Source organism: Phragmites australis, chromosome 1 (assembly GCF_958298935.1).
Source record: "Phragmites australis chromosome 1, lpPhrAust1.1, whole genome shotgun sequence".
NCBI lineage: Eukaryota > Viridiplantae > Streptophyta > Magnoliopsida > Poales > Poaceae > Phragmites > Phragmites australis.
The window spans coordinates 16,259,214-16,331,302 of NC_084921.1; the positions used below are offsets into that span (position 1 = coordinate 16,259,214).

At 40.8% G+C, this 72,089-nt stretch overlaps 4 protein-coding genes across 6 annotated transcripts; 2 read left to right on the top strand and 2 right to left on the bottom strand.

The window, feature by feature from the left end:
* The first annotated feature begins 12,471 nt into the window (after positions 1-12,471).
* On the top strand, positions 12,472-17,567 carry LOC133911366 (probable receptor-like protein kinase At5g18500). Of its 2 annotated transcripts, none has more exons than XM_062353593.1 (8): positions 12,472-12,825; positions 13,527-14,220; positions 14,367-14,471; positions 14,665-14,787; positions 15,085-15,255; positions 15,338-15,467; positions 16,722-16,931; positions 17,114-17,567. In XM_062353593.1, the coding sequence occupies exons 2-8, from the start codon at positions 13,550-13,552 to the stop codon at positions 17,240-17,242; spliced, it is 1,539 nt and encodes a 512-aa protein (XP_062209577.1). In that variant the 5' UTR covers positions 12,472-12,825; positions 13,527-13,549; the 3' UTR covers positions 17,243-17,567. The 2 variants fall into 2 exon arrangements, with proteins under 2 accessions (XP_062209577.1, XP_062209568.1); XM_062353584.1 differs by lacking the exon at positions 12,472-12,825 and adding an exon at positions 12,899-13,088.
* An 884-nt stretch (positions 17,568-18,451) lies between these two features.
* On the bottom strand, positions 18,452-22,188 carry LOC133911379 (pto-interacting protein 1-like). 2 transcript variants are annotated; one of them, XM_062353605.1, is made up of 8 exons: positions 21,901-22,188; positions 21,334-21,435; positions 20,140-20,405; positions 19,933-20,059; positions 19,465-19,738; positions 19,237-19,369; positions 19,049-19,135; positions 18,452-18,846 (listed from the first exon to the last, which is right to left on the bottom strand). In XM_062353605.1, the coding sequence occupies exons 2-8, from the start codon at positions 21,422-21,424 to the stop codon at positions 18,700-18,702; spliced, it is 1,125 nt and encodes a 374-aa protein (XP_062209589.1). In that variant the 5' UTR covers positions 21,425-21,435; positions 21,901-22,188; the 3' UTR covers positions 18,452-18,699. The 2 variants fall into 2 exon arrangements, with proteins under 2 accessions (XP_062209589.1, XP_062209597.1); XM_062353613.1 differs by having other exon boundaries at positions 20,140-20,390; positions 21,901-22,186.
* An 11,118-nt stretch (positions 22,189-33,306) lies between these two features.
* Positions 33,307-42,562, top strand: LOC133911393 (CRS2-associated factor 2, chloroplastic-like). The gene is made up of 6 exons (XM_062353623.1): positions 33,307-34,165; positions 36,799-36,926; positions 37,892-38,117; positions 41,085-41,212; positions 41,332-41,485; positions 41,773-42,562. The coding sequence occupies exons 1-6, from the start codon at positions 33,403-33,405 to the stop codon at positions 42,210-42,212; spliced, it is 1,839 nt and encodes a 612-aa protein (XP_062209607.1). The 5' UTR covers positions 33,307-33,402; the 3' UTR covers positions 42,213-42,562.
* Positions 42,563-49,402: 6,840 nt separating this feature from the next.
* LOC133911401 (S-adenosylmethionine synthase 1-like) lies at positions 49,403-51,760 on the bottom strand. The gene is made up of 2 exons (XM_062353635.1): positions 51,615-51,760; positions 49,403-51,033 (listed from the first exon to the last, which is right to left on the bottom strand). Exons 1-2 carry the CDS (start codon positions 51,710-51,712, stop codon positions 49,815-49,817), a joined length of 1,317 nt encoding a protein of 438 aa, XP_062209619.1. The 5' UTR covers positions 51,713-51,760; the 3' UTR covers positions 49,403-49,814.
* Positions 51,761-72,089: the final 20,329 nt, after the last annotated feature.

Here is a 72,089-nt window from a genome sequence, read left to right on the forward strand (position 1 = left end):
ATAGTAATTAGCGTGAATTTATATAATAGTAATTAGAATGTTGTTATGTAATAGTAATTATTTGCTTAGGTTAGTAGATTGTATAATATTAATTAGCGTGAAATTGATTAGTAAAAAAAACTCAGGGCACCTCAGCTCAGCTCACTCAGTAGAAAAAATTTATGAATAGGTTAACAGTGCAGTATCAATTTATAAGGAGATTGAATATTTGCTCAATGTAACTTTCATGTTAATTTAAATAATATTTTAATTTAATATTAATTATTAATTATTTTATTTTTATTTAATATCGATGATTTAATTTGCATTGTTAATTACTTACATATTTAGCATGTGTATCGTGCAGACATATAAGTAATGATTTTATTAGATATACCTTTGTTTACTAGATACGATATAACTTTTCATATTTATTATAGAGAACATCCCGCAGTTTTGCATGTGATACTCGTAACAATTCAGAACTGCTAGCACATAGAGAATTCAGTTGAGGTACCTAATGACATAGATGACCTGAAATCACATGTTATGAGCTTTTTACGTGTAAACCAGTAATCACATACTGTTGTCTTAGAGGGTGTGCGGCCAATGTTTGTTCCAAACAGCTTGGTCGTTATCCATATGTTGTTTGAGATGAGAAGAAATAACGCATGAGCTTTGTACTCACGCAAGGTATTGGAGGATAACTTTTGTATGAGGGTGTATGTAAATATAGTGCCATGACTGGTGCATGGTGATGCAGTGAGTACCATGAAAGGATCAGGCTAGCAAGTGATGTATGAAGAGGATGGAGAGCATGTCGGGGAGGGTAGTTTCGGTAGAGATGGAGCTAGAGTGGACCATTCTGATGTAGATGCAGGATGCATGGATGATGAAGTCGGTGGTAGCGGGGTTGAAAAAGATGCTAACAAAGACGACCCGGTGCCGATGATCTAGTACTTTCGTGGTGCTAGCTTGCTAGATTGTGTCGTCGTTGAGTATAACACATTATCTAACTGGGGATACTAGAATAGGGACATCCAGGTCGGGCAACAATTTCGTAACAGGGGGGTCGTCTACTTTATTAGCAACTATGATGTAATGACAAGAGGGACCACAAGTGCGTCCTGTCTAACACCACGGAGTATGAGGTCAGGTGTTTCAAACACCCGATTTATCCTTACTTCGTACGAGCACATAAGCCTAAATATGAGAATAATTTTGTGATCAGTAGACACACCCACATACATGCAGTGAAGAGACTAGTAGGAATATGAGCCGCGCTGTTGATGCGAGGTTCATAGCCTAACTCCTCATCATCCTTGTTGGTACGAACATTTGTTTGTCACCAAAATCTATTATGGAGGAGGTGCAGACTAAGATGGGTGTGTTGATCAATTACCACACTACATGGTGAGCGAAGAAGAAGGCGTTGAAGATGCTATTCGGAAGCTTCGAGGAGTCTTACAACTATGCTCCAAAGCTACTGCAGAAAATTGATATGACGAATCCAGGGACTCAATGAGCGATGGCGGATGAGCTGATCAAGATAGAGGATGGGTCATACAGCACCACTGATCGATACCTCATTAAGTTATTCTGATCTTTTGGACAATGCATCAAAGCTTTCAGACATTGCAGGTCGGTTCTATGCGTGGATGCCACATTTATGAGAGGCAAGTACCATGGTACCCTTATGACAGCGATGGCGACGGATGCAAATAATCAGATTATTTCTCTCGCCTTTGCAATGGTTGAGAGTGAGAATAATGATAGCTGGTTATGGTTCCTCACTTTGTTGAGGACACGTGTCGTGGGCAACAGGGAACGAGTTTGCATCATCTCTGACCACAACAAGGGCATTCTGCATGCGTTGGACGTGCTGCATAATAGCCCAAACTACGCCATTGCATAGCCTGATGTGGAGAGAAGGTGGTGCATGCGCCACTTGGGAGCAAACATGTGCACAAAGTACTGCAGAAAGTCTCTTGTAAAGAGATTCAAAGTTTTGTGTCTACAGAACCAGCAGGCGAAGTTCAAAGAGATATAGAGAGAGTTAAATGAGATCACTCGCAAGATGATGACAGATCAACAAGAACAGGAGGATCATCTGTGAACGCAAATGGTTGGGGGATAAACTATCGTTAGTTGTTCACATACTATGTTTAGCCAGTGGATAGCGGGGAAGCCGGTGGAGCGTTGGGCCCTAATCCATGACACTCACGGTGTCAGGTTAGAACTTAGAATTTAAATTACATATTGAACCCTGTCTTATGCAAATAGGCCTTCTAATTTTTTTTATCCTATATTAGGTACACCATCATGACAACAAACATATCGGATGCGTTCAACAATGTCCTAAAGAGAGTATAGGGCCTCCCATTGTGTGCCATCATTGCCCTCACATTCTATAGAACAGTAGACTACTTTCGAGACCGTGGTAATGCTGCTATGAATTGCAGCACGCGGTTCGCACATAAGGTGGAGGCAATCTTATCCAGAAGGAGGAACAAGACACACTTTCATTGGACGAGGATTTACGATATGGCCAACAATGACGTTAAGGTCATGTACTGCCGTAGGTATGCTTCAGGGTATAGCGTAGGGGATACCATGCAGCAATGTCAACTTGGGCCTCACAAGGTGAAGTGCACATGGAATAAGCCAAAACTGCAGCAAATCTCATGTTCACATGTCTTAGCCGCTTGCAGGGACATAGGCGGTAATGACAGATCACAATACGTAGCACAGTACTTCACGATAGATGCATTGAGGAGCATATAGCTTCCAAAGATACGGTCCTTCAACATCGGAAGCAGCTACAAAGCAATCGAGGGGCCTATGTTGGTACCTTATCCCCGAGCACGACGTACAGATCCTGGAAGGCCTAGATCCACGAGGCTACAAGGTGACATGGATAAAGCAGATGCTGTTGACGGCCTACGCCAGTGCAAACTTTGCAAACAACCTAACCATGACAGGAGGACATGCCCGATCCGACAGTAAACTATCATGCACTATCAAACTGTAGTGTTTTAGAGTTGTTGCATTTTATTGAACCATGAAGCTTGTTTTTCACCTATTTATTGAACCATGAAGCTTGTGACATATTCTAATTTGTTATTCACATACTTATTCAACCATGAAGAGTGTAGTATATTCTTTTTTGATATTCACATATTTATTGAACCATGAAGCTTATAATATATTTATATTTGTTGTTCACCTATTTATTGAAACGTGTAGCTTGAAATTATTGTCATGGCTCATGATGGTCTTCCCGAGCTTCTTCAATAGCGGTACGGCGAGAACCATACATAGAGGGCAGATAGTTTTCATAGGGTAGCAGGTACCACGAATATATGTGCTTTTTAATTGCTAACATAATTTGCTACTAACGCAGTACATGTATTGGATACCTTCCGTTGCGAGCCTGGAGTGTCCACACGATTAAGGAGTTGGACGCTCGATTTCACGAGCCACTCGCACGGGCAGGCTTACTACCTTTTGCTCTCATGATGGCCGGAGCTCCCATGGCGGGTGATGGCAGGATACCTCTCCCACCTATTGAGGAACCACTGCTCACAGGTCTCGTCGACCGGTGGTGTCCTGAGACGCACACGTTCTGCTTTCCTTTTGGCGAGGTAACCGTAAATTTGAGGGACGTGGCCATGCTAACCGGGTTGCCAATCAACGGCACCCCGTTAGTAGTTTTGTGACCAGCGAAGCAACAGTGGAAGGGTTACGTTGAGGGCACGTAATTATTTTTTATGTACTGCAATTCACATATTATATAGCTATTCAAGCTTCATTGACCATCTGCATCTTGTAGGTTTGATGTGTTGTATGATAAGAAGGATGTTGGCATTTCCATGTCTTGGATTCATGGGCTGCCACAGTTCGGTCCATGCCCACCGGAGGCCAACGAGGCTACAGTAATATAGCACTATGAGGTGTACTTGTACGTCCTGCTGGGAGGTATCATGTTTTGCAACACGGCAGACAATTATGTCATTCTCCATATTGTATGGTTAGCGAGTTAGCTCACTTCACATTCTTACGAGCTGACATCTTTCAGTTGGGGATTTGCTGTGCTAGCTACCACCTACAGAGGATTGTGTGATGCAACTCAACGATCAACGAAGAAAGGATCTGTAATAGGCTGCCTACACCTTTACAGCTATGGAGCTAGGAGTACCTCCCGATTTTTCAGTCTTGGGTGCTCAAGAGCTATTATCCAGTCCCCATCTCTGATGGCATTGCATATGACATTAGGCCTACGATGGGGTATCGGTGGATGCATGCTAGGCTGAGATGGAGTCAGCAACAAGACCATGGTAGATACTCCCATGTGATCAGTGATTTGGACGTCCTTAGCGCAGATCTCGTGGAGTGAGATCCATGGCGTATGGCATAAGTGGCCAAAATTGCGACTGGCCAAATCATCGCATCGTGTTGTTGGCGTGACTCAGGCTTATTGATGACTAGATGCTTCTTGTTGTACATGAACAACATGGAAGTATATTCTCCCGAGCGTGTACAGAGGCAGTTCAAGTATCGACAGGTGGTGCCAGTACCCCCCACGAGACGCCGGTCGAGCGCACGAGTAAGTGTATTATTGTAGGTAGCATTAGTGCCCAAGGTGATCAATATTAATATATTATAGCTGTGTATGTCATGTACAGGAGGAGTGCACAGGGAGTCGGAGGCATGCGGGACTTGGCATCTGTGAATGCCGAGCACATACAGAGGTGGACAAAGTCAGCCTCGGTGGATTTTGTTGTTCCTGCTGGACAATACGACGATGGAACCTACTAGGAGTACCTTTCGTGGTACCATCCACGCACGCGTGGCACCTTACTCAGCAGACTTGTGGAGTCGGTCCCCAGACCGTTTCTCGAAAATCATGCCCGCCTTCTTCATATTGTGCTATGTGATGTGGTACTTATAATGATTTTAATTGGTTAAACCTCCGTATTACCAACATGTCCCTCATCTCATACAGACCGAAGAGGCGTACACAATGCATATGCAGGCGGAGCAAGCTTGTGGGGAAGCAAGCGAGTCATCAACGCGGAGGGATCGAAACCCTCTCCGAGAGTACATATGAACGAGAGGGTCTCGCTTCCTGTCCGCTATACGTGGTCTAGGTGTTTGTGACCCGCGTTAGAGAGGGTATGACATACAAACAATGGACTCGTCACATGCCTCCCACAACAGGCGCTCGTCCAGTGCTCGTGACGAACCCGTTCGAGCATAATCGCGAGAGGCACATTCGGCTTCGGAATATCATGTGTCACGTTCCTATGCTGAGAACGAGGAGTGCACGTAGGAGCCTGAGCTCGAGTAGTGTACACTGGGTTCACAGCCCCCCTAGTGGACACAACCCCCTCATACTACGATGACACCTCCGCATGCAGCTTCGATGCATCATGAGGACATCGTTGACTGTACGCAGTAGACGCCTAGCTGGAGCGATACACATGATTTTGACTGGGCTGCTGCAATGCAGGCCATAAGCTTCACCGATCTCCTTATTGGACATTACCTCCAATATCCCGATGCACTTGGGGGTTCACAGTGGTACCAGCAGGCCGAGCCTTCGGGACACTGGACTCTATCGGAGCATGTTCTAGGGGCGTCGACACTTTCATATGAGGATCTGTCATCATAGTACATGCAAGGCCGAGTTAGCGGGTCTGGATACATGTTCGGTGGGGGTAACACAGGATAGGATGATGATGACGACGGTCAAGGGGACATGAAACAGGGGCCAGCATAGGCCGCTGGGATGAAGGCCACACACCCACCAGACGCTTACACTCCTGGGGACTGCGTGCGTGCGTCGTCGTCGTCATTGTTGAGGAGGTAACACTGTTGTTCGGTGTACTTGTAATTCTTTATGACATATGTACTATTCATTATAATGTAATAGTCAGTCATATTATGTCTCATTCATTGTTATTGTTGCTGTAATTACTTTTAATTTATCTAATAGTTGTCAAATACTTTTGGTACATAACTTTAACTTATCTAATGTTTGTAATAACCACATGACAGAGCTTTAAGTATTAAAAGACAACACCTCTATTGTGAGACACCCTTTAGATACGAAGTGACGACACGACTCAGCTTTGACCATGAAATGACAACACCTCTGTCGTGAGTCAGTCTTTAGACAGGAAGTGGTCACACGACCTAGATTTAACTATGAAATGACCACACCTCTGTCGTGAGTCAGTCTTTAGACAGGAAGTGACCATTCGACGTAGCTTTAACCATAAAATAACAATACCTCTGTCGTGAGTCAGTCTTTAGACAAGAAGTGACCACACGATGTAGCTTAAAACCATGAAATGATAACACCTCTGTCGTGAGTTAGTCTTCAGACATGAAGTGACCACACAACATAGCTTTAACTATGAAATGACCACACCTCTATCATGAATCAGTCTTTAGATAGAAAGTGACCACACGACGTAGCTTTAACCATGAAATGACAACACCTCTGTTGTGAGTCAGTCTTTAGACAGGAAGTGACCACACGACGTAGCTTTAACTATGAAATGACAACACCTCTGTCATGAGACATGCAATAGACACAAAGTGACTACACAACTCAACTTTTATAGGAATTCATGCCTCCATGTAGAAGCAACAATAACTCATGCTGAACTTTTGTAGAATAAAATGACCACACCAAGCAACAGCTTTCGTAGAGAATCTTTGCAAAGCATTAGTGCCGGAACTTTTTCAGTTTTCACATGGAATCCTATGCTCCAGCCCCCAGCCATGCCCATGCACTCAATCCATGCACCAGCCCATAGCCACCATAAATAACTCCACCCTCATCCATGGATAGACTAGTCCATCTTCAACTCTCTCAACTGCAATGTCTTACCTAGCTCCACCAAGCCCACCCAAGAAACATTGGGGATTTTCATCCTACAGAGGGTCGAACTACCGATGTGCTTCTGTGGCGATCCTTGTAGGCTTCGCTAGTCCCAGGATATCTCCTACACATATGGTCTACGCATCTTCATATGTGCTAACTACCAGTATGACAAGTCTCGACATGGACCGTACGAGTACCCATCGGTATAGTGATATATATCACTCATGTGACACTTTCCCTATGATTTCATACACCGTCTTACTAATCTCTCATCTTCTTTCATTTGTCTAGTCTCCTCCACCTCTATATGACTTCATGGAATAGCTAGATATGGAGTAAACTGACGACCAAAAGCAGTGGGTCCAAATGAGCATGCGGTGGAGGAGGGAAGCGTACGAACGCCGGGAATACGAGCAGCAGCAGAAGGAACTACGACTTAAGCGTCAGGAGGAGGAGCACATGAGGAGGGCAGTGGAGGAGCGCGCCGCAGCTGAAGCTCGTGAGGATGAGAGGGAAAGGAAGCGGGAGAGGGCCCGTCGCGCTAAGGCTTCGGGCCCTGATGCTCTGAGGAAGGGCAAATATTCCAGGTGCACTTAGTAGAGACCATCTTTTGTAACCCGGGCTATTTTTATTCCCTAAGGCATATTAGGTTTAGCAACGGCACGCTATTAAATTAATCGTTAGGCGTCCCATACATGCCAATATTTGTTGTCGTCATATCTTTATGGTTACTGTCCATTCACGCACCGACGAAAAACCTCGTATCAAATGTAAGGTTTATGAGCGTATGTAATCACTATACCGGGTTATATGGTAATTGTTCTTCACAACTATTGATGTTCAATAATTTAGAATTTGTATCCTCCCAACGTTAATCACTACAAAAATACCTTACAAAATTCTTTTCAACAAAGTTTAATATTAATATGAAATGATAAAAAATACATATAAATGGAGCATTACAAATGCTTAATACTAATATGATAACCAAGGATTTGTGCATGTTAAATTACTTTTATTCAAATTGAATTAAGAAGAGAATATCACATGAAATGATAAAAATGCATATAAATAGAGCATTACAAAGGAATTCACTTTTTCACCAAATAATATAGGGTTGAAAATATTTTTATAAATTAGTACATCACATGAGAAGAATATTAGTGATTTTTTCTAGATTTTTGAGAATTTATTTGAGGCATTAAATATTACTAGAATTTATAAAGTTGGCTTATTTAGAGAATTTTAATTAAATATTAGCTCAGGCCTTTTGGATCAAACCAATTAAAATAGGTTGCTGGTGATCTCTAGTTTTCTCATGAAAATGTTTACAATTGTTGGACTATTTTTTTAAAAAAAATCATGAACTAAGCTTCAGCCATGGAGTGACGCTGGCACAGGAGGTACCGAATACGGTCGGGTCAATCTTTTTTGGGTGTTTCAAGTTCTGAAATCAGATTTTCGGATTTTGAGTGTCGAATACAGGTGCTAGATTTACAAATACGTCGATTTGTTATCTATTTTAGCAAATACATCGACATATGTTGTTTATTTTTCTTTTTTTCCCCATACCTTCATACACAAAGTGACTCAAAGAAGATCCCTAGTATAGATTAGGACAATTTTGCTCTTGTTTTCTTTGAGATAATACAAATAACCAAGAAAAAATTACACACAGAAACAGAGTATGCCTACTTGAACGGTAAGAGACTCGCTGTAGAAATATGTTATCATTTGTCAAACACGACAACACAAAAGAAAGCAAATGCTAATGTCATTCAAGTTGGAAACCCAATCCATACCTGGCCAGTTCAACTGTGGTTGAGCAACAAATCCTCTTTGGAACTCTAATCATTAAGATTGCCATTGGGTAGAATGGTAAATTCGCCACTGAACCTATTATTATAGACTCAGAAAAATATATTTGTCATTCTCAACGAGAAATTACCACTCTATCACACTCCGATAGAGTGACAAAAAATTAAATATTCCTTTCTTAAAGAGGAGCTCCACATGAGCTAGATAGAGCTAGATAGCTAAATGCGCCATAGAATATTTTTCCAAGACCCTGTCCCTTTTCATTGTATATATCAGGTATCAACACGCTGATTTATTAGTTTCCTCATCAGGGAACAAACATAATGACTCAATGAGCATTATTCACACTACTTAAAAAACTATGTTTTGAGACATTCATGATACCTTTCCACTGACGGCTCATATGACATACCGTCTGAGTAGTTGGTGTGGACCTCTGCAATTTTGGGCTGCATGTGGAAACAAATTTTTACATGCGGCTGCTACCCAGGGTGCTTTCCATAGGTAGCTTATATGACAAACCGCCTAAGCAGTTGGCAGAGATCCTCTGCGGGTTTGGATCGCCTGTGGAAACAAATTTTTATAAGTGATTGCTTTTGACATCCGCATGTGATAATGGCACGATTTTCAGAGTTGGGCGACATAAGAAGCCGCCTATGTAAAATTCCATTTCCAGAGACAGTTACTTATGTAAGCCGTATCAGGTAATGTGATGATTACCACATGCGAAACACATAATTAGCTACTTGCGATATTGGATGATAGCTTATCTTAAAAAAATCATAATTTTTTCATACGAAATTAGATAGAGATAAACTTTATATAAAAATTATAGCCCTCAATGAGATCTATAACTTTGTATTGAAATACTTTTCATTTAAAACCATTAAATATTCAAATAATCGTTTGAAGTTTTAGACAGAATTTTGTAGTTAAAAACTTTTTCATTTAAAGTCATTTAGATGTCAAAAAGTCATTTAAAGTTTCAGATAGAAGAGATCAAAATGACTGCATATGCTACTAATATACCTAGTACTTCTGCGGTTCTTATTTCACATGACTTGTGACTGCCACGAATCACACGCACGCGTATTTCATGCGACTTGTGACTACCACAGGTCCCGGATTCGAGTGCCATAAACTGCACACGCGCGTATTTCATACGAAAAGCCGCGTGATTTTTTTCCAGGCTTTTAGCCAAAAATGTCGATTCACGAGCCGACTAACACAAACAGTTCCTTAAGTGAACCGCCTCTGATAATCGGTTTCTATATGCGGTTACTTAAGTGAACCGCCTCTAGTAACCATTTTTCACAGTAGATCTCTTTTGCGCTTGTAAAAATCATCATTTTTCACAAACCTTCGACCAGAGACGAGTGGCTAAACGCCTCTGTAAATAGGTTAGCACTTGCCTATGAAAACTGTTTTTTTATAGTGTCAGTTGGTAAAAACTACAACTATATTTGTGTATCCGACTCCGACTACAGCTTAGAATTATGCTTTTTAAATGTAGAAATTTTATTAAGACAACAACTCCAGCATAAAACAAAACTGAGTACTGAGTTTATCAGAATTATTATTAGCTAGTAATTTCTAGAGAATATGTGAGCCCATCGTTAACTCACCACTAGATAGAAACTCAACTAGATTTCTGAATCATGCTTCAGCAGCATAAACATGGCTTACATAGCTTAGCAAAAATACAAAATTTTCCAAGAAATTCATCAATTTTACTTGGAAAAAATGGGAAGACATCCATTGTTTCACCACTTGATCTATCACTCTAGTCTCTAGTATTTCCCAATTGCAAAAAAAATAGTACTTACAAAGCACGCCAACCATACGCCTATCCAAATTATGAAGAAAAATCAGCGTCGGCGTTAGCCAGAGAAGAAGTCCTGGAGGCCACGGCCGGTGAAGACGTGGTCGAAGATCTTGGCGAGGAGAGTGTTCACGAAGAGCAGTGCGACGGTGGCCCCCACGATGACACCGAGCACCACGCTGGTGGTGCCCACCACATTCCTGGGCGTCAGCCACTCAATCTCAGCCCTCTCTTGCACCGTACCTGCCCATCACCCACCTCCGCCTCCTTCTACGCTCACAACACCTCCTTCAGCTCCGCCATGGTGGATAGATCTGTAGCGTCGTGTTCCTCAGCGGTGTGCGGAGGTCGTCGATGACAGGTGCTCACGAAGTGGAGGAAGGAGGGCGTGACATCAATGGGCGGTGGCATCCAAAACCCTAGTCGCCCTCGAGCTTGTGTTTAGTAGAGAGAGCGATGGTGGCCAGTTGGAGGATGCTTGAATGGATGAGAAATTGAGAGGGGTTGAGGTATATAAGGAGTGGTAGTGACGGGTAAATACTAGCAAACTATAGGAGCACTCTCATATTCACAGCACGCAAAAGCTGAGGAAGTTGCTCAAGACCGGCATTTGACTTATAGGGGGTGTTTGGTTGTTAGCCCTTGCAAGTCAGACCAAAATTTGGTTATGCCAACAAGATTTGGCTTCCACCTGAATTGCAATCAACATTTGGCTAGCCAATTAAATTTTGGCAGGGGGCAGTGCAAAGCAAGCTAAAATGCCGACTGATTCCTGAGCGAGCAAACACTCGTCCCAGTTTTCGCTTGGTTGCATGCAAGCTCTTGCAATTAAAAGCACCTTTTGGGTTTAGTGACAAATTTAAACGATTATATCTTCTAAACCTAATGTCCAATCGATGATCCATTTATACCGTTGTACTCATAGAAATTAAATCTATAAATCAAGACCTATGTTAACTATGTTTTTGCACGAAGAAAATCAGTAACATGTGCGACCACATGTCATACGCACAATTTCGACAAATTTTGGTATGACGACAATCTAAACACTTTATTTTAGTACTGCACTTATTTTGGTTTGGTCACAAACCAAATATCACTTTTTACCCTAATTTCGGTCTTGTCCTGACTTTAGTCATAGACAATAATCCTATTTGGTAAGGCTTCCTCCCCATAATGTATTGCAAGTTTTGGAGGATCTTAGCTTCTCAGAAGCCACTTTCAAAAGCTTACTGTTTATTTGGGCTCGTTAGGCCATCTCAGCAGAGGAGGTTTCGGCTAGTTGCCTACCTGTAGCCATCCTTTTTGTCGATCGGGGCGTCCTGCAAACGGCTCCAGCATGAGCTGTATCTGTTGCTACAGGGATGCGACTGGGATGCCGTTGATGGCTTGGTACTCCAAATTTGCAGCCCCTCTCTCTCTCTTAATACTGTTCACAATGAATGATCGTGAGTTTGAAGAGAGTTGAAGAGTAATTAAATGTAGAAAATAGAGTAGTTGCTGGAGATAAAAAAATAGAGGATATTGTAATTGTATTATAGAGGATAAAATTTTAAAGTATATGCTGAAGATGGCCTCACATGACGTCAGTAGTAGATCCGGACGAGGATCCCTTGACGTCGTGTGCCGTCGCTGACGCGTGAAACCGGACCTATGCGTTAGTAACAAAGTCACCGTAACATCGATATTAGAGGATCCGGATCCAATAGATCCAGCTGCTCTAGAATTTATTACATGCAAGAACACACTGGAAAGAAGCCTACTATTGGTTAAATAAAAACTGGAATATGATTTAGATAAAAGGAGAATGATTACTAGCTGGCATGCCCGTCAACCGACCCGAAACTCCACGTCACAGCTGTGCCTCTTTTAACCCCTTCCCTAATTTCCCACTTCCCCACTAATCCACCACCACCTTTTTAGCAATTTTTAAGCGCTGCTAAGCGCCGTTGCCCCCCACAAAACAAGAAGTACAAAGGAAACAAAAGGAGCAGCAGCAGTTCGCACCAACTCCTGCTAGCTCCTACTTCTGCCGTCTTTCTCACCATTTGTACTTTTTGGGCTTTCGCCATTTGCATTTCTTTTGTGGAGAAAGCAAGCAAGCACGAAAATACTCCACAGATACCACTTACCTACCGCTCCAATCCATCCGCCCAGCAAGCATATTTCTCCCCTCTCACACAGCCCAGCACCAGGAGGCCAGCCGCCGCCGGGAGGTCCGTCCATCTCCCTGCTGGATCCTCCAGCCTCTATCGGTCTGGTGGAGCGGAGATCCGGCCGTCCGGGCGCGGATTGGTTTCTTGTTTTGCTGGTAAGTGAGTGAGTAATCCTGATGTTCTTGGAATCTTGGATGGATTCCCTTGTTCTGTGAGTTGCTCTTGTCCTCTGTCAGATCCAAATCTTTCTCTACCTCCGTTCTAGTTTGTTGTGGATTTGTCTGCTGGGTGGTGCGCTGTTAACCCAAATCCATCCATCCATGACCTGACTACTCGATTAGGTTGTTGTTCTTCTTGTTCTTGAGCGCTCAAGATCGGCGCAAGTTGACACCATTGGACTTCTTGGGACCAAATTGAGGTGCGGGTGCAGCTTGTTTGCCAAAAAGATTTTTTTTCTTCTTTGGGTTCGCCACTGCCGCCATAGCCGCAAACACGATGGAAACTAAATGTGCTAGCTGTTGAACCTTGCATGTGTCGGTACACCCCGTACTGTGATCGCCATCACGGGAATTTATCACCCCCTGTACAGCATTGGATTGGAGAACAGCAGCAGTAACACCTTGTCTTTGCTTCCCTTCCAGCCCAAGATAATGTACTCACTTGTACTGGCCGTCTTTATTGCTCCCAATCAGTTCAGGAATCTTTCCTTCCTATATGCATGTACCGTGGGTGTAGATGCCTGCATTTGCATTTCGTTGTGACGAGAGCCGTAAGCGCGTTAGTGTTTGTTGCATTGTGTGATTTGTTGAGCTAGATGGGCAGCTAACTTGTTCGTCTGAATTTGTTTTGTCTGTAGGAGCAGGAAGCTGGCATTCCACAATGTCGTCACCTTCGTCCTCCCCTACTCTGAAAGATCATCTCTCGGCGCCGACAGGCCCCTTGCATCTCAAAGTATGGGAGGTCATATGCATTGCCTTGGGAGCTTTCATGGTGATCTTCTTCTTTATCACCGTGTGGCTCACGATCAGGAGTAAGAAAAGGGTAAGACGGGCCTCTGCAAATATCCCAATCACCCAAATCCCTGCCATTTCCAAGGAAATCAAGGAGGTGAGGGTGGAGCAAGTACCGACAAATGACTATGTGGCACATGATGGGGTCCTCCTGACAATCCAAGACAAGCCCAGTGACCGGGATTCGGACAAGGTGATGGCCCATTTGGGCGTAAGCAAATCTAGACGTGGCGATGAGAGCCACTCGGGGTCATTCCGTTACATAGACAAGGATGCAGGATTCCAGTCAGCTGAAGAAGGGGGCTCAGGAACATTTCGGCAGGCTTCAGCTCATGCAATAACTGCTCCTTCACCTCTGGTTGGCCTGCCAGAGTTCTCATACCTTGGTTGGGGTCACTGGTTTACTCTGAGGGATCTGGAACTTGCTACCAATCGCTTTTCAAGGGACAACATTATTGGTGAGGGTGGATATGGTGTAGTTTATCGTGGCCAGCTCATCAATGGCTCTCCTGTTGCTGTCAAAAAGCTTCTCAATAACCTGTAAGCCTTGCTTATCACAGCTCAATCTTTCTGTTTACCCCCCCCCCCCCCCCCCAACCGACCCACACACATCTTGTCTTCCTTAGCTATCATCCTGCTTCAATAGTGCATTTAGTTTCTCCAATTGATGTTTTGTGAACTTACAGAGGGCAAGCTGAGAAGGAATTCAGAGTAGAAGTTGAGGCTATTGGTCATGTTCGCCACAAGAACTTGGTCCGTCTTCTGGGTTACTGCGTGGAAGGTACTCAAAGGTAATTTATCTTCATTTAGTTTCATATTCCTCTTACAACTCCATCCACATTGTTCATATATTCCTGGTACATGTCTTACAAGCAAAATAGCTCTCCTTGCCTTTTCGTGCTCTTTACAATTTCAAGTTCATTTAAATACAATAATTGTATGATGTTTTATGACATCATTCCTAACTTCAAGTGAAATTTTCAGGATGCTTGTCTATGAGTATGTGAACAATGGAAACCTAGAGCAATGGCTTCATGGAGCTATGAGTCATCGTGGCTCCCTTACATGGGAGGCCCGCATAAAGATTCTTCTTGGGACTGCTAAAGCGTGAGTGCAAAATATTCTTTATTTTTTTGCCACTATTGTATCATTTAGGATAGTCTCTTTGTAAAGGTTCCAAATCACAGTATCTTTCTACCTGGAGGTAATTCTGTTATAGTAATTAACTATACATAACACCCCACGATATTAAAGTGAGTATAAGTGTATAACTGAGATTAAGCTACAAAAATTCCAAATACTATCTCCTTTTTGTCAAACTTGCACACTATGTTTCTCTCCTTTCAGTTTTGTCATGTATGAACGATTGAAATGAAAACAACAATTGTTCATATCTGTCCGCAGGCTTGCTTACTTGCACGAGGCAATTGAACCCAAAGTTGTGCACCGTGATATCAAATCCAGCAATATTTTGATTGACGATGAGTTCGAGTCCAAAGTATCAGATTTTGGTTTAGCCAAGCTTCTCGGTGCTGGAAAGAGTCATGTCACCACTCGGGTTATGGGAACCTTTGGGTATGTTGCGTAACTAGTGAACAAGATTTCCATGAAACTTTGTTAGCACTAGGTCACGATGTCCTGCATTGATTCATTGCAGGTACGTGGCACCAGAGTATGCAAACACTGGACTCTTGAACGAAAAGAGTGACATTTACAGCTTTGGAGTTGTTCTCCTAGAAGCGATTACAGGAAGGGATCCTGTTGACTATGGTCGCCCAGCAAATGAGGTATTCATAATTTGGTCAATATCCTTTGCTTTAGTGCTAACCTATACGTTAGACCTTGCTTATATTGCTAGATATGATTAGGATTGAAGCATTAGAATGCTTCTTATCTCGCCAAATTGAGTGATACTATCACTCAAAGTTCAGTTTTGTTTCTATTAGCATTGGAATGCTTACGGCTTAGAAATTGTTCTGCACATACAATTATTTCCGACGTAATTCAATGTGGTGCTGCCTGTGGATCTTTCTCATAATTCATAACAGAACATATTTTTATGTCAATGGCACTGAGAATAGTGATGCTCACCAGACTCAGTATTTGTTGTATCCTTTATCTGAAACTTTAGATCATCTCTCTCTACTTTTTTGGTTAATAAAAAGCATGTTAACATTCTAAGACATGGATGGTGCATGACATAAAAAAACAACTAAGAGCTTACTGCTGAAATGGTCGTTGCTTCAAGAATTTTCTAATACAATATTTTGTGGTTGGTCGTGTTGTATATTTTCATTGTCAAAATAAGTTTGTGCATATTGTTGGTATTTGTTTTTTTAAAAAAACTTCACCATGTGCGAAGGATTTAGGAAATTGAGTCTGATGTTTGAATGCCTAACTAAAGCCTGGAAGTTGGATCCAATATTTTAGGATTTTTTTTTTGTTCTGTTCCTTGCCTTATTCGTTACCTTGCGCAAACACCTAATTTGGAACCCCCCCCCCCCCCGCGCGCGTGGTGCATTGTATCGTTCATATTGCTTGTTGGAGCTGGTACATTTGCCACCGATTTTACATAATTGACATCTGAACATATTTGGTATCTAACATTCTAACTATAAAGCACAATTATTCAACCTGACTATCCTATAATCCTAGAATAGGAAATCTACCAGCAATGTTGTAGATTGTTGTGTCAGCCTGCCAGATCATGGTAGCTCGCTATAATGTGTCAAATCTCAAGGGCCAACTTAGCAGCTATTTTCTCGATAAAACCAGCCTAAACTAGTATTATTTTTTTCATACATTACTTGCACTAACCATTCTTAATGAATATATTACTGTAATGTTTAGAGGTCATATACGCATATGTAGCAGAAGTAGGCTGCCTATGTACGCTAAAGTATACAAACTTACAGTACACAATACTCATCTATTTTCCCCCCTCGTGATGCATATGGTCTTTCAACATAGTTTCTTATATGAAAACATGGAATCATATCTTTTACTTTTCTAACTGAACATGATATGTTTGCCATCTGCAGGTTAATCTGGTCGACTGGCTAAAAATGATGGTTGCCAGCAGGCACTCAGAGGAAGTAGTGGATCCCACCATAGAGACACGGCCTTCGACAAGAGCTCTTAAGCGTGCACTTTTAACAGCTCTGAGATGTGTTGATCCAGATTCAGAAAAGAGACCGAAAATGAGTCAAGTTGTCCAGATGCTGGAATCGGATGACCCAATTCCTCGAGGGGTATGTAAAGAAAAAAGAATTTATCCTCGTTTCAATTAGCCTTTGAGAATACTATCTTCAATTAGCCTTTGAGAATACATGGTTGGCTTCAATTAGCCTTTGAGAATACTATCTTCAACTTGCATATATAATAGTTGACCCTTGATTGTTATCATACTGAAAATAAAAATTCTCGCAAGCAGGACAGAAGATCTAGGCACAACCGTGGAGGGAGCTCAGAAATGGATTCCCAAAGGGACAACTCTGACACAGAGAAGAGTGATAATCGAGATTCCAAACCAAGCAGGAGCAGAGCATCATCGTCCAAATAAGCACACCAGCATTTCTCCTATTACATTGCTTCCAGTACATTGCATGGACCGGACTCATTCCATTTTACATTGCTGACGAATTGGTAACTGAAGGCTCTGGAGTTTGATTACACAAGAGCTCAAGAAAGATCTTTTTTCTTGGTTGTAACGGTTTTATCATTTATTTGTAGAGAAGGTATTGTTTTTTTTTACTTATGAATTTATATGTACTTACCAGTGATCCTGACAATTGCCGCTGTAAGTATTTAACACTGTGTACAGTTGTAGCATCATGAATACTGGCGGAATCCATAATATTTGTGAATGATAATGTTTCATTTGAAAACCTCCCTCCATCAGTCCATTGAAAAGCCAGATGTTCAGAGCATTTTGCTGAAAACAACCCAAAAAGAAAAAGTACCAAACAGGTCCCGGTAGGCCAGTACTATTGATATAAGAGTGGGATTCGGTTTAACAATTAGTTGGTTTAATAGTTAGTTAGATTTGGTTTAATAGTTAGTTGAATTAAGATTAGAAATTTTTAGTTGGCTGGTTATATATAGTTGGCAATAGCTATGTATTGGAGCGAGAAAAGAAATCTACTACCGCTTAAAAAGTAGCTTGAGTACGGGATGAGTCTTGCTGTTCACATGGTGAGTCCTACGTTTTTTTAGGGTTTTATTTAAAGATTTTCTCAGTATAATTTTTATAGCTCTCGTTGCAATATACGGACACGTAACTAATAAACAAAATAAAGATCACAACCCACAAGATAGGGGTGATATAGTTATCTCAAGTACCAACCTCAATAGCTATATTGATGCAGTACGATGTCTTGGTTTCCACCACGTCTCGGACGGAAATTGAACAAAAGCCTGTGAATTACTGACGTTCGAAATGTTGTTGGCGCTGCTAAATTACTCTGTTTATAGTTTGAAACTAGGCCAGGATTCGTTTAGCTATTAATAAGCGGTTACAACCGTGTGAGCAAAATTCCTGGTTATGGTTATTTGATATAAAGATGGGGTAAATTTGATTTGAACAAAGTTTAGTCGAGATTTTCGGCTAGTTTCTGTGTGAGAGATTTTCCACATGTGATTTGGGAGTTCTGGAATCCCTGGTGTTCAGAATGCATGGATATGGCTTGAGCACAAGAGAAACTGCACATTAACCAAACCTTTGCAACGGAAAGCCAAGTGGTGGATTTCGCATTCCAAAAGAGGCCAAACATGAAGTATCATCCATCGCTCACCATTTTCTCGACGAGCACAAGCCAGAGGGAACGAGACACAACACAAGCCAGAGGGAAGGAGACGGCAGCAGCAGCAAGCCCTCCTCGTCAGTCAGAACACGGCAACGCCCCACGAGACCGAAGGCAGGGCAGGGAAGCACACACATGGAATCACCAGGTCGTCCTGAACCCATGTCGTGATCAAAATCACATGCATGGCGATGGTTGGCGAGGAGGAAGGGTGCCCTCACAGTCCAGATCCCCCGGCGACGGCGGCGGTGACGGGGCGGTTGGACCGGCTGTGCAGCAAGGGGCTCAGGGCCTTGACGACGATGCTCATGTTGGGACGGAAGTCCCCTTCGTACTGGACGCACAGGGCAGCCACAGCAGCCATCTGTTGGACAAAAACATGGTCACCGGCAAGAATCATGGCATACAAATTTGTGGTGAAATTTCTATTCATTGAGGTAGCATACTACAAGAACTTTCAGAAACAATTTTCTTCAAGGATAGTAATCCAACATAAATGAAATTATGTATCGGAACCAGTACAATTCAAGGTAGATTGCATGACCTACGCAAAGTTTCTATTTTACCTTGGCAACAGCCTTAGGAGGGTATTCGCCTCCGAGCCTTGGATCCACGCATTGCCTCACTTTGTCTTCACTAAGTCTTGGTGCAGCCTTCATATAATCAACAATGTAGCTGCTTTGTCAGCTTCATATCTTCCGTATTTGTCAAGAAGAAGAAAGAGAATCTCCGTGATGAATGAAAAGGCCCATACCCATGTCACAAGGCTCTGCTGCCCTCGGGGCAGCGTGTGATCGACCGGCTTGCGGCCGGTTAAAAGCTCGAGAAGCACAACTCCGAAGCTGTAGACGTCACTCTTCGTGCTAAGCTGTCCAGTCATCGCGTACCTGGCCGATCCAAGAACAAAACAGTAAGAGAACGGAGTACGTTTTCCAAACCTAGTTGAGGATGGTAAGCAAAGTATGCACATTTGGTTGCATACTCCGGTGCATGGTAACCAAAGGTGCCCAGAACACGAGTGGAGTGAAGGCGCGCAGCCATGTCAGGGGCCTGGTTGGAGACATCAAAGTCGCCGATCTTTGCGACGTCGTTGTCAAAGAGCAGTACATTGCTGGACTTGATGTCGCGATGGACCACGCGAGGCTCTGCCTTCTCGTGGAGGAACTCGAGCCCTCTGGCGGCGCTCACGGCGATCCTCACTCGCTGCATCCATGGCAGGACTGGCCCTGGCCGGGCTCCCTTGACACCCTTTTTACCTGTGATCATGGACCAGGCACACATCAGCTCCACTCAGAAAGCTTAATTGGCTCACACATCAGCGATAGCAATTAGCAATGGGATAAGTTGCATCTGAAATTCATGACTCATCATGTCTAATGTCGTATTACAAGAATAGATACATGTTTTCATAAGCAATCACAATGCAAAACGATACATGAATGTTCCATACCGTGGAGGATATCATGCAGTGAGCCCCTTGTTGCGTACTCGTAAGCAAGAACGCGGATGTTCCCTCCGACGCAATATCCAAGAAGTTGGAGAACATTGTCATGCTTCAGCCTCGAGACGGCCGAAACCTGCAAAAGAAATGAGTAAGAAGGCCATCCTCACGAAGAATACTATCTGAGAGAAGAGGGGGGGGGGGGGGGGGGAGAACCTGCACAAGGAATTCTTGATCAGGCTGTTTGCTGGAGTCAAGCTTCTTCACCGCAGATTCCGTGCCATCTTTCAGCACACCAAGGTAGACTCTGGCGTACGAGCCCTCGCCGATAAGAGCATCACTGCTGAAATTCTTTGTTATCTCCTTCATCTCTTCCAGAGGAATGGCCGGTACTGCAATTGGCTGAGCCCTGACTGTGGGGATGACAGAGGTTGGGGCTGGGGGCCGGCTAGGTCCATAGTTACCACCTGCATTGGGAAAATCTGAAATAAAGATTACAGTATGCCAAGTGCTCAGAAAACCTTTTGTCTTTCGGTGGAACTAGTTAGCATGATAAATGCTATTTTAACAAACAAGGTTCATTCATGTATCGTTTAGGTTTGTATTAAATCAAGAGATACCTGGAAAATGAATAAAAATAGCATCTTGTATGATAAGGGGCACAAGATTTTGGTGCCACAGGGTGCAACTAAGCTATAAGTACCACAGTCAAAATAGTTGGCAGTCACGTTGCAGAATTAGGTACAACAAGCTGGTTCCATCAGCAATCATCAATTCACCTAGATAGTTTTTTTTTATTCATCAATTGATGCACCAGGAGAAATTTTCAGTCAACAACAATATCAAATTTAGAGACAGAAAAACACACAACAAAGAAATCAGGAGAGACAAAATACAAATCATATGTTAAAATCGACTTGCTTGGAGTTTTAGAGTTTTGTAATAGCATCTTGCTGGTCAAATAGGACGATTTCAAAATAGTTGTTAACAAGTTGGTTCTATCGAAGAACTTTGTTAGCATAATGATGTAATATGTAAGAAAGTCCATGCCTTTGTAATCAAGCAACGTTAAACATATATTTATGTTAATGTACCAAATTTAGGTAGATGACCGGGTATCATGGCTGGTGTATTTATCCTTTTTCCCCTTCCTTTACTAGAAAGGCAGAAAGTTGGGCAAACTAGTAAGATGCTGGTAGTTGCAGGCAAATAATTTTCTGCACATATATACCAGGAACAAGGAATCGTAGGAGGACAGACAGGACACCATTGCTTTGTGTTGTTCAATCAGAGAGTGACATAGTTCAGCAATTTGTGAAATGTTTCACTGCGTTGGTTCTATTTACAAAATAATCAATGCAGACATGGTGCAAGAATGATAAAAAAATAAAAAGAGAAAGAACTGCCAACCTTGAGCAGGGAGAGGAACATGGGGATCATCGTGCTTCTTCCTCTTGCCAACATCGTCGTCCGCCGCGCAGCAGCATGAAAAGCACCCCATGGACCCCAAACCTTCAAAGATACAATGCACATTTACATCACCCCGGTAGCGAATCAAAACGTGCGAAACATATTTTGCGTGAAATCTGACACGAAATATTCAACCGAACCCAGTGGAATAATAAAATTGATTTCAGAACGGGTCTAGACAAAATTTCTTTGAGATGCAACATTTGTATCTTGGCTGGAAAAAGAACAAATAGAGATGGTTCATGCCAAAAAGAAAAGAAAAGAAAAGATCGAGGAAGAAACAGGGGACTTGTTCTTGGTCATATCATTTCACCGTTCCAAGTACCGGACGGTTATCATCTACTTTTCCGGCGAGATCGAGCATCGATCGACCAAACCGATGGCGACAGGGGTTACGCAACCAAATCTTGAATAGGAGGGGATAAATTCCGACATAATTCACCAGTTGACATGCGAGATTAAACTTTCTTTAAAAGAAAAGAAAAGAAAAGACAAGAGAGGCAATACCTGTCTTCTTCAACCCTGTTCTTCGGGGAGAACCGAACCGAACCGAATCGAATCAAGAACAATGCAAAAGGTATGGATGGAGAGAGAGAGAAAGAGGGGACGAAGGAGGAGCACGACGCGGCCTTCCTCGCCGCCCTTCCCCTTCTCCCCGCTGGGTTGGCTGTCTGGCCTGGTGGTGGCTTACTTTGTTTCGGCCGTTTCCTTCCGTGCTTTATTATTCCCCTGCCCTACCCTCTCTCGCGGCGGCCTCCACCACCGCTCGCCATTTGGAAAAATAACCTCCCCCTCTTGCTATTGTTGACACAAATGCGCAACAGACCGTCTACAGTGCATAGGCATCCTATATTCCTATGTTTGTTCGACAAAAAGTATACTTTTGCTTTTTCCTACTATTTTTTTAAACAGTGAGATCTCGTCTGTACGTTTTTTATTAAAAACTCAGGATTAAATATGGAACAGGGGATAGAACCCTCGTCAGACTTAACTCTACAATAGAGTCAAACCCTCACGCTTCTTGCATGTCCACGGAATGGTGTGAGAGCTGAGGCTTACCCTCGACCACAGTTGCTCCCCACCGAGCTTTTCCCTATTATTTTGTTTTTCTTTTCTCGAATGCCTATATTGTTTTTCTTGTCTCAGATATACACATAAAATACCTATTTCTTATGCACTACTATTTGGATAACACTCGGACAATCTATCCATGCACCGCTCTAGCGGTCCAACCATTTTCTCTCAGACGGGGAAACATTTTTCCTCTACGGCAGGCCATAAGCAAGCTCAATTCCTCAATTCGTGGTGGAGGCACACGGCATGCAAAGGACTAGCGCAAAGCAGTAAGACAGGTGGTCATGTCGGCAAGCCACCTCCTTTCGACTGGGGGTTCCATTTGTTGAACCAAATTTCAACTCTATTATCTTTACTAACTTTTCCACAAATTCTCACCTCTTCTACATTCATGTTTTGTTAGTTCTTATGGTTTGTTGTAGTAATAGCTTGTTTTTTGTAGACATAGGTTTTCTCTACTAAATTGTTCTTTACGCAAATCTTGATCCTCATTGTTGCACAAGTAAAAAAGATGACTCAAATATGTAACATCATCACATTATGTGTTTTGCTTTGAAATTTTTGAACTGCTTTCAAGCGTCGCTAACATGTATAAAGAAAAAGTTTCCCATTGACCGGTCAATTGATATTCCTTTCCAAATTTATCTATACATAATCACGTGTAATTTGTTACAAATTAAAGCGTTCATTTAGAAAGTTGCAAGCACAACACTGAATGCTTGTTATTACATGATTACTGATTTACCCGATCTCTATGAAAAATAAACAAGCAAATAATGCACTGCTTATTGTCTTTTCTTGAAGGTTTTTTTTCTTCAAAATAGGTTATCGTCGAATTTCATTACTTAGGCGTAACAAAATTACAAACCACTCCACCATTTAAGTCTACAATTTACAAGCTCTTAATCTAAAACCAACTGAAAAACGACATCCAACATCAGTAGCACAGCTAAGAGGGTTGTCCCAAAAATGAACCTGCCAAATAAACCAACATATAAGTTCACTATTACAACTGTAACAACGGCTAACATAGTACACATCGCTAGCAGCAAAAGGAATACCAATCCAGACAGTAAACAACAAAAATTCATCAGCAACTGATACGAAAGTCCCCTTGCGATCAGCCACCCACCATCATTGTCCCTTCTAGTTGATTTTAATGATTGCACCAGCTTAAATACTTATCTTGCCGTGCATCTTTATGATTTTTTCAGCTTCATCTTGCTTCTTAGGGTGAAAGAGGAGCGCCGTCCTTTGTAGTGTCTGCGTGCCGCCTAGCAGCATGTCCTTGTGCTATGTAAGCATTGCTATTTGTACCGGTGCACCAGACAGATTTGGCCATTTTGGAAGCGACGAGGAATGCATTTTAAATGCAGCAGCTAAAAGTCCAAATGAATAATTTATGGTCTCAAGCAATGTTGATAAAGATTGGTTTGTACCTTGTCCTCGGCCCTTTTAAGGAGGTCTGTTAGTTTCTTGACGTCCTGGCAGATAATAAAGAAAAGGAGTATACGAGAAACCGTCCTCCACGTTGACTCCTGAAGAAATAAACAATATAGGCAAGGCACTTGAATAAATCTTATCTCAGAAAAAGCAAATAAAAGATAATTAAACTTCTCATTAATCCAAGACACTTATTTTGGCGCAGAAACTAGATCTCCAATCAAACGCATTAGAATCGTATCATAAATACGACCTCATGTTTACTCTAATTACTACATGATATAACTGTATTTTCAAACCTAAGGGTGGAATTGCGCGGGCTATATCGGCTGCTTATAGGTATATATTCTGTCAATCTTAGTGGAAAGCGGAGAAATGGCTATAGACATGGTATGATTGGTTTGTTGTGTATACTAAGGTGAATGGACTAAAAAAACTGAACCCTGAGCGCTCTTTACATTAGTATAGATTAATTCTTGTCGGTACCATCTAAACCAGCTCTCATATCCTTTATCATTCTTTCATCGATCGATGCCTGAATCGATTACTGTTAGATAGACCATCAAGAACCTTGTCTGAAAATTTCATATGCGCGCATGAAATAAAACTGCATGCGATTCTCTCATGCCGTTGCTGCCGCCGCCAAGTGCTATCAACAGAAGTCACTAGTCCTGCGGTAGATGACGTTGAGGAACCTCTGCTATTGAATATAGTCTAGAGATTCTAACGAAGAACAATTATAAGAGAGATAATATAGGAGAATTTTTTTCTCTTTTTTATTCATCTATTGTTTTATAATGAGAGGTTATATCCCGTATATATAGTGTCAAAAATCCTTAAAAGATATAATCGAATTTTTAAGAGATCAAGATGAACCTATACTCGGTTGTAAAACTTCAAATTTCTTAACACTCTCACTTGCGTACTTCTCATGAAATGTATATGTTTCATCAAAACTCTCCAAAAATCCAGTGAAAAAAAAATTAGGAAAAAAATTATATAGCTCACGACATGATTACATGAATTGCCTCATTAAAAACCTTATCATGAGAAACTTTAGAAAAACTCATCTAAGGAAAAATGAGTACAATCCACCTAAAATAATTCATATAATCTTCATAATTAACTTTGTACACTTAATCTTCTTGACTAAGATTTAATTCCTTTATCGGTATTATGTGAAAATTCTTCTCCTGAAATATACAACTCTCTAAACCTCATCATCCTAATATCACAAACATATATTTCAAAGATGCAGTGAGAGACTTAATGAATAAGTATACAAGATTTTCACTATGCATTATCTTTATTTCATTCATTTTATGCAATTCATGAGCATAAAAGAACTTGAGATTGATATGCTTCGTTAAGTTGCTTTTCATATATCCCGATCGTATTTATGCAACACATGCATCATTATCTTCATAGATAATGGTAGGGATGCTAGTAGTGTTCAAACCACACAACTGTTGGATATAATTGATCACTCTTCTAAGCCATGCGTATTCCCGTGCAGCTTCATATAAAGCTATTATTTTCGAGTGGTTCGCCGAAATAGATACAAGACTTTGCTTTGATGATCCTAGGATATTGCAGTTCCACCACATATGAAAATATAGCTAGTCTGTGATTTCGTTATATGCGGGTCTGATAGATACCCAGCATCTACGTATCCAACCAGACTTAGATCCTGATTCTTTCTGTAGAACAGACCCAAATCTTTGCTATCTTGCATGTAACGTAGAATATCCTTCACGCCCTTCCAATGGTTTTTAGTGGGATCTACACTGTATCGTATAAGTAGGTTCACTGTAAACGCTATGTCTGGCCTAGTGTAATTAGCCAGATACATCAGCGCATATATTGTACTTAAGTATGGGAATTCCGGTCCTAATACTTCCTCCCCTTTTCTCTAAGTCTATAGGGATCTTGATCTGCTTGTAATTAACTTCTGACTATAGGGTTTTTAGCGGGAAATGATTTTTCAAAACCAAACCGCTCTAACACCTTCTGAGTGTAGTTTAACTAATGTAAAAAATTCCATCTGTCACATGCTTTAGCTACAGGCCTAAGCAAAACTTAGTTTTACCTAAATCTTTCATTTCAAATTCAGACTTCAAGTACGAACTTGCTTCCTCAATTTCTTCTTCTGTGCCGATGATATTAAGATCATCTACATATACAGATATTATGCAGAATCCATTCCGCGACATTATTATGAATACACAAGGACAATCCGTGCTATTTGCGTAGCCTCGTTTTCCGAGAAATTCACTTAAACGATCGTACCATATTCTACTTGACTGTTTGAACCCATATAGCAACTTCTTCAATTGTACGCTATAAAGGTGTCTATTTCTTCTGTCCTGATTCGGCAATGGTATTCCTTCAGGTACCTTCATATAAATGTCCGAATCAAGACTCCCATAAAGATATATATGCGGTCACAACATCCATCAATTTCATTTTCAACTCTAGGTTGACTGTCATTGGGATTAAATATCTAAAGGTAATGCCACCTATGACCAGGGAATAGGTTTCTTCATAATCAACGTATGGTCGTTGAGTGAAACCTTGTGCAACTAGTCATGCTTTGTACCTCACAATTTTATTCCTTTCATTCCACTTACGAACAAAAACCCACTCGTATCCCATTGGTTTGATGAATAGGATGCAATGAAGTATGCCACAAGATGCATCACATTAGGTTTTGAAAGACATGCAGAAGAATAACTAAGTTTGCGATCTAAACAACTTCGGAAACTCAGACAGAATCGGGAAGTTTTGGGTTCAACTCGGAACCTCCGTGTTCGGAACTTTCGAGCTGACCTCCGGATAGGGGTCCTCAGTTAGCAATTTCTGAATTAACTCGAAAGTTCCGGGTCAAGTCAAAACTTTTGGGTTGGGCCGGAATATCCGGGTTAGCTTCCGGGTGAGGGCTCTCTATTTGGCTTTGCTCCGTTTATCTCAGAACTTCTAGGCTATACCCGGGACTTTCGGGTGGTCGAATTTTCCAGATGAGGCTCCAAGCAAGGGGGCTCTGTTAAACCTAACTCGAGGTATCTAGAACTTTCGGGTTCTAACCCGGAACCTCCAGATTCGGCAGACTTGAGCTTCGCAATGATTTTCCTTGGCTGATTTAACTTGCATGTTAAATCTACCTCACATAAACCTGTGTATGCACTATACAGAGGGTTTTAGACTCAATTTGCATCCTAAATCTGCACGATTTTCGAGTACAAACCAATTTGGTTTACCCGAAACTTCCGAGTTGTTCCAGAGAGCATTTTTCACAGAGAAAACTTGGCCAATTTGATTTACAAGCCTCACAAATCCAAGGAGAAAGGGTTTTGCACTAGTTCATAGGGTCTAGACGTCACTCAACAACCTAGCAACCAGATTTCCTAGCTCAAACTCATCTGAATTCTCTCATTTGCTCCAAATAATCAAGAACTCAAGGCACTTTGCAACGAAGCTCCAAAACTCGGATTTCGACCAACTAAAACGTGCATTCATGCTATGGGATCCTAGGGGACTTACCCAAGGTTCTTTGCCGACTTTGGTGATCGTTGGTTGATGAGGAAACGGCAAAAATGCTCGGGGAAGAGGAAGAAGGCCGGTGCTCTCCGTTCTTCAACCAGGAACACCAAAACGAGTCAAGAGTGACTCGAATCCTTCGAGAACGTGAAAAAGAATTGGATGGATGGGAAACTTAGGAGCTAGTGAGAGAGAAAGAGAGAGAGAGAGAGAGAGAGAGAGAGCTCCTTGCTCTTGGCCGGTTGGGAGGAGAGGGAGCATGGGAGAGAATGAGAGAGAGAGAGAGGGAGTGGGTGGGGCTATTGCCCCCATTGAGAGATGGGGTGGTTGTCCCACTCACGTGGGCCCTATTTGCTAGAAAGACAAGATATTTCTAATGCGAATTCTATTTTCTCTCCCAAAATTCTTTCTCTCCTTTTATTAACTCAAATCGGGGTACTCTAATGCTCCAAAATAAAATTGCTCAAATTAACATGACACTTAATTACACACTTAGGAGTTTTGGGACTGACACTTGCGGGCGGCGGGGTGGTGCTACAGGGGCTGCAGCAGAGCGGCATTCTGGTTGGAGGAGGTGACGTGCTAGCTGGGTGGCCGTGTGCGGCGACAGTGACTGTTAGGCCCATCCCATGTGGGTGGCGGTGCACTACAATGCAGGCGGCGATGGGTCGCATGAAGGTGGCTTTGGGCGCCGTGACAACGCAAGCGGCTCGCGTGGCATGGAGTCCAGTCGACAGCATAGGCATATTGGCTGCAAGGTTTACAAAACCATTTGGAGCACGAAAACTGAGACCCGGCGGTAACCGAAAAATCACGGTTATCGCGATAACTGCTCGAAATTCGACGAGAATTCGCTCAAAATTCACTCGGTCAAATTTGAAATTCGACGAGAATTCAGACCAAATCGAACAAACAGTAACCACTCGATTTTAGCGATTTATCGAGCGATTTTCTCGAATTTCAGTGATGTTTAACAAAAAAAACCAAAAAATGGCTCAACCTTGTAAAATCAATAACTAATTCATCTGAGCTTCAAATCAAGTGAAACAAATTTTGTTGGTTTTCTTGTAATATGATCTACATGATAAAAGTATTTATACTCATAAAAAAGTTGAATATTTTCTGTGAGAAAATGTATTTCTAAACCAAGTTAAATGCATACTTTACTCTTTGCTAATCAAAAATCATGAAACCAATTTTGTTAGTCTTCCTACATGATCTTATGTCTTTTAAAAATACATAAACTCATGAAATAGTTATTTTAACATGCATGATTATATAAATGTGTTGCAACTAGATTAATTTATAACTAACCCATCACACCTCCAAAATTAGTGAAGCAACTTTTATTAGTTTACTTATACTATTATTTGTGTAGTAAAAATAATGGTAGACATGAAAAAGTTAATTACAGTGTTGTTTCTTAACATATTCACTTTATGCTTCTGAACTTTGTAAAAATGATGATGAAATTAATAAAACTCTAACCGAAGTGAAACCAATTTTAAAGATCCTCTTAAGATACATCCTACACAAAAAATATATGTTTACATGTTAAGCTTTTTTTTAACATGAGTTAATAAATAAGCTGCGCGCTTCAAGTTTTTGTTTCAAACTTCCTCCCTATAGAATATGATGCAAACGATATTATTTTTGAAAAAAAATCACAGAAGTTGTTAGAATTGTCTCTAATTTGTTTTTAGGATTTTTTCTGATTTTTTTAGTTTTTAATCTTTTTGAATTCAAATTCGGTAACTGGTCAGTTTATATTATCAAAGTGGAGCGGTAAGGTCGGTTACCGCAAATTTCGAGCGGTAACCGATAAATTTGTTAACCCTGATTGGCAGTATGGCTGGTGCGGGCGAGCGGCGGCCCGGCCGCTTGTGGGTGGTGCAGTGTGCTGCAGGTGGCCGGAGTGTCATGTCGTGGCGCCGCTTTGGGCGACGTAGAGGCGGTGGCACTGGTGGTCCAACAACGCGGCGAAGCAAGAAGGCAACTGGCTTCCATGCCAATGATGTGGCCATACCCCTTCTTTTTTTTTCTTTGATCTATGGCGATGGTCTTCGAGCCACCGCGTTCTGTGCGGAGGACGGCCGCTGGATTCTGACCGACGACGTGGTGGCGGCTGCGGCCCCACCATCTACATGGTACTGTTCATGGTGTGAGAGGGAAGTGGGGATCAACAACGGCAACCTGTGAGTGGCATCGGCAAGTACGGGTAGATTGGCATGGCACACACGACAACAAGCAAAACGCGATCTAGCAAACAGATCAATTTCATAACACGATCTGTTTGTTCACCATACACATACCGTTGGGATTGATGCCAACAGATCGTGTGATGCAGGATGGATTCAATGCAGTGTAGTTCGGTCGTAGGTAGATCCATTCCGCTAGCTTTGTCTCCGGCAGAGTTTTGTGCTGATATCATGTCGAGGAGCCTCTGCTACCGGGTGTAGTTCAGAGATTCCAGCGATAAATAATCACAAAAGACACACAATATAGGAAAAAACTTTCTCTTCTTTATTTAATATGTTGTTCTATAATAAGAGGTTCTGTCACACACACACATACATATACATATACATATATATATATATATATATATATATGGTGATTAAAAAGTCTTAAAACTAGAATTGAATCTTTCAATAGATTGAAACGAGCTACATTTAGTTATAAAGCTCCAGATTTTTTTTATCGTATGGATGCACAGGTTTGGTATCCGTTTGGTCGGTTGGTTGCTTCGCTTGGCATTTTGCAGGGTCACGCACAGTGGTGACCTTCCTTGCAAGTTAACTGCAAGACGATATATGGTGCGACATCACGAACAATGTATGACTTCTACTCTGCATGAACATTACGCCCACCTACTTCATAAACTTTAATTTGCGTAAGTGACCCTTAAAACTAATTTATGTGCAACGCACGATTCTAATCAGGTGAATTGATAGTGATTAGATACCACACCGGTACTAGTGCTAATAACTGTTGACGCATGATCTTAATTTATAACTCTTGTGTCAGCGTAACATTTTTTGAAATATCTACATTTGTATCACTTTTCATTGGGACTGATAAATCCTTGTGATAGTATTCTATATATATACTTCAAGTATTCGAGTTACTATTCACAATGTTTCTTGGCACAACGGTTGCTCCTTATGCATTGTATGATGGGTTTGTAATATTTTATGAGAGTAAAACTCACACCGTTCAAAAATACAAGATGTATTTTATTATGACCTAATATTTAAAATTATATTTTAATCATTATTTTATCATAAAATATATTATTTATAGCTATAAAACTAATATAATGTGAAAGTATTCTAAAATATTTTCTTCCTATTTTGATTCTCACGAAGTGGCCTTCCTTCCTAATCTAATTATATAATTTTATGCACTAAGTGTATTTATAATTTAACTAATTATTAGTCAAAATATATAAAAGTTAATTTTTTTTCAAAATGAAATGTGCACTGTTTTTTTAACACGGAGGGGGTAATAATGATCTCTCTACGTATATTTGTAGCTAGAGTACTGGAATGGACCTCTTACTGTTTTATAATGTTTGGATTGACAGAAATCTATAGTTCTTTCTTTTATGTTGTTACTTTTTTTTTATTTCAGTAGTCTTCAATTGTCTTTACTCCTATTTTTAGTTGCTATTGTACCTTTAGTGGCTTTGACACACGTTTGTTTCTATTTTATAATCAGGCTCTGGCCATCAATCGTCTTAGTTTGCGAAAATCCTTAGACTAGCCCTAACAGCTACTTTTTAGGTGATATTTTTGTCGTGAAAGGGATTTTTATTCTCTTTAGTGTTCTAACGTTTTTTTTTTCACGATTCTCGTTACGACAGGATTTTCAGAGTCATTCCTTTCAGAACAGGATTCTCTCTCCTTTTCCTTCGCGATTCCCCTCAAAGGGAAGCTGTTGAAAATGAGAGAAAATAAAGAAAATAAGAACAGAGAAGTGAATTGGAAAGAGAATGAAATGAAAAGAATATAGCCGGAGATGATCTTATCAGCACGTGAGTACTCGGGGTCCCCTAGTGCATGATCTGGCACGTGGCCCTGCCCTGCCATACGGATCTGCCCAGAAATTTTTTTTATACAAAACTTGTTTTGTAAAGTTATATACGAAAGTTGATCACTGTAATCTTTTTTTTACTACACGAAATTTTTAAGCCAATTTTTTCTCAAAATTTTTAATCTAAATTTTTCATTAATTCTTTTTTTAAAATTTTTAAGCTAAATTTTTCTCGTACAAACTTTTGCTATACGTGGAGGTGAGATAACGACACGGACACCTTCTTGCCGCTCTCAATCAAAAGTCGTGGGAAAAAAATACAAAACCCCTCAAAAGTCACTTAAATTTTAATTTTTTTAAAAATATTTTGTTGCAAAAAGACTCTAAAAATTTGAGTTTGTTGCAGAAAATCCCCTAAAAATTCAAAAAAAAAATCACCAAAAATTTTAAAAAAACTAGAGACAATTTTAAGAGCTTCCGTGAAATTTGTTTCAAAAAAAAAATCCTTTGCATCATATTCATGGAGAGAAGTTTGGAAAAAAAGAAAAATATGCAGCTCATTTATTAACTCATGTTATTTTAATTTTTTCATATCTACCATTATTTTTCCTACATAAATAATTGTTTAAATAAACTAATAAAAGTAGTTTCACTAATTTTGGGTGTTATGGATTAGTTATGAATTAATCTATCTGCAACATGTTTACTCAATCCTGCACATTACAATAACTATTTCAAAATATCATGTATTTTGAGAATACAGAGGATCATGTAAGAAGATTAAAAAATTGTTTCATGATATTTGGATTAGTAAATAATTAACTATGCATTTAACTCGAAATTAATAAATGAGTGCACTTTTTTCTTTTTTTTTTCAAACTTACTCTCCATAAAATATGTTGCAAATGATATTATTTTTGAAAACAAATTTCACAAAAGGTCTTAGAATTGTCTCTAGTTTTTTTTTTAGAATTTTTTGTGATTTTGTTTAAATTTTTTTGAATTTTTGAGGTGTTTTTTAACAAAACCAAACCTTAGTGATTTTTTTTTCAACAAAATAACTTTTGAGGGGAAAGTCAAAATCTAAGTGATTTTTGAGGGGTTTTTTATTTCTCCCAAAGTCGTGCGCGCTGACGCCTGCTAGCATGTGTGCGCGGAGCAAGGTCCGTTAGTTTGCAAAATGATCGAGTCAGATGACATGCCTACTGCTGTACTGCATTGGAATATTGTTGGCTCATCTTTTTCACTTCTTTATAAGTTGACGTTCGAAGGCCTATTATGTCCAAAATGCGAGAAGCTCCAGCCGATTCTTTTTACACTCGTGCCACCAAATTATACAGGATTTTTATAAGTGCGTGAAATAAAGATATTCAGACAAGTATCACCGTATAAAGAAAGTTAAAGTCACACTAAAATAGAGTGATTGTAACTCAAAACGAAGAGAAGCATATGTTAACACATTATCATGGATCTTATTCTGACTCTATTTTTACCATAAGTGAACTAAAATACAATATATAGGTACTTATAGATGTTGTAAAGATGAGATAAGTGACATAGTATGATCCTCGATTTACCTCGGTCATATCAGTTATATGGTTAAAATTTGGTGAATTCAAAATTCAAAGGAAAAGATGGATATCTGATAATAAGAAAATAGGGTTAAAACTGAAAAAAAACCCAGAGAACTATCTTTAGCAAAATCCTCGATAGGTTTCTCTTGAAAAAGAAGGTCATTGAGATTTTTTTTTTTCAAATCAAATGCCTAATTGTACCGTTACTTCATCGACACCACGAATATTTTTCGAAAAAACATCCAAGAAAGCCACGGAAACATAAAAAAAAAAAAAAAAATCTACGCGTTATCGCCTTCCTCGTTTCTCCTTCCCTTCACCCTCGCCATCACCACCACATCCCGCCATGCCGCCGCCACCGCGGCCAGCTCCCTTCCGCGCTGGCCGCGCCAACCTCTTCTCCTCCCCGCCACCTCCCCTCCCTAACCGCCATAATCCCCAGCACAGGTCCCTCCCCCTCCCGCCCCTTCCCCCTCGCCGCCGCCGCCCTATGAACCACGACGAGCCACCTTCCCAAGAACAGAAACTGAGAGACCCCGTTCCAAGAACCACCACCACCATCAATCCAGCCTTTCGAACGGCCCACCTCCGCACCTCGTACCGGAAGCCCTTGCCCCCCGCCGCGGCCGCCGGCGAGGGCGAGGCCCTCCTTGCGGCCGACCCGACCGACGCCGCCGCGGGGCGCGCCGTCGTCGTGGGCCCCTCGGGCGTCTCCTTCCGCCTCCCCGGCGCGCCGTTCGACTTTCAGTTCAGCTACTCTGAGGCGCCCCGCGCCTCGCCGCTGGCCATCCGGGAGCCCGCGTTCCTGCCTTTCGCTCCGCCGACCATGCCGCGGCCGTGGACGGGAAAGGCGCCTCTGCTGACCAAGGAGGAGAAGGCGCGCCGCCGGGGCGTGCGGCTGCACACGCCGCTCGGGCAGGAGCCGCTGAAGATTGTGAGCGCGCACGGGATCATGATGGAGGTGAGGGGAAGGAGGCAGATGGACCTGGCCAGGGTGAGCGCCGGCGATGGAAGGAGCCGGGAGGAGGTGCTCGGGGAGCCGCTCAGCCCCGCCGAGGTGCGCGCGCTCGTCAAGCCCCACATCTCGCACAACCGGCAACTCAACATTGGTAACAATTAGAATGCCATTGTCACTATTCTTTTAGAACAACCAAATCTTTGCCAACGGAAAATGTAATGGGATCGCTCGAAGTATCAGAATATTTTGGAACAAACACATTGTAGAGTTGAGTTTGATGCAACGATCACCACTCTCTGCTTTTGTTTTTTTATTGTGAAACATGTAGAGAATGTAATCCAATAATATCCGGAATGAGTAGCTTGCTGTTCTTCTACAACTTACCATTATCTCAACTTAAAAACTCACACTGTTAGTTGTCAGGAAATGATGGCAAGTGTTTCGAATACTTGCAAACCCATTCTCACCTGCTACCTTCCAGATCATCCTATTCTTCCACGATTCCGCCAGATGCACCAAGCATAAAAACATATCCTTGATGCATAAGTAACTATGGTGCCTTGGCATGGATACGTGGTCATTGATCTTCTACCTTTGTGCAATCTACCATGTAAAGACTTTTAATTAGGACTTTGACGCTTGATGAAGAAATACATTCACTTCCCTAAGAACTCATATAGGAGAACCCTGCAGGGTCCAAAGACAGATGATATGCTGAAGCAAAATAGCGCCGATCCTCTTTTCAAATACTTTTGTTTACCTTGGCATCTAGTGGAACAGTCTTTTTTGGTCACTGCAGTAACGTTTAATATCTTGCAGAACTAAGCACTATTTGAGCACCTCTTCTGGACAGACCATCTGCTACTGTATTTCCCCTTGACTTTTTTATATTCTATGTACTGTAATTCTGTAATTAAACTCCAGCAGTTAGAACGTTAACTTGGGTTGTACACTTTCAACTGACCTAAATTGAGCTAGAAGAAATGGCCAATAAAGCCCTACTAAGATAATTTTCATGCTCCCCGTGCTTCCCAAAAATGATATCACATTACAGAGTTGTTGTTTTCTGTACTTGAGTTCTATCTTCCTTTTGTTTTGTATACCAGAGCTAAATACATCAGCTGAATAAGGTAAATGAAAAAAAGTTGAGACATATAGTAGCTTCTAAAACTTATGCTATATGACATCCATCTCGATGACGCACAGCTAACTGTTGAATTCAAAAACTATATCACCCTACTCTCAGGCATTCTTCTTGCAGCATCAAGCCTCACATGTTAGCTCAGCCAGACCTAGACTATGAAGTCCACCTGATTATTCTACTCAAGATCCAAAATGCTGCGTCTATTTTTTCTTTTTTTATTATTTTGAAATATGAGCCAAGTAACTTGTGAACCATGATTTTCTTCATAAACCATCGGATTGATTTTCTTGTGGCAACCATATTCTCGTGTCTACCAAGGTTCCAACCATCATAATTTCAATTTTTATACGAGTCTATGCACTCTGTGCACACAAACCAAGGCATACAAGAATACCCTGTCTGTTATCCAAATCAAGTTGCTTTGACTTTTCATGGTCTTCAGTTCAGCATTTTGCATGTAGTCTTTGGTAATAATTAATGAGTAAAAAATGTATATTGTTAAAATTTTGTCAAAGGTGAGTCTAACGACATGGAAGCCATAGCAACCTATAAGTGATGGAGCCATGGGTGCTTGGACAGAGCCAGGGAGGGGCTAGCAGGAGCCCTGCTCCCCCCCCCCCCCCTATGGCTGATGATTTCCTCTATATAACACAATTTTTTTGATGTAATAATAAAATTCCTCTATTTGGCACCCCTAATACTCAATTTATCCTAATTGGCTCCCCCTTTGATTTTTTTCTAGCTCCGTCCCTGCATGGGTGGATTAAGATTTGGTCATGCTTTCCCGTATGAAATGAAATTCTTCAACTACTGAACACATTCTACAATATTAAAAGTAACGGTTATGGTGGAAACTTTGCAATAACTACATTCATTTTCTCCGGGGACATGCATTATGAAGTGATGGTTCCCATGAATATGGTCTCATAATTCTGGTGGCTTGGGAGTTGTGGAAACATCGCAACGACTGTGTCTTCAACGGTGCAACTCCAAGTGTGAGCTTGGTGGTGCGCACGGTGGCTGATGAGAGCTCGCTTTGGATCGCTGCCGGGGCTCGAGACCTTTAGTATTTGCTAGCTGGGTAGTTTTCAGGGGGTCCTCGGTTCATTTAGTTGGTCTTTTTCTTCCGTATTTGTCATGGCACAAATGTTCTTTCATCGTGTGGGTGTGGGTTGAGTGGTGTTTTTGTACTGTGCTCTTTGTATTTTGTTACTCTTTTCTTCTTCTTTCATGAAATGACACGCAGCTCTCCTGCATGTTTGAGAAAAAAATATCATGAAACAATGGGAGTTTGCCACAATTTGAGTTGTTTAACACTTTAAATGTCTTGCCGTTACCTCCAAATTAAGAGTCAAATAGATTGATATTCAGATATAGGCATGTTGCAACAGTTGTTCAGCAAGCTGCCTAGGAAAACTCTAGATGGAAGGCAGAACTAAAGGTGGAATCTGACATAGTTAAAACTTAAAATTGGTATGGACCATCGATGAGTTTCATTTCAGGCAAACTATTGAAACATCACTATAACTCTTGAAGCTTGACTCAACTTGGCATATTTCATGATAAGGTTATGCAGAGATAAATCTTATTCTTGATGGAGTGTAGAGCTAAGCACACATTTCTCGATCAATTTCTTGTAGGTAGGGATGGCTTGACCCACAACATGTTGGAAATGATACATTGTCACTGGAGGCATCAGGAAATCTGCAAAGTTAGATGCCGAGGAGTTCCAACTGTTGATATGAACAATATCTGTTATCACCTTGAGGTATCTATTCTTAGTTTGTTACTACATATGAGTTTGCAAATGTGCACATGCTTATGTGTTCATGCATCCCGAGCATCTGGACATGCCACTTCCAGGTACAAAGCTAAAATTAATTTCTACATCGTCCTTTACCCCTTTGCATAATCTAGATTGAATTTTGTGAACGTGAATTTCACCTTTATAATGGGCCATCATGTATGCTTTAGTGTCTTTGTTGAGATTTGAAAAGATGCTAGCATGCTCCTTTTTATTTATTTTCCAACTTGCATAATGACTCATAAATGATCCCTCAAACATAATGCTGCACAAAGAGTTGTTTGCAGACTTTTAGCATCACAGCAAGGAACAAAAACTAAACTTCCTAATACAACAACAAAGCCTTTTAGTCCCAAGCAAGTGGGGGTAGGCTAGAGATGAAACCCAATAAGGCTTTGTTTGGCATTGCGGTGGCTATTGAAAAGTGCTTATTTATTTTTATGTTTGGGTGTAGTTGTTAGTTGGAAGCATATTTTTAGGATCTGCAACAACAAAAATCACACTAGGAATGACAAATATTCCTCTAACTAAATAGATTCCACATCACAGTGCAATCACAAATGAACCCTAAGAGCCACCATCAACAAGATTTGAAAAATAGACTTCCTAATATTTGTTGTTCTTTGTTTATGAAAGGACTATGTGTTATTCTTTTCTTTGTTAATGTAAAAAAGTAGGATAGTAGCAGCAATACAGATATCTTGAAAACATCGAAATGCTCTAATAAAACATGTTTGCATAGTTTGTTCACACCAGTGTCTTAGTTTGTGACTCTGGAGAACTTGTCTATTGTTAGGGTTCTATATTTCTTGGCATCTCATGGAACAAGACCTCCATTGTCATGTGCTTTTGTCTTTTTCCAATACAACAATACAAGCATCTGGAGTTTATTATACTGCAATGTCATACATAACTTCTTATGATTCCAGGAAAAATCAGGTGGCCGGGTAATTCACCGAGTAGGTGGTGTTGTTTTCCTATATAGAGGAAGAAATTATGACCCACGCACTCGTCCTCGCTATCCGCTAATGCTTTGGAAACCTGCTACTCCTGCATATCCAAAACTCATCAAGGAAGCTCCAGAAGGGCTTACAAAAGAAGCAGCTGATGAAATGAGAAGGAAAGGGCGTGATCTACTGCCAATTTGTAAATTAGGTATGAATTTATTGGTTAGCTTGATTTCATTCTACACAAATGTTCAGGTTCCAGACCAGGGTTAACTCCAGACCCTGGCTGGTTCTTTGACCGGATGGTTTTTTAGGTTTGGTTTATTCTCTATTTTCCGAAGTTTCATGTTTCTGACGTTACACAACAGGATGGGAAAATGGCCTTTCCCCAGGGGAACCTGAATCCTGTTCTGCACCATGTATTAGATTACCTTTCAAGCCTACCTCAATGCTATGAATTCAGACCTAATTGTCTTGGATGGGCCTTTCGCACATGGTTCCTGTCGAGACCGGTTTAAGGAACAAACCAATCTTATCTATGTGCTGAGTCCAGGAATCAATCCCAACATATAGTGATTTCATTAATGATAATCATTACAATATACATACCTTAATCGAATAAATTGTCTTACAAGAGTGACCTTCTAGGGTCAAGATCCAAATAAAACTTCACAGGCATGATCGACGTAGAATGCATCTTAGAATAATCCATCCTCTGCGAACTCTTCAATACTTTCTCCAACTGAGTGTTTGGCGATAGCATGCTGTTCAAATCCTTATACCATGTTGCTACAAAAATTATACCATCATCTTTTATCATTGTTGCATAGGACCATTATCAAGTTTCGTAGAGTAATTATCATGATCACTATCCGAAAGCAAGGCTAAGCATCATCTACCCTTCCATAACCCAAAACCAAGCCATGGCTACAAGGACGATAAGGGAAAACTAGGGTAAAGCCTAACTCTTGAGATTCCTGACAAAATTATTAGCATGCTTGTTTGTAAAACAAAATATTTTTAAAAACTAGGATAAATATGTTCAAGAACATAACTTGCCTTCACTGTACTCGGTTGGATCTTTTAAGTCTTGATCTCGCAATCCTTCTAGCTCCTCCGAAACTTGACGTCTACTCACAAACATACGTAAAAAGACAACACATAAATACCAAGATCCAAAAAGAACCAATTATTACACAACAAGCATCATCACACGTAAGATCATACTTTTTCGGACAATCTAGTGAAAGAACGAGTCAAAATGGAGCTACGGTTAACAAGTTATGACTTTCGAAAGATTAAAACAGGACAAAAAAGATTAACTACAAATGAAATTATGTTGCTAGAAATTTTCTAGAATTTTTTCGGAGTCATCTATGATTTTCTGGGATTTTCTAGGATTTTTTTTGGAATTTTTAGCATTTATTTGAATTAGAAAACTATTAAACAGAATAAATAAACGTATTAAAACATTATTCAAATTATTTTCCTAATTATCACTATTTTTAGAATTATTTTTATACTGAAAAACTATTTGTTGCGCAATATATACTATTTATGACGTTAGCAGAACAATAAAACAAATCAAAAGGAAAAGAAAATGCTGACTGGACTGCTAACTCAGCATCTGATGCTGGCGTGGCGCAACACGTCGGCAAAACCGTTGACGCGGCACGCTGACTCGGCGTGCTGACACGGTAGACGGACGGCGTCACGGCCCGTTAACGACACCATTAAGCCCATTAAATCTAGATGGTTGATCTCGGGTTGAATGGCTTAGATCTAAAGTCGCGAAGGGGTATCCGACGATCTAATCTAAACCGTAGAGGGGCGATCGGACAGCCAGGGTCTCACCTCGCTGTTCTCCGGCACGAAGACGGTGGCGCGAAGCTTCACCGCGGTGGCGCCTCACCGAACGAACAACGGAACCTCACTACGCTTCACTAAACTCTCCGACAATCGGCGAAAGACGATCTAGAGCTCACGGCGAACCCATTTTGGCTATGTGTCAGTGATGGCAAGCTCTGCAGGTGACTAGCGGCGGTGATGGGTGGCGGCGGCTCTTGGAGCTCGAGTATGGGGCGTTCTACCGGTGGATTTGCCTCTGTTCTTTGGGGAAAAGCTGCGGTGTGTTGAGAGGAAGGGCTATGGGGCACATATTTATACCCACGGGATGTGAGAGTTTGAGATCGATTCAAATTAGGGTTCGGTGGAGTCCGGCGCCCTTACGTTGCAATCCGAGCTCGATCTTCCTCGTTTTATCTCTATTCTGGCTTGGATTTGAGGGCTTTTGCGTGGGAGTCCACGTGCAACACGATGACGTCCTTCTAGAAGTCTTCATCCACGCGATTCTTGGCGTATTTGATTGGGACTTCCATTTGGTTTTCGGACCGGGACAGTAGATATAGAGGTGGGGATGCGGGAAGAGGAAGATGACGTGTGGGTCTCGGCTGTCAGTGGCTCGGCACGAGAGAGAGAGGGCGGGGAGCAGCTGGGCCGGTAGGTCGAGCGGCCTAGGCGAGAGAGAGAAGAGAGGAGAGGGAGGGGAGGCGGAGGTTGGGTCGGCCAGGATCTGAGGGGATTTCGGCCCGAGCGCCTTTTCCATTTCTTATCTCTTTTCTATTTATTTTATCCTTTTTCTATAGGTATTCTATTGTATATACTTGTATATATACATATATTGTGTATACACTTATACATATATATTTCTTAGCTCACATAATCAATCAAACAATTGTTTACACACACACACACACACATGCTTATACTTATATACACATACACACATATACATGTATGCATACATATATGCATATATACACTTGGGGTTTATTTAGTTTTTGCAAAACTCTTCGTTTTCTTTATAAAAGTTTTTTTTTCCTTCGGTTTTAGAAGTTGGGCTGTTACAGTTCCTTATTTTGCTTTTATTGTATATTCACTTGTGCCTTTTTGTCCCAAGCATGTGAGATATGGCTACAGACTAATGCTAAGATTTGTATTCTACCGATCTATTATGTCGAAGGGAAGTAGGGAACATATTCTAGATGTACAGAAGTTACTGGGCATGTGAATTAAGACTAACGATGCCATTTGCTTCTTACTCTATTGAAAAGAACATTGAAATAAATACATGCTCCTGCTGGTGCATCTTATCTTGTATTCCCTTTTCTTGCAGCAAAAAATGGAATATATATCAATCTTGTCAAGGATGTTCGAGATGCTTTTGAAGGAAATGACCTTGTCAAGATTGACTGCGAGGGGTTGAATCCAAGCGACTACAAAAAGATAGGAGCAAAACTAAGGGTCTTATTCATCCCCATGACTTTCTCTGTTTTCATGTCATTACATATAATGGAAGTGAATCTTATATATAACTTCTTTCCTATACCCTCAGATAAAATTTCCTACTTCTATATATGCAGGATCTTGTTCCTTGTGTTCTTTTATCCTTTGATGACGAGCAGATAGTAATGTACAGAGGCAAGGAATGGAAGTCCAGATACTCGAAGCCTCTGACTCTAATTCCAAAAGTTCCAAATAATAATCTGGCAATGCCATCTGCCGGGAGTCAGTCAGGTATATGTTACTTCCAATAATTATCTTGGTCTTGTTGCTTTAATATCCATGTTCTTTTTTATTTAGAATAGCATGTTGCACATCGATTTTTATATACTCTTTGCATTTTGCATCTCTTTCCTCAAGTCATTTATCAGATGATTATATTTCTTGCATCCTGCTGTTCATTATACTCTCTGAGATGTGTTATGGAAAATATAATGACTTGAACAAGGTCAGTTTCTCCAGCTTTAGATATGTTTGACATGTACATCCTGGATTAACATAGCAAGGCAAAATGTTTCCAGATACATATGAAGCCACCGATGCGGACACTCAAGTCCCAACAAGAGAAGTATTGGGATCGAAAATTTTTAAATTGTGGAAGAGTGCATTGGAGTCATCTCTGGCATTGTTGCTGGATGATGCTGAAGCAAACGCTCTTACACCTGACTCACTTCTTATGAGGGTGGAGAAGTCCAGTGTTACATCTCAAGCAGCGGAGCACTTATTTACGGCTCTGCTTGTGGCCAATGGTGAGGGGAACACTGAAGCTCTAAGTGCTGAATACATAAACGATGAGTCTGAAACTAGGAGTGCTGGACACCAGGAGGATCAGTTCGAGCAATCACCTGATCTCAGCGGCGATGAACATTTTGAGTTTGACATGCTTGAGCGTTTGGAGTCATCAGCGCCACTGGGATCACTACCGATCGACACTATGATAGAGCAGCTGAACAGTGAGTGAACTATAATCAGCAGTTCAGGCCATTAGGGCAATTATAATCAGCAGTTTAGATTGCATTCTCGGATTGCATATCCATTTTCTGCCATCCTCCAATGGCAGTCAGGTGATCACAAATAGCTGAGAAGTTTCAGCAATTTGCCTGCAAACATGATGTAAAGAAACTAATTGTAGTCTGCAGATTCACCCACTTGTAAAGAAATCTGATCACATGTCGCAACTGTGCGTAGATACTACTTTGCAATGTGTAAAACTAGCAAGATACCCACACGATGTCGCGGCTAGATTTGATCATATGTTTATTTCATTGTGCACTAATCTATAATATCTATACAATTCGTACTCACTAATGCAATTACTTCTTCTAAAGCTCAAACTCTCTTGCCTCCACGTCACCTCCAATTGCCAGCCATCGGATTGCAATGTAGCAGCTTCATCTAGCCGTCCACGTCCAAATCGACGTGCGTGGCAAGGCCCTGGAATCGAGCGCCTCCTCTGCCGCTGTTATTGACTGTTCAGGCGTCTGCCTTTCTTGCTCGATTTGCTCGTGCGCTTGTTAGACCATCCATTCCATCTGTACAGGTAAACATCTCTCTCTCTCTCTCTCTCTCTCATCTGTAGATTTTACATATGGAAATATTAGATGGTGAGATTTCCACTTATTCTTTGTGTTTGATTGCTTGGTAACACGCACCTTAGACACATTCCCTCATCAGGAAATCTGAGTTCTTCTGTTTCATCAGTTGTGCCAGATTGTTTGCGTCACAAGATATTTTTGGCCCTCGAAGGTCACTTGGGTGCAAAGCTATTTTTTATCGAATGATATTTCTTGTTTTAGTCCGGATGCCACCAATATTCTTGGAACTATTGTATGACTTTTGAATTTCGATTGCTATCAAAGGCTGGGCCAAAGAGTCCAGAATTGTCAAGACTAATTACTTTTTTGATTTCATATTCACACAATTTTCGAAACAGTGCATTTAAAAAATTTAGAAAAAATGATTTAACAATTTTTTTAAACTAACTCGACATTTTGCAGAAAATAAAAGAATTTTTTCACCATCATATGCACTCAAAAAATTAAGCAAATAGTTGATTTAACAATTATTGAATCTAATTCGATATTTTGCAAAAATATGTTCAACATTTTACATAAACATTTGTTGAACAGTAAAAAACGTTGAATAAATTTTACTTCATTCAAAAATAAAGTATTGAATTAATATTTTGAAATATTAGATGAAGGTGTACTGAAATGTTGAATCAATATTTTTTAAAACATTTAAATAAGTTAGTCTTGTAAAAACTGTTGAATCAACTTTTCTGAAAATGTTGGATGAGGTATACTAAAATTTTGAATCAACAATGTTGTAAAAGAATAAATCAATTAGTCCTGTAAAAATGTTGAATTAACTTTTCTAAAAATGTTGATGAAGTCTACTGAATTATTAATCAACAAAGTCCTGTAAAAAATGTTGAATGAACATTTTTGTAATAAAATTATTGAATCAACAAGTCTCTAAAAATATATTCAATCAATAAGAAATATTGGGTCATTCAAAAAAAGGGAAATATCAAATCAGAAAAAATATATTGAATGAACAAAAAATGTTGTGTTAGCCCAACAAGCATGCAAACGGGAAATAAATAAGGGCCTTTGGCTACAACCTACAAGCATGAAAAAGAAAAAAACAAGTATTAAAAAGAAGAAAGAATAATTTGTCAAGTTATTACTATTTTAGCTATGTATCGATAAAATGTTATCCCTCCTCGCTAACATATGGAGCCACTCTCAATAACATATGAACAAAGATGGCAATCTTTGAAACACCATTAAATTAGTCACATACAAGCATTTTGCCTGTTTGGTCTACTCTCATCCCTGTTTTTCCTTGGCACGATCCGACGGACGGGAAAATACAAACTGTACTTTACTGTAGCTCCTCTGACTTTGCCGAAAGTCAGAGGATACAAATCCCAGGTCGAGAGACAGTCAAAGCCAGTGGCCAGGTCCAGCCGTGTGTGCGCCCTCGTGTTTGGCATCGCTCTGCGTGTGGCCGCCTTTCCGGGTTAGTTCAACTCCAGACCGAAGCGCACTACTACCACCAAACCACCCTTGCCAGCAAAGAAAGGGTCAGGTCAGGTCAGTTCAGTTCAGTTCAGCCTCCCTTTCCTGCCCGCTTCCGTTCTTCTTCCTCGAGGCAACCATCGCCTTCTCAGTGCTTCACACGTCCGTGCACGACAGAGGAGAAGAACAGGCTCCTTCTTCCCAGGCATCTTCCGTGCCTCACCATTCTGTTCAGGCATGCCGAATTGAATAGCGTAAGCATCTTGAACAGGCTCTGGTCAAACAAAAGAGAGTCAAGAGATGCTGCAGAGAAGAACAGAACTAGGTCCACAGAAGTGGCGCTGTCCAAGGAGGAAAAGAATGCCAGATCGTGTCGTCATCCCGTGGAAATTCAACCGCCATTGGTTTACTTCCTCTACGGCTGCGAGAAAGGGACGCCGATCTAGACTACCATTTTCTAATTTTTCTTTTTCGAAGGAACTGCCATTTTCTAATGAGAACTAGCTTTTCGTCTTTCCTTACTTTCTCTGAGAATTGACGATATGTGAGGATTTTATGGAAGCTAGATATATATTTTCCCTAGGAAAAAAAACAATTTCTCCAGCACGCATGATAATCATGTTGGCAATTCTATATCATGGTTGCATGATATGGTTGCATTGATAACAATTAGGAGCTTGAGCTGTTGGACATGGACCTACATCTGCAAGTGGTCGATTGTGGGGTTGGTACATATGGTGATGGATTTGCTGGTATGGTGCCACAGTGTAATGGTATCAGTAGGCCACCACCAAATTAACCCGTCACCGACACTTAAATCTCAGCTTTGTCCCGTCAGTTTTCTTGATACTACTAAAATGATTTTTGCATAGTTTGTGAAGTTCTCCCTTAGACTCTTAACCGCGCAGAGAGAGAACTTAATCGCAAAATCGAAGTAAGCAAAAGTGTGCAATCATCTTAATGATCGAGTTGACGATGTGTAAAACCGACCATAAACACTCACTGCGGTGGCTTTGCAATGGCACTTTGAGTTCCATACTTGTTCGACAGCATATCGAGAACTAATCCCAATCCAATAGGCATAGCAAATGTTTATGGTCACTCAACCAATGAATGGCGCAGATCACTGAACTCACCGTGAACAAATCACAGCCCCGCGAAATTCAGCTTTTATACAACACTTTTTTAGCTATAGAACTGCAATGCAAGCTATAATTAAGTAAGTATTTCGAAGAAAAAGTTAGAATTAAGACTAAATAAAATCCGTGAGCAACCCGGTCAGTCAAACATCTCGTGCACAAACACAGACAGCAAACTATTTTCGTGCCCATACCTTTACTCAGTTTCGGATTGCGGAATCAACTGCCGCACTTACGTGCTGTCTCTTGCAGCCAATGTGCTTCACACGCTAGTTCGTTCAAAACACATGTGCCTGGTTGTTCACCTTCCAGTCCTCACATTGCGTACTTGCTTGCCATTCTTCAGATCTGCAGACGGGACGCAACCCGAACCCATGCCGCTTCGTCGTCGTCTCCGCCTGTAGTCACCATGGGAATCCATTCCCAGCAGAAACAGTGGCCATGATGGATCTTGCTGCCAAAAAGATCAGTGTTCTTTTTTTAAAAAAAGATCCGTATTCTTCTTCTTCTTTTTTTAAAAAAAGGATTAGCGTTCTTGATTGAAACAGAAACTGTGGGCGGGAAATTTTTTATTTTCTTAACCCTTTTTACTATAATATTTTATTATGAACATGTGTCAGTATTTTTTTTAAGAAGTAACTTTTTGTGTGACACGAATAGCATGTCACACCATATGCAATGGGTGTGCAACGCTAGAGCACGCCATATAGGTATGTTAGGGAGTATCATATATGGCAGGCTTGGAGTGGTATGAAAACATTATCTTGTCAAGACTCCAAGTCACATTTTAATTCTAATATTTTATTATCAGCATGTCTATAACTATATTTTAAAAAAGTAACATCTTTGACCTAACACGAACACACTGCCACGCCATATGGTATGTTAGGGAGGATCATACATGGTAGGCTTGAGTGGTGTGACAACATTATCTTGTCATGCCATTAGGGCCGGCGTGACACATTTTCTTCCCGCAGCGCGTAGCTGATGAAGATAACTAATTAATAATTATATATATTTAATAGAACTACAATATATCCTTAGAACGGGTGTCCACCATACATGTGTTTTTAATCTAATACGGTAGGTTTCACAACTGCTATAAGATAAATAAGGCATGTGTCGGTATTCCAGACAGATCATTGTGTTCTATATGGAAACCATCCATATATTAGGAAGGAGTATTCTAAATATTCAGAAGTAATACATTCTGAAAAGATTACATTCGGAGACTCTGTGTACATTACGTCTTCTCAACCTGATTATATAAGGAGGGAGGAGTACGTCCAGAGACAATTTGATTCGAAGCCAGATAATTAGAAGAGAAGTCAGCCAAGTAATACATAGCAAACCTAATTGGAAAGGAGCAGAAACAACTCATTGAGATCCACAGTAGAGTCGTACAACAATGAGATTCATTCGACATGGGTTTCAAGATTTCAAAAACGAGAGAACTCATTGAGATTCTTAGGATTAGATCTAAACATATCTCCATAGTAATTGTCTTTTTCTGGTATTAGTCAAAGTACAACATGACATAAGATTATTATCTTAAGGAAGATCAAAACTTGTATAAAATCTCGTATCCTATTTGTCGGAGGATTAACTCCAGTCGCAGGGATCCCGAGAGATCCCTTTTTAGAGATTCGGCCGGGGGATGATCCTGAGTCTGTTCGTCGGAGAAATAAATGGGAATGAATGCAATGGCCGGTGGTGGTGTGGTGGCCTAGTGCAAGAAGAAGTAAATGCACCGGAATTTAGACAGGTTCGGGCCGCACGGGGGCGTAATACCCTACTCCTGTATGGATACTATAACTGTCATGAGGAAGTCCCTCAAGGATGTTGCTGGTTACAAGAATCTTGATCTATCTAAGAGCCTGGGGCTCCTTGTTCTTCGACCTATCTCGTGCTGCTCGCCTCTCAGCCGTGTTTCTCTTGCGCTGTGTTCTTCTGAGCTTTAGGATCTATTCGTTGCCTCTAACAGTCTTCTTTTCTTTTGTGCCGCCGGCTGCTTTAAGTACCCGCCGGCCGCAACGTGCTCCGAACGGAAGGAGGGGCACGAGTTCCGAGACACCATAAATGGAAAGGGCGTCATCATTTCCTCTGGGCGAAGTGACCCGGGGTGGAAAATGCGTCGCACGCCCGGTCATCCGTCACAATAAATGCCCTAGCAACAGGCGCCGTGGAGAGGGCCCACCGGGCAGCCGCAGAGCGATCCGGCGTGCCCGCCCTGTCTTATTCCCCTGCCACAGCAGCGCGGCAGACGAAACGCCTTGGTCCTTACGACGTTATCCTGAGACAGGCCGGATGGCACGGGATGGGACCAGTGCAATTAATAACCCCACGCCTCTCTGCCAGAACGTGGCAGGAACTGACGCTGAGCGCGGCGGGAGCAGTTGGAGGTGACAGGCCACGCACGCTCTTTAAATGCGGCCTTGAGCCTTTGACTGGTTGATACCTCATTGGTGGGCCCCTCGGGAGCCTCCACCAGGGGGCTTTCTGGGTCGTCGGGGTACCGAGTGCTCGGGGGTACTGTTCACCTCCCCAAGCACTCTCTTCCGAGAACGCCCGTTTTTGTCCTCAGGGGGCCGAGTGCTCGGGGGTACTGTTCACCTCCCCGAGCACTCTCTCCCGAGAACGCCCGTTCTTGTCCTCGGGGGTACTGTTCACCTCCCCGAGCACTCTCTCCCGGGCACACTTGTACGGATCCTCGGGGAACCGAGTTCTCGGGGGCTGCTGCACGCAGCCCCGAGCACTCTCTCCCGGAACTTCCTTCGGTGAGTCCTCGGGATACTTGGGTGCCCAGGGGCCACCGTCAGCGGCCCCGGGCATGCTTCTCCTGGTACTTAGCTCTTCTGGTCGTCGGGGGACTAGGGTGCTCGGGGGCCACTGTACACCTTTCCGAGCACTTTCTTCTCGGTACTTAGATTTCGTGGATCATTGGGGAACTGAGGTACTCAGGGACCACCGACTGTGGCCCCGAGCGCCTTCTCCCGGGACTCGCTCTTTCTCACCTCGCGGGAGAGACTTCGCGGGATGGCGCCATGTGGTGGATGGCTGACCTGGCCTCGGGATTCGAGGACCCCCGGTTCCTGATACACCGACACTATTCTTCAATAAACACAGTTGATGATTAGGTATCCTTACTTCAAATAAGTATTAGTTGACAGCAGCAAACCTTTGAAAAATCAGAACTTATTCATATAAAAGGAGATGACCTTTATATAAAAAATGTATCTCTTAATGACATCTACAACTTTTAATTTGTAGTTTTCTTATTGATGTCTTTAAAGCATCCAAATAAATAGTATAAGCTTCAAACAACATATTCGGACATGACAAGAAAATTGTTTAGGACCATTCTACGAATTATTGATAGCAAATCATCCCTTGTAAAATAAAAAAAAAACGCACCATACATTTGTGGTACTCCATGCTGTTTTTCCTATTTTTTTTTCATATTTTTGAAAGTGATATTGACTACTTGAAAAATAAGATAAATAGTCAACCCATTTCAAAAACATGTTTTTTTCAGCTACTTGCTTAAGTTTCTATGAGTACATGCACATTATGTAATTACCAAAAAAAAAATATCATTTGCTACTCGTATTCCTGACTATAGTCTATTTGACAAGTTTCTATTAGTGCATGGCACATGATATAATCACAGTTTATTTTTACCATTCGTTGCTCGTATCCCTTGCTACTACTAGTCATTGATTGTAAATAGTTTTAAAACATTATATCTAGTAAGAAAATAAGATTATTAGATTAGTACTCAGTCAATTGTCACCAATCAGGCTACTGATTCAAGTTGCCAACTGACTGGAAGATGGAAGAACAAACAAAAATCCAGCATGTCCACTCTGTTGCCAATTGGCATGAGTAACCTTTCACGGTACTCAAGAGGTCATGTGAACTTCACCTTCATGGTACTCACAATGTCAACGGAGCAACACCAATGGGAATTTGGAAGAACAGCTGAATGCTAGTACGGATCACATATAATCCTTTGATTGGCATTGAAACATGTAGTAGTATCAATGAGGTTACACGGAAGGCACCTAAAGAATAACATAACAATAACATCTGATTGAGCAAACTGCAAATCTCAGTTCCGGCAGACTCAAAAAAAAGAAAAAGATGCAGAACAAAAGACTCAACTAGTAAAGGTAAAGATCAGCGCATAATCCTGGCTGCCACAACAAAACTACCATCACTACGCGGGTGGGCGACGACATGGCTTGTCGCGGCAATGGCCAAAGCATTTCTTCTTCCAAGGAGCAACCAGTCACTGATCAAAGACACATCCAGGAGCAGCAGAAGCAACAGCAATGCAGGTATCAGCAGCAAGAGGTAGAAAGCGTGAGACGTTCCTCATTTCCTCTCCCTTCGTTCTTAAGCAGATGCCTTGTCGGACTTGAGGGGCTTGACCACCTCCCAGGTGAAGTCGGCGTCGTCACGGCCGAAGTGGCCGTAGGCTGCGGTCTTGATGAACCTGTTGCCGCCTTTCTTCAAGTCGAGGTTGATGGTGATCATCCCAGGCCTGAAGTCAAAGTTCTCCTTCACAATCTTGAGGATCTCCTTGTCGGGGATCTTGCCGGTGCCGTACGAGTCGACGAACACTGACAGAGGCTCAGGCACACCAATGGCGTAGGACACCTGCACGAGGCAGCGGCGAGCGAGGCCACTGGCAACAATGCTCTTGGCAGCCTGCCTGGCAATGTAGGCGCCACTGCGGTCGACCTTGGTCGGGTCCTTGCCGGAGAAGGCACCGCCACCGTGGGCTCCCCAGCCACCGTAGGTGTCGATGATGATCTTGCGGCCGGTGAGCCCAGCGTCACCGTGAGGGCCACCGATGACGAAGCGGCCAGACGGGTTCAGGTGGAAGATGGTCTTCTCATCGAGGTACTTCTCGGGGATCACAGGCTTGATGACATGCTCCTTGAGGTCGGCGGCAATCTCGTCGTTGGTGACGGTCTCGTCGTGCTGGGTGGAGATCAGGACGGTGTGCACACGGACGGGGACCATGGCGCCGCCCTCGTTGATGTACTCGACGGTGACCTGGGTCTTGCCGTCGGGCCTGAGCCAGGCGCAGGTGCCATTCTTGCGGACCTCGGTGAGGCGCGCGCCGAGCTTGGTGGCGAGCACGTGGCTGAGCGGCATGAGCTCGGGGGTCTCGTCGGTGGCGTACCCGAACATGTGGCCCTGGTCGCCGGCGCCGATCTCCTCGGGGCGCTTGGTGAAGTGGCCGTGCACGCCCTGCGCGATGTCGGGGGACTGCTGCTCGATGTTGACGAGCACCTTGCAGCGATCGGCGTCGAGGCCGACGTCGTCGGAGGTGAAGCCGATCTCGCGGCAGGTGTCGCGCACAATCTTCTCGTAGTCGACGGTTGCCTTGGTAGTGATCTCGCCGAAGACCATGACCATGTTGGTCTTGGTGCAGGTCTCGCAGGCGACCTTGCTGTCGGGGTCCTGCGCGAGGCAGGCGTCCAGGACGGCGTCGGAGACCTGGTCGCAGAGCTTGTCGGGGTGGCCCTCGTTCACGGACTCGGAGGTGAACAGGAACGACTCCGCCGCCATTGCTTTCTTCTCGGGTAAATTACTCGACCTGCCTCTGCGGATGGAAGCAATCAAAGAATCAGAATAAAAAGAATCCATCCAATAATTCCCTGCAGATCGAACTGAATGACGAACAAAATAATCACCGCATAGCGGATCCAGATCTAAAAATTATTACACTACCGACAAGTATACCAGGATAAAAAATGATTTCTAAGCGAAGAACTCTGCCTCGAGCAAAATTGACACGCCATCTCGCCGAACGATCCAATATTTCAGAAAAAAAATTCAAACTTTTTTCATTGCTGGTTCGAAAACAAGGAGGAATTTCCCCTGAAAATTATCCATTGGCCTAATCAAGATAAAACGAGCAAACGAGACCCCAGATCTACAGAATCCCTACGAGGATTATCACCGAATCCCACACCAGATCCACCGGCCGCGATCACCAGATCCAAGCACCCCCAAGAAATAGTCATCAGCTCCCCCTCCCTCTGCCTTGCCCATCCACCGTGAAAGGCCCAAGCTTCCCAGCATCCCCGACCACGCACACACACCACCACACGGACGCACGAACCTATCGAGAAACACGAATCCAAAGAGAGAAGCAGGATGCGGGCGAGCTCGCTCGCTCACCTTGCGCTGCTGCTCTTTATTCGGGACGGGACGGTAGGGGGAGAAGAGGCAGACGGATGTGTGGCACGGGATCCATGGAATGCTCTCGGGGCCGCCATTTATAGCCGCGGTGGCGCCGGTCGCGGATCGGGGAAGGTGGGCCCGGGGCGGGTGTAACCTGGGTCGCGGTGCGGAAAGTACTCGCGGGTGGACTGCATGCACGTGGGGACCGCACAGCCAGACACTGACGGGGTGGTCCCACGGCGCAGAGCCAGCCACCCGCTGGGCGGTAGCCCTCCTCACCAACCCCGCGGCCACCAACCCATGTTGCGGGGCCCGCCTCACTAAACATTTCTCCCACTGTTTTCTTTTCTTTTCTGTTCTGTCTGTATTTGTTTTTCTCTCCTGAAAATTTCTCAGCCTCCATCTCAAAAAGGAAAATTCCTGACCTCACCTACTACTACTGGTTTCTAGGAGGAGCTAGTATTTGTTTTTTATGTTTTGTGGTATTGAGAGATTTGTGGATGCCTATGGTTTTTGGTTGTAAATTTTGAGAAAAAGTGTTTTGTTTTTCCTTTTGTTATTCTTTAGTTTCTCCATAGAAATTATACGAAGAATTTAAGTATCATTAACAACACCTAAAAATGGACTTCATTGGAATAGTCCAATTCCTATAGGAGTAAAAAAATTACATTCTAAATAGCTGTCGAAGCTTACGATCAAGGGTGATGAGAAAAAATTATTGTGTTAATTTTTTGTGTCTGAAATGTTTGCCCTTTCTCTAGACCCTACCTACATTCTATTAACACGGGAGAAAAGATTCTTGCAGGTCTCAGTTCCTGCTGCTTGTCTTCAACCACAAAAAAGGGCAGAAATGGATCATTTTTCTCCTTTTCTGAAAGAAAAGTTCAGACATCTACACGTAGAACTAATGTGGTAGTACTTTGTTTCTTACAAAGCATCGTGAGCAGGTAGCAAGTCAAAGGTACAACCGAGACTGGAATAATACAGAGTGGCCACATTCATGCATGCCGGTAGTTTGGAAGAAATTCCCTCTTCTTGCCCACGCATGATCCCACGATCACCGCACCCCTCCTCTCCTCTGCAGCTAAAAATGCATGGCTCCACTCGGCCTTTTTGTTTAATCTTTCAATCTGGTCCACATGACGGGCACCTGTTTACAGTAATTTGGAGTAACTGTAGATTAATTGGTCTGCAGGTAGAATGAAAAAAAGAAAGAAACGAAAATGCAGCAGCCCATGCATGCTTTCATGTTCTGTAACGTACCCCTGCAAGTCAGTGTCAGTCTGCGACATGTGAGAACCTGGGTTTACGAGATGCATGAATAGCAGCTATATTCGTGTATCAATCAAAGTCACCTACAAGAGGCAAAGAACATTAGGTCCCTGCATTTCATCTGAATATCTATTCTTTTGACAAAGTTCAGAACTTTTGGTTGGATCACATAGCTTCAAGTACAGTTTTTCCTTTCAGTAATTGAAATAAAATAATATGATGTGAGGAGGACGAAAGGATCTCGGACAGCACGCACAGATGTTTGTTTATCTGTTCTGCTCCTGTGTCTGTTCCGGGAGAGATATCAGCTGCGAAGTGCATACAGATGGGCATGCATGCAGCAAGATCCTGCCTGCTCCGGCTTGCCTTCCTTTCCTTCAAAGCTAACCATGTCATGCATGCCGCTTTTGAGTGATACAGCTGACGTGTCCCTGAACTCTTGCGCAGTTCATGCCTGCACGACAACGAGAGCATCAGGGGCCAGAACAATTGGGATACTTCTTTTTTCAGTAAGAATAGCTGGGGAATCAGTAATCTGTGCAATTCAATATAGACAAAATTGATAATTGGAGTAGCATAATCTACAGATGACTTACAGTACATGTGCAAACGGTGGAATTCAAATCCCGACGTTCGAAGTTTCGATCATCGCGTTCTGTTTTTTTTATTGTGAATTGTAGTTTTTAAAGTACAAAAAGACACTCTGGTCTGTGAATCTACCTAACAGAACTGAACCACGCATAACACGTTCAAATTAAAACATGGTTGTTGCTTTGCATTTTTAGTAGCAACATATCCAATCAATGCCCTGATTTTTCATTTATTGCGTAATAATAATAAGAGCACTTATAAAGAGGTGATACTAGCTGTGTCACCTAAGATTTTTTATGACGTGGAGTGTTAATGAAGAAAGAGAAAGAGGTAGTCTCTTAATCAAGAGACAGTCAGTAGCACGCCTAACTAAGGGTAAAAATACGAATTTGTATAATATACTCGAGCGTATTTAATGAAATAGATAATATTTTTCTGTATTTACGATTCTAGCATCTGTTTTCGGTGCAGCCGAAAATGATTTTTGAGGACACGGTGTACCGAAAAAGGTATTTTCGGCACACCGTGTGCCAAATACGAGGAAAAATGTATTCGGCACATCGTATGCCGAAAATCACAATACACTTTTCCCATCACGTCATGTCGCGTCACGCTTTACTTTTTCTTTTCTTTTCACTTTTGCTTTTTGCTTTTTCTTTATGCTTTATGCTGTCGGCCGGCCGAAATTTCAATTCGCATCGCGCGCGGCAGCAGAACTCGGCTATAAAAAGGGCTCCGTTCACTCCATCTTCTGCATTCGTGCAGAGCGAGCACGAGCAGAGCGAGTTCGCTGCGTGAGCAGAGCAGCAGGTGAGCGGGAGCGCAAGCAACATTTGAAGCAGCAGTCGAGCACGAGGAGCTGTTGTGCAGCAACGCGTAAAGAGGACAACCTTTCATAATAGTAAGTACGTAGATTATATATGTATGTAATATTTAGATGTGTAGATGTAACTAGAGGAATTAGAGTATTTATTCCGTTCAAATACACTGGTTAAATGGTATTAAGTTGATAAAATATAGTAGGTATAATATTTGCATATTTTATGATCTCGTAACAAAATCTTCTATAGTGTAACAGCTATTTTGATCCTAGATTGTGTATGTACTTAATATTTAGATTAGAAAATGTAATTAGAGGAAGTAGAGTATTTATTCCGTTCGAATACATTGGTTAAATGGTATTAAGTTGATAAAATAGAGTATGTATAATATTTGCATATTTTATAATCTCGCAATAGAATCTACTATAGTGTAACAGTAATCTTAATATTTAGATTAGAAAATGTAATTAGAGCAGGTAGAGTATTTATTTCGTTCGAATACATTAGTTAAATGGTATTAAGTTGATAAAATAGAGTATATATAATATTTGCATATTTTATGATCTCGTAACAGAATCTATTATAGTGTAACAGTAATTTTGTACGTAGATTATGTATGTACTTAATATTTAGAATAAAAAATATAATTAGAGAAAGTAGAGTATTTATTCTGTTCGAATTCATTGGTTAAATAATATTAAGTTGATAAAATATAGTAGGTATAGAACATACATCTACGTAGTTATTTGCCTATTTACGTTTATTTAGTAGAGATGCTATGACTATCCATATTTATTATGGAGAACGTCCCGCTGTTTTGCATGGGAGGCTCATGTCAATTCAGAACTGCCAGCACGTAGAGAGTACGGTTGAGCTACCTATTGATTTAGAAGGCTTAAAATCACATGTTATGAGCCTTTTGCGTCTGAACCAGCAATCCTACAATGTTGTCCTAGAGGGTGTGCGGCCACAGCTTGTGCCAAACAGCTCGCTCATTGTCCATACGTTGTTCGATTTGAGAAGGAACAACGCATGGGCTTTGTATTCACGCAAGGTATTAGAGGAGAACTTTGAAATGGGAGTGTACGTAAACATAGTATCACGACTGGTGCAAGGTGAAGTGGTGCCTAGCATGGAAGGATCAGACCATAATGTGATGCATGATGAGGCAGGAGGGAATATCGAGGAGGGCACTTCCGGTACAGAGGGACCTGAAGTGGACCATGGTGAGGTAGATGCAGGATGCATGGATGATGAAACCGGTGGTAGTGGGGACGAAGAAGGTGCTGACAATGATGACCCGGTATCGACGATCCAGTACTTTAATGGTGCTGGGCTGCTAGATTATACCATCGTTGAGTATAACACCCTATCTAACTGGGGATATCAGAATAGCGACATCCAGGTGGGACAATGGTTTCGGAACAGGGAGGAGGTCATCCACTTTATCAGCAACTATGCTGTAATCACAAGATGGGACCACAAGTGCGCCCGGTCTAACCATACGAAGTATGAGGTTAGGTGTATCAAGCACCCGAATTGTCCTTATTTCGTACGAGCACATAAGCCAAAGCACGAGAATTATTTTATGCTGAGTAGACACACCCCACATACATGCAACAAAGAAGCTGTTAGGTATGTGAGCCACGCTGTTGATGCAAGGTTTATAGCCCAACTCCTCATCACCCTTGTTGGCACAAACATATGTTTGTCGCTAAAATCCATTATGGAGGAGGTGCAGACTAAGACGGGTATGCTGATCAATTACCTCACCACGTGGCGAGCGAAGCAGAAGGCGTTAAAGATTTTGTTTGGAAGTTTCAAAGAGTCTTACCACTATGCAACAAGGCTGCTGCAGAAGATTGCCATGACCAATCTAGAGACCCAGTGGGCCATGGCGGAGGAGCCGATCAGGCTGGAAGATGGGTCATACAGCAGCACCGACCGATACCTCATTAGATTTTTCTAGTCCTTTGCCCAATGCATCAAAGCTTTCAGACATTACAAGCCGGTGGTATGTGTGGATGCCACATTTCTTAGCAGCAAGTACTATGGTAAGCTAATGACAACGATGACGGCGGATGCAAACAATCAGATCATTCCTCTCGCGTATGCAATGGTTGAGAGTGAGAACAATGATAGTTGGTTGTGGTTCCTCACCTTGGTGAGGACACGTGTCGTCGACAATAGGGAACGAGTCTGCATCATCTCAGACCGCAACAAGGGCCTCTTGCATGCGTTGGAAGTGTTGTATGACAACACAAACCACTCCATTGCATGGCCTGATGTGGAGAGAAGGTGGTGCATGCAACACTTAGGTGCGAACCTTTACTCAAGGTACCACAACAAGAGTCTTGTAAAGAGATTCAAATGGTTATGTCTTCAGAACTAGCAGGCGAAGTTCAACAGGATATGGCGAGAGTTAAATGAGACCACTCGAAAGATGATGGCAGAGCAGGAAGCACAGGAGGACCATCTGCGGACGCAAATAGTGGGGGGCCAAACCATCATTAGCCGTTCACGTGCTACGTTTAGCCAGTGGATAGCGGGAAAGCTGGCGGAGCGTTAGGCCCTAATCCATGACACTCACGGTTCCAGATTAGAACATAGCATTTGAAAGATCGTATTTTACTTTTGGTTATAAAAATATCCCATCTAAAATTGTTGTCTCTTATATTAGGTATACGATCATGACAACGAACATAGCGGAGGCATTCAACAATGTCCCAAAGGGTGTACGCGGCCTCCCGCTGTGTGTCATCATTGAGCTCACATTCTATAGAATGGCTGACTACTTTCGAGATCGTGGTATAGCTGTAATGGAGTGCAGCACACGGTTTGCACCTAAGGTGGAGGAAATCATATTCAGAAGGAGGAGTAAGGCACACTTTCATCGGACTAGGATCTACGATTGGACCAACAATGAATTTGGGGTCATGTGTCGTCGTCGGTACACTTCAGGATACAGCGCGGGGGACATCATGCAACAATATCAAATTGGTCCTTACGAGGTGAAGTGCACATGCAATAAGCCAAAACTGCACTATATCCCATGCTTCCATGTCTTGGCCGCTTGCAGGGATATGGGTGGCAACGACGGATCACAATATGTATCACCCTATTTCACGATCGATACATTGAGGAGCACATGGCTTCCAAAGATGCGTTCCTTCGACATCGGAAGCAGCTACAAAGCAATCGAGGGGGCTAAGTGGGTACCTTATCCCAGAGCCCGACGCACAGATCCTGGAAGGCCTAGAGCCACGAGGCTGCAAGGTGACATGGATGCAGCAGATGCTGTTGATGGACTACGTAGGTGCAAAATATGCAAACAATCTAGACATGACAGGAGGACTTGTCCGACCCAGCGGTAAACTATTAGGCTATGATCGAACGGACTTATGGATGATCAGATGTTTCTTGCTGTACATGAACAATGTGGAAGTGTATTCTCTTGACCGTGTACAGAGGCAGTTTGGTCATCGTCAGTTGGTGCCAGTACCTCCCCATGAGACGCTGGTCGAGCGCACGAGTAAGTGTGTTATTGTACGTACCATTATTGTGTTATGAAATTATAACTGTTTATATCACGTATAGGAGGAGCGCACAAGGGAACGTAGGCACACATGACGGGTCGGAGATTAATGCAGAGCACATAACCCGGTGGATGGTGTCAGGCCCAGTGGATGTCGTCATTCCTGCGGGACAATATGATGACGGCACGTACTGGGAGTACCTTTCGTGGTACCGTTCACGCACACGTGCCACCTTACTCAGCGGCAACGTACCACCAGCCCCCAGATCCTTCCCCGAAGATCTTGCACAGCTTCTTCATGTGGTGGTAAGTGATGTTGTACTTATAACAATTTTTATTAGTTTCTCATCCGTATTACTGACATAACCCTCAACAACTACAGACCGAAGCGGGGTACGAAATGCATACGCATGCGGAGCATGCATGTGGGAAGCAAGTGGGTCATCCACGCGAAGGGATCAGCACCCTCTCCGAGACTACATGAGGACGAGAGGGTCTCGCTTGTTGTCCGCGATACGTGGTCTAGGTGGTTGTGCCCCACGTTCTAGGGGCTATGACGTACCCGCCATGGACCCGTCCCGTGCCTCCCACAGCAGGCGCTCGTTCAGTGCTCATGAGGCACATTCACGAGAGGCACCTTTGTTTACGGCCCATCATGTGACATGTTCTTGTGCTGGAGCCGAGGAGGTGACCGAGGCTCCTGCTCCCGAGGAGTGTACACTGGGTTCCCAACCCCCTCAGTTCATACAACCTGCTCAGGCTACGCAGATACCTCCACCAGCATTATCAACTCACCACGGGGACGTCATTGACTGCACGCAGCAGACACCAACCTGGAGTGGCACACAAGATTTTGACTGGACTGCTGCATTGCAAGCGGGCAGCTTCACTGAGCTACTGAGCGGCCAATATCCCCAATATCCCGATACACCTGGGGGTTCACAGTGATACCAGGAAGCTGAGACTTCAGCATTTCGGACTCCATCCAAGCACGTACTACCGGCATGCACACTCCCGCATGACGATCCTACATCGTGGTACATGGAGTTAGAACACAACACGACGATGAAGATGACGACCAAGGGAACACGTGGCAGGGGCCAGCTCAGGCCACTAGGATGAGGGCCACAAACCCGCTAGACGCTTACACTCCTGAGGATTGCTTGTGGCATCGGTGTCGTTAATGAGCCAGTGCAATATATTGTGTACTCATTTGTACTATATGTTATTCACTATATTATATACTCATTTGTACTATACCATACACTTCAGTGTTCAAGTAATTACATTTAATTTACATAATGTTTGTCAACTAATTAGGACACATAACTTATTTATGAGTAACTTATTAAACATTTGTATATATCATTTACAATATTTCATACCTGTTTAATGTTTATTAAATAACCAGTGATTCGTGCTTTGGAGCAGAGCATAAAAGTTACAGTGAAAGATCAATATCTATATGGCGGGATATTCTAGTACTGGCTACCCATGGACACCTACAACGATCGATATAGCATTAAATGCCTCCTTACAGGTTGTGCATGAAGGGAAGGACGATCCCTTCAATGAGAGTAACCTAATCCAAGCTGTGTCTATATTGCATGCAAGACCGCCATATTCTGCGTTCACCGTTCCACTCCTACATGTAATAACCGACAACCTTAGGGCCCTCTTGGATCAGCGCCGCCAAATATACCTCAGGGTGTGCGAACTAGCCGACCATCCTTGTGCTGGGTTTTTGTATGAGGCAAAGAAGGATGGTGATGTTGCCCGACCAGTATGCATCCCACATATAGGTTCGTCATTTTCTATTTGATCACCATACTTATCTTATTGCTATTGATTCGAATACCCGTCTTCTTCTTTAGGCGTTCCTAGAAGACGCAGAGTTAATCAATAAAGAAATCCCACACTTCTTGGCAATGCATATGCTTTTCGGCGGAGGTGTGATACCTGGTTCGCATAGAAGACGACGAAGATCAGCGAACCTAAGGGGTACAAGAGCTGATGATGATTTCATGCCACTAATGCCTCGACGTTCCACCAGCCATACAGGAGAAGGTTCAATGAACACTACAAGAGCACGTGCTCCTAGCGTGATACCTCAAGACGACGACGATTTCATACCACCTCGACCCCTCCCTCCGAGGCCTCCATCTCCGGAGGACCGTGAAGATGATGTCGGATTTTCTAGTACTCGTCCTCCTAACTTCCAACCACTACCTCGGAGACGACAACCATCTTGCCCTGATAGCCTTGACTGGCACAACTGCCATTCTTTTGCTAATCTACGTCGTCACTTTCCGCCGCCATCTTGAGATGATCAATGATACAAGGGTTAATTTTGTGTATGTTCAAACATACCTAAATGTTAAGACTACCCGCCGCCTTAGAGACTATATGCTTTCTTTCTCATGCATTTTAAAATGTACAGTTAAATTAGCAACTAATTTCTAATTTTGTTGAAAGTTACTAATTACATGAAATAACAACACACCGGTACATAAAATGAAGTGCCAAATCACCGAGATAAAATGATAGTTAAATTAACAACTTGTTTCAAATTTAGTTGAAAGTTGCCAATTACATGAAATAACAAAATACCGGTAACAGATGATAGAAGCGAACCAATGCCGGCCACAGCCATATTTGCCACATGCAAAAAAAAAAAAGATTTTTCGGCACATGGTGTGCCGAATACATGCGATTTTCGGCACATGGTGTGCCGAATACAGGTGATTTTTGGCACACGGTGTGCCGACAATGCCTTTTTCGGTACACCGTGTCCTGAAAAATCATTTTTGGCACACCGTGCACCGAATACAGATGCTAGAATCGTAAATACAGAAAAATATTGTATATTTCATTAAATACGCTCAAGTATATTGTACAAATTCGTATTTTTGCCCACAAATGGATTATAAAAGTTATAGTTTAAGGTGTGTTTGGTTGTAGGATGAGATTGGATGAGATAAGCTCATTTTTGTTATTCAGGATGTGATAATCTAATTTTCTATTTGTTTGGTATGGATATGATGAGCCAGTTTTCTGTTATGCTTGTGGGATTATAGTGGATAGGATTGATCTAGTTTTCTGTTTGGTTAGATAAATTGCATTAGATAAGTTGGTTATAATGATCTTTTAGTGAACTTACCCCTTGATTATGCAGTATTTATATTAATTTGTGTGTGATTGAATGTGTTTGAATTCAAAGTGAATTAAAAAGAGAATATCATATGAAATGATAAAATGCATATAAATAGAGCATTACAAAAGAACTCATTTTTTCACCAATTAAACTAGGGTTAAAAATATTTTTTATAAATTAGTACATCACATGACAAGAATATTAGTGAATTTTCTCAGATTTTTAGAGATTTATTTGAGGTATTAAAAATTACTAAAAGTTATAAAAATAAGTTTTTTTAGAATTTTAATTAAATATTAGCTCATGACTTTTGTACTCCATATAAAATCAAGAGTTAAATGAAAAATATAAACACTTATACACAATAGACAATGAACGAATGTGGATGACTCGTTCGGGCTATTTTCGTCCAAATTGGCTCATCTAGGATATTAGAGACTATTCTCTAATAGTGGTCAGCCCATCTACCCCATCCATACAACTAAAAAAAACTGGATGGACATTTTCTATCCCGGTTCATCCATCCATCCATCCAAACACACCCTAAACTCCCAACAGATATCATTATTGTATTACTCCCTTCGATTTAAAATAAGTATTGTTTTAGGTTGCGTGTAGTCAATTATTTTAAACTTTGACTGCAAATTATTTTTTATCTTAAGTTTGGATACTTGAAAATGACATTGTAGCAAAAATAATCCTATTAGGATATGATTATGATTTTAGTGATTAATAACAATATAGTCATTAAGACTAATATATTTGTCAAGAATATATGTTAGTAGGTCTCATAAATGCAATACATCAAGAAGTCATCAGATGGTCTGGTGCAGAGGAGTTTGTACTCACCAGAGTATTATGTCCAGTGATTGATACTCTCACCGAATAGTCTGGTGAATAGGATATAAGACCACTGGAGTGTTTCTGACAAAGGGGGAGAAGGCTGAGAACCTCACCGGATAGTCCGGTGATCTGCACTGGGTAACACTGGAGTATTTCCTATAGAGAAGAATATGAGTGTTGAAGACTGAAGATCAACCCATCGGATGGTTCGGTGCTATGTGTGTTGAACTCACCGGAGTATTCTGATAAAGGGGAGAAGGCTGAGGACCTCACCGAATAGTCTAGTGATTTGCACTGGGTAACACCGGAGTATTTCATGTAGAGAAGAATACAAGTGCAGAAGATTGAAGATCAACCCACCGAATGGTTCGGTGCTTGGTTTGTGCACATCGAATTATGGCACTGGAGCATTTCTTGCAAAGGCGACTGCAGGTGTTGAAGAATGAAGAACAACCCACTGGATGCTCCGGTGCTTGATTTGTGCACACCAAATTATAGCACCGGAGCATATCTTGCAGAAGCGACTGCAAGTGTTGAAAAATGAAGAACAACCCACCAGAAGGTCTGGTGCTCTGAAGATGAATGCACCGGAGCATTTTACATAGAGAGGCTGTAAAAGGCTCGGATGACTTAAGATAACTCACCGGAAGGTCTGATGATAGATTTAAAGGTATATCGAAGTGTTTAGTGTTCACATAGGCATTGAGTGGAGTTCTAACAGGTAGTTTCTGAGGTTGTACTCACCGGATAATTCGGTGTTAGTACTACTGTTCTCACTGTATCATCCGGTGTTAACAGCTTTTCTGAGCCATTAGGAAAATGACTAGTTGGTGGGTTTGAGACTATAAATGTCCCTTCATTCAGTTATTTGAATGTGTGGCATACTGTTGGAGTCTAGATAATCTCATATACACTTGAGAAGACATCCAAACCACCAAAGTACTTAAAGTAATCATTAAAGGTAATTAAGCACAAGATTAGTATGTGATTAGTGCCTATAGGCATAAAGAAAGTGTTGCTAGGTGATGGATGTCTAGAGAGTGGATCAAGGAGTGATCCTAATTTGTAACGAGAGGTACGTAGATAGCTTAGAGTTTTTGTGACTCGTTGGCATCTTGTACCTTAGTGGCTCAAACTTGTCGACCCTTCGACTTGGTGTAGAGCAGTGACAAGATACGTGTATGGGGATGCTGAGACCCTTGTCTTGATGACTTATGCTCCGAAGTGATTATAGCGGCAAATAACTGGAAGAGAGACTAGTGGTGAGACCTTGCTTTGGTGGTTTGGTGACTCATCCAACTAGATACCTTATCTTGGTGGTTTGGTGGTTCAAGAGTTATGATCGGGTGCTGACCGGCAGCATATCATTGGTGGAGCTTCACCGTGAACTAGGGTGACATTCATGTCATCGATATCATGGGATAAAAATCTCTTATGCCAAGTTTATCTCTCTACCTTATTTACGTTTCCGTATTTATTTTCTTACAATTTACCTTGTTACGGTAGGTTGCAATCCTCTTAAGCGGTATAATAAATATATTATATAAATCTAGAGCATATTTAGATAGAAATTGAGATGGATTTATCTTGTAAAGTTTTTGAATCTATTAGTTTTTAATTGTCCTAATTCATCCTCCTCTTAAAACGTCACACTTTCTCATATATTTTCCTAAAAAATATTTTTATAATAATATATTTTTAATAAATATTATTAATAAATTAAAATAATAATAATTAAAGTTGTATTTTAATAAACATCTCGATATTCGAAACATACCTACTGCCGACTAGAGGGAGCGGTGGATAGTAGCGCATGGCTTGTCACACATGACCCATGGTTCCAAGAGGCTTCACTCTATCTTGGATGCACATTACGACCCACGCACAAAGGCAGCACGCAGCAGCATCTCTCTATCCGAGGTGAAAGTACTGGCTTCTCTGTGATAACATAGTCGCATCGGGACAAGACAACAAATAGGGAGGACATGTGGGGTCCACCAGATCACGCATCGGGATGTTGCGGGCGTCCAAGTTCAACTAGGCGGATTGGCGCGCTACGCTGCGCTAGCTCGAGATCTATGTGAAAATATGCATCTTTAAAAATAAAAATATGCAGACGACCAAAAATAAATTAATAGATGCTTAGGATCATCGTTCTGTATGTAAAACCAAACACTGCAAAAGTCAAAGTAATCAGCACTAAACACCGTAAGGTGCCACTGAATCAGATTAAAAAATGATGATGCAGACGTGCACATGCATATGTTAAAGAAAAGCTCCGGAAAATATATTTATCTCAGCGACATACCAAACTTCAAATTCAGATCTGGAATTAACAGAAATGAAGACAACATTATTTTATTTACGTTAATATGTAGCAAACATTTCCTTTACTGTATCACCAAGAAAAGCAGTACTTTAGAGAATTTAGCTCAAACTATAGTATGTCTACTAAAGGAATGGTTCAGACAGATTACCCAACCAAACGTCGAGACTGATAGCCGCCACGCACATATATGAGATGATCAACAAAATTATGGCAAAACTTTGCTTCTGGGTAATGGATGTTTCAGAATGACACATGAGAAAAAAAAACGAAAAGAAAAGCTCCGGAAAATATACTTATCTCAGTGACATACCAAATTTCAAATTCAGATCTGGAATTAACAGAAATGAAGACAACATTATTTTGTTTACATCAATATGAAGCAAACATTTCCCTCACTGTATCACCAAGGAAAACAGTAGTTTAGAGAATTTAGCTCAAACTGTAGTATGTCTACTAAAGGAATGGTTCAGACAGATTACTCAACTAAATGTCGAGACTGATAGCCGCTACACACATATATAAGATGATCAACAAAATTATGGCAAAACTTTGCTTCTGGGTAATGGATGTTTGAGAATAAAACATGAGAAAAAAAAAACGAAAGGACTCCCTGATAGGTTAAGATAATACAAATTGATATTAGTGGTTAACATAATAGTATTGAAAAATGAGTTTGCAAGTTTTAGAAAAAGATTTAGATCTAACTTAAGGAAACAATAAAACCAATTTTGAATGTCGGGTGAAACAAAACCATATAGAACACTGAGTATCAGGAACAAAAAACAGATGGAGAATAACAGGAACAAAAAACACTTGGACATATTTCAGCTATATCATCAAATAATAGGCAACATGTGCAAGAGAATTAGGAATATAATAGTTCCACACCAGAGCAATATCCTAGACAATAAGGATTTTTACACAAATGCAAGACCTTGTCATTTGAAGAAAATTGTTCCTGCTGCAATCTGATGTGAAGAGATGGTACTGAATGCTTTAATGATCTTTTGGTAAATACTTCAGATAAAGAGGACAATGATACAGGAGTCAAAAACATCAATATCATGGTGTTTGAAGTTTCTGTGAAGAGTGTATAGGTTGAAACAAAGTCATACACAGCACACAGTAACAGGAACACAGAAACAAATGAACAATAAATGTTTAGGCTAGTAGTGGCTGTATCTAATTGAGATGTTAGTGTGAACATTTTTCAGCTATATCAGGAAATAGTAGGCAACATGTGCAGGAAAATTACCAACAAAGTTGCTCCACAGCAGAGTAAGATCCTGGACAATAAAGATTTGTACAGAAATGGAAGATCTTATTTGGAGAAAATTGTGTTGCTGCAATTTAATGATCTTTTGCTAAGTAGTTCAGATAAGGAGGATAATGATACAGAGTCAAAAAACATCGATGTCATGATGTTCGAAGCTTACATAAAGTTCAGATTTAGATACAGTACAGGGAATAGTTTGTTTGATATTATAGCTGGACAAAATATAAGTTTGATGCAACATTGGACAGTATTCTGATTAAAAAGGAAAAAAGCCGACAATATATACATCATAGATATTTGACATATTTTTCAGATGATTAATAGAAGTTACTCTTTTAGGAGTCTTCTTTTAGTAGAACTCTCACTTCTGGGAATACCAGGTACACTGTATAAGGGGGAGAAAAATAATTAAAATATTATGAAGTATAAATGAGAGTAATATGTGAAAAAATCGTTTAGAATTTATGGTTACCTTGCTGTAATTTCAGAGTCTGATAAACTTGAATCTTCAAGGTGAAGTGGCCGCTTGCTAGGTATATTTGTCGTTTTTGGAAGCTTATAATTCATGAAAACATAGAAAGGAATATGATTTTTCATTGCATTATTAAGAAATAATGTAAATACTTCTATCACTAAAAGTAAAACTTACCGGTGCCATTCTTGCTAATTGTTCAGGCGAAGGCAATGGTGTTTTAGGATTATCTTGTTGGTCTGTGATCTGCTGCAGTAAAATGATTATATTTAGGTTGTACTTTTTTTTTTTAATAGATGATAATAGATAGTAAGACAATAAGAAGATTATTGACCTTGTTGTGTGCAGCCGTTACATCAGAAGATGAGCATGTTAAGCTTGTTGCTATAGCTTGGATGGTGCTATCTTTATGGTATTGTAGATCTGTAAAATTTAATATAAATTTGCTAAATGTAATTATGTGCAATACTTAAGCCAATAAAGAGAACTAAACTGTAAGTTGTCATATGTACCTGAAGGTGCAGGAAATACAGATGGTGGAATAATGATAGGACCACCAATTGCAACAATATTTTTTACTTGGAATGATATGGTATCTCTCTGCATGGATGAGAATGGGACAGTGAGTCTTAAAGTATATTTGTGATTATATAAACGTGTTATTTCTGAGGGGATTGAGCCATTATGTGCTTCTGCTGTTGCTGCTAGTTGAAGTGCAGTGATTCCTGTGAGCTGTTCACCAATGTTTCCAAAGAAAACAATTTCTATGGTAGATGCATTATCTTGGATAATATTATCTGGGTCTGCTGCAATCATAGTAATCCGGTACCTGTTTTTTTAACAAAGAGGGTAATATTTTTTTTATCAAAAAGAAGGATATAATTGTGTCAATTATGTTATAGATATTTGCTAAAGAAAACGTACATAGGTTCAGCACTGTTTCCGAAACATTTGGGACATTTATATGTATCTCCTTCTGAAAATATTTTTTTTCTGCATGATACACAACCTAAATACCACCATGATTGATTTGGTGAAAGTGTTTTCAACACAACGTCGACTTGATATATGTTACCCTGTTTATTAGATTTTATCAATGGTAGATGATTTGAATTTGCATAATAAATGTGTGAAAGAAGCAGATACATACATAAATTTGATGCGGATTTGAGTTTTTTGCTAATTCATTAACTGATGACATTATAACATCTGAAGTAGTTTGATTCGAACCAGACCATGCCACTTTATGAGGGAGTCCTGCAAATCTGTAGAAGATTTTTTCAAGATTAGGTAAGAATTCATGTTGTTAAAAAAAATATAAGTTGAAGGCATTAAAAATATATAGGGCTAAGGAAAGCTTACTTATTCTGTAAATCTATTGCTTCTGGTATTACAGGATTGATATGGTATTGACATGTGGTACTTGCTTGTATCTTTAATTGGCCTATGAGAAAAGGGAGAAAACATGTGAGAAGATAGAGAGAAAGTAGGATAATGCTACATATATATTTATATGGGTAAAAGAAATGTGTTTATAAATAACTGAAACTCAAAATACATGCAGATATTAAAAAGTAATCATTTTCGTTGATATCTATGTTTAATATAGATGTATATCCATATGGTATGTTTGTAACTAACTAATAGATGTAAGAAACATAGATTAGCATTTCATATAGCAACAAACAAATAAAGAGCAGGAGGGCACAGAAAATAAAATAATTTGAGGTTTATACAATTGAGGTTCTTTTCACTGGCTGGTAATTTCTTGATGAGTGCTGTCCTAATGTGTAGTTTCTCTAGGTATTTCAGATTTCCAAGTAGGTGCAGTAATTTGCAGATATTTATCTTTCTTAGGTTTAGCTATTTCACTTGGGAAAAAATTACACATATACTCCAAGTTGTTCCTGCTGAAGCAACTGTAGCCTTGTATATCAAGCACTTTTAGCAGCGTTAGCTGCAGAAAGAAGAATAGGATTTCGTTTACAGAAGCAGACACTGTGAAGCAAACATAAATGCGAAAATTTATTTATTTAGAACAATGCTATATTGAAATAGTTAATAGGATGTTATATATTAATGTGTAGTGTTTGTAGGTATTTCAGATTTCCAAGTAGCTGCAGTAATTTGCAGATATTTGTCTTTCTAAGGTTTAGGTATTTCACTTGCAAAAAAATTACACATATACTCCAAAGTGTTGCTGCTGAAGCAACTGTAGCCTTGTATATCAAGTACTTTTAGCAGTCTTAGCTGCAGAAAGAAGAATAGGATTTCGTTCACAGAAGCAGACATTGTGAAGCAAACATAAATGCAAAAATTTGTCTATTTAGAACAATGCTACATTGAAATAGTTAGTAGGCTGTTATATATTATATAAACATAATTTCAAACAGGCAATAAATTTGAAGTTTAATGTTTTGAGCAATATCATATGAATCTAATGAGAATCAGGTATCTTCTATTGAAATGTATGATTTTTTCTTTATGACTCTTAGCTTTGTTTCAGTTTTTTTTTTCTTTTTTTTTCTTTTGGCTTAGTGATAGGAATGTAAACATATGTACATAAATTATAATGGTAATGTATTTTTTTTAATAATATTATTGACTAAATAACAGTTCTTTTTTAATTTGGCATGGTGTGAGCTGATTAAACCTATATATGTTTATAGAAGCACACGCATATATACATATATATATATATGGGGCATATTTTTTTCTATTTTAGTATAAAATCAGAGACGTATGTATTTGGATCTAATATGGAATATAGAAAGATTGAGGATTATATTGGCTAACCTTCACGCGATCTTGTAGTGATGCCAAGGAGTAGCAAAATAACTGGTTTTTCTTTGCTTAGCTCAATGATTTGTTGATCTGGGAATTCAGCTGCTTGACGATTCCAAAGGACAACTTCGATTGATTCTCTGTATTTTATTTAAATTAGTATGACTAAACAGAAAGAATAGATGAAAATGAGTAAAGATTGCTGTATAAATTACAGTAAGTGTTATTATGTAACAGTACCGGCCATCTGAAATGTAGATACGTCGTATACTTTTCTTAATTCCCTTCACATAAACTGTTGTAGCAGGTTCAATAGAGACCACTTGTCCTATTGTATCTGTGCAATGTTAAAGCATATGTTATTTTATGTAAGGTAGATAATAGTGTTATAATAAATAGACGTATATTACGAATGGAACATATAATATGTGGATCAATATTGTTACCTGACATGTCTCTAGTGTAATCAATTTTGGTCCGTAATGTATCAAAGGATGCTAGAGTATATGCATACTTGGGGAATGTTGGAGGAGCATCAGAAAATTCGACTACCTCAGTATGACCTGTGAATTTTATCATATATATATGGTCAACTGCTCGATAGTTGTTTCTAGCTGGGAACACTTGGAAAAATTTAATAAAATATATAGCTCCTTCTTTAAGGCGGGGTTTGAATTGATCTACATGCCATTGTGGCACCTGAGCTTCTATTGCTTTTCCCTGTACATTTGTATAGCAAATTAGTGTAAATAATGTATGTTTTTTTTATTTTTGTAAGGCACCTAATGTTTGTACATACCTCTTGATCCAATAATACAAAATCAAGTCTTTGGATCTTTTCTGGTTTATCATCCAAAATGTATTCTGATAGTCTTGTCACTCTTACACAGATCCTTGCTTTGACTGACCCTTGATTAATATCTTTTAGTGAAATGCACGACATCTGTTAAAAATAACAGAAAAAGGTAAATGATAGTTTAATGAAATGATAAATATTATTATGTATAAACTAATGACTGCTGAAAATAGAAGATGATATTTTTATGAAAAAAAATCTTTACGTAAAAAAAAACATGGTTAATATCATATTATATGATATAAAAGGCATGGATATGCATAAAAAAAATATCTTTCAAGAAGGTTGTTTCTATACAAAGATATATGACCTTAAGCTAAAAATATATGTTATATTAAAAGGATATGGTATTGAAGTGTTGTTTTTGATAAATAATATTTCCATATTATATACATTCTGATTGTCGTTCAAGACTGTTCTTTCTGCATAAAGGTATATGAGATTAATGTAAAATATATGTTATATTAAAAGGATATGCTATTCAAGTACTGTCATTGATAGGTAATATTCCCCATATCATATACAATTTGTCTCTCTTTTTTTTCAGATAATATTCTCTGCGGTAGCCATCTGTTAAAAAATGAGAGAAAAAAAAGTGAGATGTTAGTACAATAAAATGATACTTACCGTTATGTATAAGTAAGTAGTTATTGAAAGAAGACAATGCTATTTCAGCTCCGAAATATTTTATACACATGATATAGACCATTGTTTCTTTGGAAGGATATATAACATTGAGATAAAATCTTTGTTATATCAAAAAGATATATTATTGTAGCAGTGTCATCAATAGACAGTACTACCATATCATATATGGTCTAAGATCTTTCTATAGACAATATTTTTGGTAGTAGTTCCAGCTGTTCCATCATCATTCTCAACCAGTATTGTCAAGCCTTCTTGTGATCTGACTCTTGAAATTGCAACGTATAATTGTCCATGAGAAAATACAGGACTTTTCAAATATACACCTGCTTTTTGTAGTGTTTGTCCTTGACATTTATTAATTGTTAATGCATAACAAACTTTGATTGGAAATTGGCGTCTTGCCAGAGTAAAAGGCCATTTTGGACTGTTTCCATGTAGAACAATTCTTGGAATGCAAACTCGGTGTCCAATATGGGATCCTGTGATGATTTTTGCTTCAATGATATGATCACCTAATCTTACAATAAGTAATCGTGTCCCATTGCAAAGCCCTATTGATTGATCAATATTACGTAACAATACAACAGGGACATCAATCTTTAGAGCAAGCATATGCTGTGGGAAATTATTTAGTGTTATAGAATTAAGAAATTCTGATGGATATAAAACTGGGAAGTCATCTGGTTGTTCTATTGAATTGACGATGCTATCATAACTGAAGTATATCTTGCTATTTCCAGGAACTTTTTCCAGCATTATATCATTTATTTCGTCTACAGTGCGATTTAATGGACAAATGACAACCCTTTCAGCAAGGTATTGTACAGAGGCATATTTTTTAGCAAATTCATCATATACCACACTTGTTATTGCTCCGATATTATCATAACTTGGCTGTAACAGTAATTCCCGAGGCAATTCTATCCATCTTTCATCACCATCATTGTTACCATCACAAGCTGGAATCCTACCTTCACCGACATCTAGGATCCATTTTGCAAATCGAGCCATTTTTTCTTTCTCATCATTGTTTAAATTAGGATTCTGAAGTCGCATATTAATAGTCAGCTTGAATACTGTGAAATATTGCCAGAGAGAAGAACTAATAAGAGATGCATTAATTGCATCAGTTGCACTGCCATAGTTTATTACTGGAAGAACTTGTCTAAAGTCACCACCTAGCAATATCTTCATGCCACCGAATGGTTCTTTGGCGTTTGCAGCTTCATTGATTGATAAAATATCTCTTAAACTTCGATCTAATGCTTCAAAACAAAATCTATGTGCCATTGGTGCTTCATCCCATAATATAAGACTTGTTTTAATTAGAAGTTCAGATAGGTTTGTTCCTCGATGAATACTACATGTACTTGTATCATTTATATCTATAGGAATATGAAATCTAGAATGTGCTGTTCTTCCACCAGAAAGTATTAAAGAAGCAACACCACATGAAGCAACAGCAAGGACTATTTTACCTTGTGATCTTAATTTGTATATGATGCAATTCCAAAGGAAAGTTTTTCCAGTTCCTCCAAATCCTGAAAAAAATATTAATTCATTTTTATGATATATAATAAATGCAAATTCTAACAATATATATTGAAGTATGTAAGTAAATTATGTACCTGATATAAAGTACATAGTTTTTCTGCCTTCATCAATATCTGTGATAATTGTATGAAAGATTTGTTTCTGTTCTTCATTCAATATAGAATACATATGATCAGCTTCTGCTTGCAAAGCTGCTCTATCATAAGAAAGTTCTTCCATGATCAACCTATTTGTTGATGGTGTACTTGTTATATTAGTGGGTATCATCAAATTGTATGCTGATAAAGAAAGACCATTATTGGAGAAAGTTGACTCTAATTCTTGGAATAATAATATT

Excerpts from the sequence above, each read along its gene's own strand:
- LOC133911366 (XM_062353593.1), top strand. The coding sequence starts at position 13,550 with ATGTCGTCACCTTCGTCCTCCCCTACTCTGAAAGATCATCTCTCGGCG. Across the intron at positions 14,788-15,084 it reads CTTCTTGGGACTGCTAAAGC|GCTTGCTTACTTGCACGAGG; the intron begins GTGAGTGCAAAA and ends ATCTGTCCGCAG. Across the intron at positions 15,256-15,337 it reads CGGGTTATGGGAACCTTTGG|GTACGTGGCACCAGAGTATG; the intron begins GTATGTTGCGTA and ends GATTCATTGCAG.
- LOC133911379 (XM_062353605.1), bottom strand. The coding sequence starts at position 21,424 with ATGGGGTGCTTTTCATGCTGCTGCGCGGCGGACGACGATGTTGGCAAG. Across the intron at positions 20,406-21,333 it reads TGTTCCTCTCCCTGCTCAAG|ATTTTCCCAATGCAGGTGGT; the intron begins GTTGGCAGTTCT and ends TCTTTATTTCAG. Across the intron at positions 19,370-19,464 it reads TTTGGTTACCATGCACCGGA|GTACGCGATGACTGGACAGC; the intron begins GTATGCAACCAA and ends TGGATCGGCCAG.
- LOC133911393 (XM_062353623.1), top strand. The coding sequence starts at position 33,403 with ATGCCGCCGCCACCGCGGCCAGCTCCCTTCCGCGCTGGCCGCGCCAAC. Across the intron at positions 34,166-36,798 it reads CAACCGGCAACTCAACATTG|GTAGGGATGGCTTGACCCAC; the intron begins GTAACAATTAGA and ends AATTTCTTGTAG. Across the intron at positions 36,927-37,891 it reads ATATCTGTTATCACCTTGAG|GAAAAATCAGGTGGCCGGGT; the intron begins GTATCTATTCTT and ends TTATGATTCCAG.
- LOC133911401 (XM_062353635.1), bottom strand. The coding sequence starts at position 51,712 with ATGGCGGCCCCGAGAGCATTCCATGGATCCCGTGCCACACATCCGTCT. Across the intron at positions 51,034-51,614 it reads ATAAAGAGCAGCAGCGCAAG|AGGCAGGTCGAGTAATTTAC; the intron begins GTGAGCGAGCGA and ends TTCCATCCGCAG.